Source organism: Mauremys mutica, chromosome 12 (genome assembly GCF_020497125.1).
Source record: "Mauremys mutica isolate MM-2020 ecotype Southern chromosome 12, ASM2049712v1, whole genome shotgun sequence".
Classification (NCBI taxonomy): domain Eukaryota; kingdom Metazoa; phylum Chordata; order Testudines; family Geoemydidae; genus Mauremys; species Mauremys mutica.
Window position 1 is genome coordinate 49507709 of NC_059083.1, and position 72089 is coordinate 49579797.

Genomic DNA, 72089 nt, shown 5'->3' on the forward strand with positions numbered 1-72089 from the left:
AATACTTGAATCAAACAGCTCACTCTGTCACTCTTTCTCAAGGCAGCACTGAAACAACTGAAATCCACTGGTGAATGTTAGCAGGAATTTCTATTTTTGGAGTGTGTGTGTCTGTGTGTGTGTGTTGGGGGGGGCATTGGCAGAGGTTAGAAGTAGGACATTCCCTGGAGAAGACATTTAGTTTTAATAAGAATGAAAAAATGGCCCTACTTGTTCAGACCAAAAGTCCATCTAGCCCAGTATCCAGTCTTCCAATAGTGGCTGGTGCCAGATGCTTCAGAGGAAGTCAACAGAACATTGCAATTTATTGAGTCATCCATCCCCTGTTGTCCAGTCCCAGCTTCCAGCAGTCAGTGATTTAGGGACACCCAGAGCATGGGGATTACGTTCCAGACCAAGTTTGCTAATAGAAAATTGATGGACCTATCCTCCATGAACTCATCTAATTCTTTTTTTTTTACCCAGTTATACTTTTGGCCTTCACAATATCCCTTGGCAATGAGTTCTACAGGTTGACTGTGTATTATGTGAAGAAGTACTTCCTTATATTTGTTTTAAACCTGCTGCCTATTAATTTCATCAGGTGACCACTGGTTCCTCTGCTATGTGAAGGGGTAAATAACACTTCCTATTCACTTTTTCCACACCATTCATGATTTTATACACCTCTATCACATCCCCCTTCAGCCACCTTTTTCCAAGCTAAACATCTTTTCTAAACTCTCCTCATATGGAAGCTGTTCCATACCCATCATCTTTTTTGTTGCCCTTCTCTACTTTTTCCAATTTTAAGATATCACTTTTTGAGACGGGACAGCCACAGCTGCATGGAATATTCAAGGTGTGGGGATGCCATGGATTTATATAGTGGCATTCTGATACTATCGGTCTTATTATCTATCCCTTTCTTAAAGGTTCCTAACATTCTGTTAGCTTTTTTTGATTTCCACTGCACTTTGAGCTGATGTTTTCAGAGAACTATCCATGATGACTCCAAGATCTCTTTCTGAAGGGGTAACAGATAATTTAGACCACATCATTTTTATGTATAGACAAGATCATATTTTTCCAATATGCATTACATTGCATCAATCAACATTGAATTTCACCCAGTTACCCAGTTTTGTTAGATCCCTTTGTAACTCTTCTCAGTCTGCTTTGGGCTTAACTATCTTGAATAATTTTGTCCTGCACTGACACCCTCACTAATCAAGTGGTGTTTCTTACTTCTGTTGTGATATTTGCATCAAGTGCCTTCCTCCTCACCCTGATCTCCTACATTAAGATCATCTCCACCATCCTGAGGATACGCTCTGCGGAGGGCAGGCGTAAAGCCTTCTCCACCTGCATCTCCCACCTTATTGTGGTTGGCTTATTCTACATGACAGGTTTTCTCAAGTACACAAAACCCAGGTCGGTCTCCTCTGTGGTGCTGGATGAAATATTCTTAATCAAGTACAGTATCTTGACCCCTGTGTTAAACCCCATCATCTACAGCCCGAAAAACAAGGAGGTGAAAACAGCTGTAGGGAAAATGTTAGGGAAATTCAAATTTCTCAAGTAGTGTCAATCTTATTTAAAACAACAACAACAAAAGTACACACAATTGTGGATAACTTGTGTTTGGGAGATTCTCTGTTCAGTTATCTGACACTTTGGGCCAAAGCCTCAGTTGGTCTAAATGAGTGTGGCTCCATTAAACTCAGCAGGCCCTATCCTCATTGGGTAGGGGAGACACTGGAGCAAAGGGGATGGGATCCTGGGTCTCCATCTAGGGTGAGTGCAGGAAGCACCAGGCACTAGATCCATTCATATGCTTGCTCACTCTCTCTCTCTCTTTGGGCCAATATCTCTTTTAATCTGACCCAGTGACTTCAATGGATCTATGGCCAATTTATACTACTTGAGTATATGGTTAATTCTATGAAAATAACATCTTTGTCTATTGCATTCTGTAGTTCTAGAGTATTTTGTTGAAAACCCTATTTAATATTTGTAGTATCTTATAGGATTCATCCCTATTAATGTATCTGTCTCCAATAATAATAATTAATGTGTGTTATCCCCACCTAGGCCAAGATGCACAAAGGAATTAAGGCTGTATTAGGAGAGATTGAGACACAGATCAGGTATCCCATATCCCATTGTTTAGGGCACTTACATGGGAGAAAGCAGATCCCTTTTTTAAATCTTTCTCTTTACCAGGCATTTGAAGAGCGTCTGAAACATCCCTAACTACTAAGCTAAAAGTTGAGGGGTTTCTTCCACCTAATTCCTTCTTCTCTCCCCTCTCTCACCATAGTTTCTTGCCACCTTAGGTGGGGTTAGAGACTTCCCAGATGAGAATCCCAAGGCGAAGGAGGTACATTCCTGAGGGGAGATGGGGACTGAACTCCTGTGATAACTGTGGGATTTAGAACACAACCCTCTGCTTGGCATTTCCCAAAGTGGTTTCTCCAGTGTCTCAATCTGGGTCACAGACTCTCCTTAATTTCATTTTAAGCACAGAGACCAGTATTTTGTTGGTGCTTAACAGATGATTGATGGTAATAAGCTTCTGTAATTTAGGAGAAAGAACCTTACAGATGGACTGCAGAATTTAATACATGTTGTTATAATTTGGCCTACAAACTTATCCTCATTTTGAGCTCAACTGTAAAAAATATGTGATAGTTCATCAGATGTCACTGTAGCCTCGAATAGCAAAAGTTGGTTACTGGAGTGAGTGTCACCATCATGGCTGACACACCCACCATTTCCTGGGACCCCAGAACTTCTTCATCCTATTCCTGAGAGACATCCTGACCAGACTGGTCCAGAGAGAGGGAGGAAGATAACACCTCCACTGCCTCCAGCTAAATCCCAAATACCTCCTGAGATGTGAGACTTTCTCTCACTCCGTCTTCCTCCCCTTTGCCCTGCCTCCTTTTCCTTCACCACTTTATTTCTTCTCTTTCCTATCCCTCCCCTTTTCCCTTCTGTCCAATGAGAGTCTGGCTTAGCAGGACAAGGCTGTATACTTAGCAGCACTGCTGTGAGCCTGTGACCAGAAAGAGGCCACTGAAAGTAATGCCCTAAACAACTGGAGCTGGTACAAGCTTGCCAGGTCTCTATGTGGCTAATAAGACTGTGGGCTGTGCCTGTGTTTCTCCAGCTGTGAGGCTGCAAATGAGAGATATCCCCAAAGACTGAAACTGCATTTTCTATATTTACTGTTCCTTTCTCTGCCCTTGTGTGTGTGTTTCTGTTGTTTTGCTACCACCCAGCTCTACTAACTTCTTCTCTTTTCAAAAGAACAGTTATTACCATCTTTAATGCCATCTAAAGGTCTGTCAAACTTGCTTCAGCTAAAGCAGAGGGATATAACAGATGTTGTTAAAATAAAAGCCTTATTTAGCACTTTCCTTTTCAAAGGTTTTAATTGTTTCTCCTTTGTTTGTGTCTTTAATAAAAGCTAAAAAGGATGTTAAATGGTGTTATTGCCATAGTAACAAGTAGGCTGAGCTCTCTGTATACCAGAATTCTGAAGCTTGTTTAACACAGTTTAATGAAGGACAGTGACTGCGTTATATTAACAACTTTGGAGCCATATATTCCATCTAAATTAATAGAACATACAGTGATCCACATGACGTTCTTTGAGATCTTTGGATAAAGGAAGCTGCAGAAGAAAATAGCTTGCCTCTTTTACTACCATTGTCTGTGTCATGGGAACATAAGAATTGACATATTGAGTGAGACCTGACATCTAATCTAGAATCCTCTTTCTGGCAGTGACCAAAACCATCTATTTAGTGGAAGACTCAAAAATCTGACAGTACATAGTTGTGAGATAATCTGCCCTCATAGCAGAGTCTCTAATTGTTAGAGTTTGGTTTAAACCCTGAAGCTTGATATTTAATATTCCTTCCAAAAATCTTATAAAAAATAATTATACCAGCTCTGGCTATTTTACTTCTGCATTCCCTTTCTGATTCTTTCTATGTTTCTGGTCTCTATGTCTCCCTGTGGCAAGGAGTTCCACAGTTTAATTATGTGTCTTATATGTGCATAGAACACACTGCCAACAGTGATTCACCAAACAGACATCCTTGCCTTCCAGAAATCCTATAGAAAGAAAGTATAACATAGTTGAATGGGTTTTTTCATTTAACTGTTATGTTTATGTGCATCTCTTCTTCTCCATAGACATGATATTGCATGCACTTGAGCGTTTAGACTTTAAAGAATTAAGGAAATTAGTTAGGGAAATGAATTGGCCTGAAAAACTTGTGGATCTAAAGGCAGAGGAGGCCTGGAATTACTTCAAGTCACAGTTGAAGAAACTATCAGAAGCCTGCATCCAAAGAAAGGGGAAAAAATCATAGGCAGGAGTTGTAGACCAAGCTGGATGAGTAAGCATCTCAGAGAGGTGATTAAGAAAAAGCAGAAAGCCTACAAGTAGTGGAAGATGGGAGGGATTAGAAAGGAAAGCTACCTTATTGAGGTCAGAACATGTAGGGATAAAGTGAGAAAGGCCAAACACTATTTAGAGTTGGACCTTGCAAAGGGAATTAAAACCAATAGTAAAAGGTTCTATAGCCATATAAATAAGAAGAAAACAAAGAAAGAAGAAGTGAGATCACTAAACACTGAGGATGGAGTGGAGGTTAAGAATAATCTAGGCATGGCCCAATATCTAAACAAATACTTTGCCTCAGTCTTTAATGAGGCTAATGAGGTGCTTAGGGATAATGGTAGGATGACAAATGGGAATGAGGATATGGAGGTAGATATTAACACATCCAAGGTAGAAGCCAAACTCAAACAGCTTAATGGGACTAAATCGGGGGGGCCAGATAATGTTCATCCAAGAATATTAAAGGAACTGGCACATGAAATTGGAAGCCCATTAGCAAGAAGTTTTAATCAACCTGTAAACTCAGGGGTTGTACCTTATGACTGGAAAATTGCTAACATAGTTCCTATTTTTAAAAAAGGGGGAGTGGGGTGGAAAGTGATCCTGGTAAGGATAGGCCTGTTAGTTTGACATCTGTCGTATGCAAGGTCTTGGAAAAATTTTTGAAGGAGAAAGAAGTTAAAGACATTGAGGTCAATGGTAATTGGGACAAAATACAACATGGTTTTACAAAAGGTAGATCGTGCCAAACCAACCTGATCTCCTTCTATGAGAAGGTAACAGATTTTTTTAGACAAAGGAAACGTGGTGGATCTAATTTACCTTGTTTTCAGTAAGGCATTTGATACGGTTCCACTTGGGGAATTATTAGCTAAATTGGAAAAGATGGGGTCAATATGAAAATTGAAAGGTGGATAAGGAACTGGTTAAAGGGGAGACTACAACGGGTCATACTGAAAGGTGAACTGTCAGTCTGGAAGGAGGTTACTAGTGGCGTTCCTCAGGGATCGGTTTTGGAACTAATCTTGTTTAATCTTTTTATTATTGACCTTGGCACAAAAAGTGGGAATGTGCTAATAATGTTTTCAGATGACACAAAGCTGGGAGGTATTGCTAATGCAGAGAAGAGCTGGGATACTATACAGGAAGATCTGGATGACCTTGTAAACTGGAGTATTAGTAATAGGATGAAATTTAATAGTGAAAAGTGAAAGGTCGTGCGTTTAGGGATTAATAACAATAATTTTAGTTATAAATTGGGGAGGCATCAGTTGGAAGTAACAGAGGAGGAGAAGGACCTCAGACTATTGGTTGATCACAGGATGACTATGAGCCACCAATGTGATATGGCTGTTAAAAAATGCTAATGTGATCTTGGGATGCATCAGGCGAGGTATTTCCACTAAAGATAAAGAAGTGTTAGTACCGTTATACAATACACTGGTGAGATCTTATCTGGAATATTGTTTGCAGTTCTGGTCTCTTGTGTTTAAGAAGGATGAATTCAAACTGGAACAGGTACAGAAAAGGGCTACTAGGATGATCCGAGGAATGGAAAACCTGTGTTATGAAAGGAGACTTAAAGAGCTTGGCTTGTTTAGCCTAACCAAAAGAAGGATGAGGGGTGATATGATTTCTCTTTATAAATATATCAGAGGAATAAATCCCAGGGAGGGAGAGGAATGTGTACCAATGTGGACACAAGAACAACAGGATATAAACTGGACACTAGGAAGTTTATACTTAAAATTAGATGAAGGTTTCTAAGCATCAGAGAAGTAAAGTTCTGGAACAGCCTTCCAAGGGGAGTAGTGAGGTCAAAACACATATCTGGCTTCAATACTAAGCTTGATAAGTTTATGTAGGGGATGGTATGATGGGATAGCCAAATTTTGGAAATTAATTGATCTTTGATTATTAGCAGTAAAAATGCCCAATGGCCTGTGATGGGATGTTAGAATGGGTGGGATCTGAATTACTACAGGGAATTCTTTCCTGGGTGTCTGGCTGTTCAGTCTTGCCCACATGCTCATGGTTTAGCTGATTGCCATATTTGGGGTCGGGAAGGAATTTTCCTCCAGGGCCGATTGGCAGAGGACCTTGAGGTTTTTCGCCTTCCTCTGCAGCGTGAGGCACGGGTCACTTGCTGGAGGATTCTCTGCACATCATAGTCTTTAAATCACGATTTGAGGACTTCAATAACTCAGACATAGGTTAGGAGTTTGTTACAGGAGTGGGTGGGTGACATTCTGTGGCCTGAGATGTGCAGGAGGTCAGACTAGATGATGATAATGATCCCTTCTGACCTTAAAGTCTATGAGTCTTTCTCATTCCTTAACCTGCATATCCATTTATTGGTGATGTTTACGAATGGCTGGCAAATTCCCATGCTTTCACCTCCACTGCCCTCTTGTGGTAATTATACATTATGGCTATCATCTTCAAAGGAGTCTTGGGAGAGGAAATTATTTGCTATTTGAATGTCTAACTCCTTAGCCTGCTTGGGAGAATTGAGCCTAAATACATGCCTTATTAATTGACTGTATCTGAGATTGGAAACCTAAATCTCTTGGGCTCTTTTCATAATCTAAGCCTCAGTACACTCATGCTTATGAAACATACACCATTGCTTAAGGGCTGACCCAACGCAGTGTTATTGGTACCTTGTCAAAGAGAGTGAACTTCAGGGATCTTGTTCCAGGGGGAACAAGACAGCATTTAAACAGCTCTGAAGAAATCAGCTCTTAGTCTTGGAGTCTGCTAAGGAAAGGATCTTTGTTCCATTCCCACTGATAAGCCGTGAAGACTCTCACTACTGGTTAAAAAAACAAACAAAAAAACCCTAACCAACCAACCAACCAAAAAGACGTCCTCAGATGCTGTTTCCCAGAGGCAGATAGAGAGATTAGACAGACAAATCAATAATTTAGTAGATAGACTAAGAAAACAAAAAAAGAGGAACTCACAGGTCAGAATGATCTCACCACATTTATGATCCACATTAAAAAGGCAGGTGAGTTGATTCATGTTTTTATTCATTACAATTGTTTATTTTCCTTTTAATTTCAAAGGACCAAGTTCTGCCTCCTTCCCCTTCCCATCTAGAGGTGGGTGTCTCTGCAGAGTCCCTTTGATTTCTGCCTGAATGCAGCAGTCGGCTCACAGTAGCACCATCGGGGTCATGGCTGGCAAACCAGCCATCTCTCTCTTTGTGTATTTCTCAAGGCAACACTGAGAAAACTGAGATCAGCTGGTACAGGATAACAGTAGTTTCTACTTTTGGAGTCTGTGTGTTGGGGGGTGAGTAGATTAGGGGCAGGGCATTCTCTAAAAAAGGCACTTAGCTTTTGGGATCACTGTGAACAGTGCCTTTGTTACCACTTAGGTAAGGTCCATCTCTTTGCTTGGGTATTTGTTTGATTAAATGATCTTATGTAAGAACAGTCTGATATTCAGATGTGCAGGATCCTGAGTCAAAAGTCCCACTGAGTTGAATTTTCAGAGAAATGTAAGTGATTTAGGAATAAAACTTCCATTAACTTACAATCGACCCCTCTTTTTAAAATCATGTCAGCGTGCCTAGAGAGTGTTTGCTGGCCTAGAGAGTTCTAGGTGGGCACATTCATTTATTATGATCATTATTACTGTTCCTCAGTATTGCATAAGGTGGATTTTTTTAAACAAATAGCTTTCACAATATACAAGAACTTTATGCATAAAAAGAGTAAAAGTTAATGTCTAAAATTTAAGTCACCAATGAACCATGCCCTGCACCAACACTGTAGGTTTTGGGTAGTCACTAGTTTTGTTAAACCCTCTACAGAATTCCTGCATTTTAGATGCTCAAATGCTCTCATTTTCCTTTGATTTCCCTCACATTCTCACAGTGCCTAAGAGTGCTGTCTGCTGGAAGTCACTGACCATGATGTCTTGCACTCGTCATGTGTTGTTCAGCTTCTCAATCATACCCTTAGGGATCACTCTAAGTATTCCAATAATCGCTGGGGTCATCTGTGTTCTATGTTTCCATAATCAATCTACTTTGTGGAACTGTTCTTCATACTTTGCAATCTTGTCTTCTTGTTTCTTTTTTTAAGACACTGGCTGCTGGTATGGTGCTATCTATTAACATTTGGCCTATTTTTCTGCACTGCTCAGTCTGTGACAATTGCCAGATCCCATAAAATCTTAGCCTCTTCATTCTCTAGAGTGCTTTTGATTTGATGGTTGTAATAAAACAAAATTCATTTAAATATGCACTTCCACAGAGACTCCAGTGCAGGAACTTGGTGGCCTCATGTGTCTTCTTTTCTCCTAGACATTTCTCGAGGCAGCACTGAGAAAACTGAGATCAGCTGGTACAGGATAACAGTATCCTGGAGCCGGCCCGGACATGACTAATCTCCCTTTTCAGGCCTTCAGTCTCCATTTGCGTAAATAATTCCATTTTCCTATGAAACTCTCAGTTGCCCAATGAGTCTACGCTCAGTTGTTTCTTTCTCGGTGTTATCATTTCTCTACTTCACGTCTTGGAGCAATCATGTCCTCCAACCTCTCTCTTCTGGTTTTGCCAAAATCCAACCTTAGATCACTTCTTGGTTTGCACTGAGTCCTTTTCACTCTTTGGCTGAAAATGATCTCTGGGTTTCTTGAATTGTTTGGAAAGTTGCATGATATCAACCTGGGGTTACCCACTTCCAAACATACACCTTGGCAGTGGAGGAGCCTGTCATACAGCTAAGCACTTCGGAGGCCCTCTTTATGGCACTTGTAATATTTATTAATATGCCTGTGTTCTCTGTATTTGATTGGGTTGTCAGCCTATGCCTAAACCAGTCTTGGTGGTTTATTATTTTTATAATTATTTATTATTATTTTATTATTATAGAAATCCTAGATATTTTAATAGGTATGAATCCAATAAGATACTATAGATATTACATACTCTACAATAGTGGTTTCCAACCTGTGGTCTGCAGACCCCTGGGAGTCCACTGATGATGGGTTCGCACCTCCATTCAAAAATGTTTATGGGTATGCAAAATAAAAAGAAGGCTGAAACCACTGGCCTACAAAAATTATAAAATGTAATAGATAAAGAGGTACTTAAAGAATTGGCCAGATCCCCAGTGGGTGTGACTCAGCCATAGTTACATTGGAGTAAAGGGGCCAGATCCCCAGCTGGAGTAAAAACAGCTCTATCTCTGCTGATGTTAGAGGGACAGAAGTTTTAAGGCTGGAGAGAAACAGCAATTTAGAGAATTGCTTTATGTACAAGTGGTTAGAGCCCTCACCTTAAATGCAGAAGATCCAGTATCCAGACCCCCTTTCTCCAATGCCCTTTAATTATTTAACCACAGTGGAACTGATTCAACAGGAAAGACAAAGTGAGGCACACATCAGACTGTCCCATAGTCCCAGCTGGGTGCAGATTTTGTCAATACCTGTGGGGCCTAATTCTGCAATTTAGGTGCTTAAAGTCCTGTTGTGCATCTGGCCCATTTTGTCTCTGTACAACACACAAATTCCAGCCAGCTTATCACTGTTGCTTTCTCTAAATCTTGTCTGTTTAAAAATATATATTTTACAGGATACAATAGAGCTCTCTTTCTATTCATCCAACTGAAGAGATGATCTCTATATGCCATTTCAATTAACTTTTATGATACGACTTAATTTTATTTTATTTAAATACACGATGTACTTCCTGGAAAAGGGCTCTCTTTACATTCATGCTACAGAGAGATTAACTTCACATGCTGTTTAAATTTACTTTTATTAAAAGTGTTCATTTCATTTGTTTTGTCTTCCAGATCACAGTTTTCCTGAATAAATGCCAATGAAAAATCAAACCACAGTGACAGAATTTATTCTACTGGGACTTTCCAGTGACCCTCAGCTGCAGATTTTCCTCTTCTCAGTGTTTTTAGTTATTTACTTAATCACTCTGAGTGGTAACATAGTGATCATGGTGGTGATAAGAGCTGATTCTCACCTTCACACCCCCATGTACTTCTTCCTTTTCCATTTATCCTTTGTTGATATCTGCTATTCCTCCGTCACAGTGCCTAACGCTCTGAGGAACTTCCTAGCAGTGCACAAAACTATTTCTGTCAATGGCTGCATTGCTCAGATATTCTTCTTTTTCCTCTCAGCTTGTGCTGAAATTTTCATTCTCTCAGCCATGGCTTATGACCGCTACGCTGCCATTTGTGACCCATTGCGTTACATGGAGATAATGAGCAAAAGGATCTGTGTTCAGCTGGTGAGTGGGGCATGGATCATAGCCTTCTTTTATGCCCTTCTTAACACTGTTTTTATTCTGAAGTTGCATTTCTGTGGCTCCAACCAAATCCATCATTTCATCTGTGAGATCCCTCCTCTGTTACAACTGTCCTGCACTGACACCCTCACTAATCAAGTGGTGCTTCTCACTTCTTTTGTGCTATTTGGGTCAAGCTCCTTCCTCCTCATGCTGATCTCCTACATTTACATCATCTCCACCATCCTGAGGATACGCTCTGCAAAGGGCAGGCGAAAAGCCTTCTCCACCTGCAGCTCCCACCTGATTGTGGTGGGTTTGTTGTACTTCACAGCTTTTTTCCAGTACACAAAATCCAGCTCAGTCTCTTCTGTGGTGCTGGATGAAATATTCTCCATCCAGTACAGTGTCTTGACCCCCATGTTAAACCCCATCATCTACAGCCTGAAAAACAAGGAGGTGAAAACAGCTCTAAGGGAAATGCTGGGAAAATTAAAGTTTCTCAAGTAATGTTGATGATCTTAAATAAATTAAAATACATATTTTTACATCAGAGAGCACAGAACTGTGGATAACTGGTGTTTGGGAAATTCTCATATCAGGGAACTGACGGACATGTTGGGACAAAGCCTCAGTTGGTCTAAATGAGTGTGGCTGCATTGAAGTCAGCGGGACATATTCCCAGTTGTACAAGAGTCACTAGAGCACGTGGGACTGGTTCTTGGGTCTCCTAAACCCAGGGTGAGTGCTCTGATCACCGGGCTGTAGCGTCAGTCACACATTTCCTCTATCTCGATAGCTCTTTAATCTGGCCCACGGACTTCAGGGGATCTATGGCCAATTTATGCCAGCTGAGATTCTGGCTAATTCTATAAAAACATAATCTCTCTTGATCTAGTAATCTCTGTTATTTTGATTTTTTTTTGACCAATTTATTGAAACTCCATTTATTATCCCTTATCGTAGTCTATCCTACTAAAATCTCAAGGATTTTCAAAAATAACTAATAAGGATAACATAATAAACATTGGAGCCAATAGGTTTACTCCCTAGGGAATTTAGGCATGAACAGGAGAGTTAGAGAGAGGCCCAAATGAGTGTATCCCGGTGGTTAGGGCATCCACATGGGTGGGGAGAGATCCCCTGTTTAAATCCTGTCTCTTTATCAGGCACTTCAAGTGGGGTTGTCATATTCCAGGTGACTACCCTGACCTTTGGGATAAAACTTATGAGTGGTCTCCTCCTTCTAATTCCTTCTTCCTCCTCCTCCAGCCCCAGCTTCATATAAAAAAGAAACAAAAACCCTTAGGTGGGCTTAGAGGGTTCCTAGCTGAGAATGACAATCAAAAGGATTTGTCTCCCTCACAGTCATATAGAGACTGAACTCTTTGGCAGCAGCAGGGCTTAGAACACACCCCACTCCTCAGCATCTCCCATTGACTAGGGAACCACCTATTATCATGTTAGAACATAAGAACAACTGAAAGACCATCCCCGGTCAGACCAACAGTCCATCTAGCCCAGTATTGTGTTTCTTCCAATGGCCAGGGCCATATTCTTCAAAGAATAAGAACAGAACAGACATTTATTGAGTGATACATCCCCTGTCACCCAGTTCCAGCTTCGGGTTTAGGGACACCCAGAACATGTGGTTGCCTCTCTGGCCTTCTGGACTAATCGCCATTGATGACCTATCGTCCATGAACTTATCTAATTGTTTTTAAAAACTGTCTCCAGCACAAGAAAAAGGGAACAAGAGATGAAAGCCTGATTTCATATTTTACAGTTCAAATGCATTTTTACTTCTTGTCTTTTATAAAAGGTTATAAAAAGAGATTTTTAACGGTGTGTTTGCCAAGGTACTAAGCAGACTGATATCTCTCCAAAGTGAAGTCTGAACCTTGTTTAAAATTGTTTAATGTGGGACAGTGACTGAGTTATGTGGCTTAATCCCTGAAACATGATGTTTATATCCCTTTAAAAATATGTTGTCATAATTAATTATAATACCCCTGAATATTTGTCTTATCCAAACCTTATCTCAATATTGCTACATTTTTTGGTCCTCAAAGTCTAAATGTGGCAAGAAGTTCCACTGTCTAATTATGTTTCTTCTTCATGCCATCAGCACATTCATGGAACACGCTCCCAATAGTGGTTCACCAAACAATCAACCTCACCTTGTGAAAACAGGAAGAAAGCGAAGAGGTCTCCACTGAGTGGGCTTCTTCGTTTCCCTATTATGTTTTTGTGATTCTCTTCTTCTCTACAGACATGATACTGCATGTACTTGAATGTTTAGTCTAAATGGACATACCCCTACAGCCGGTCTGCATTCAGACCTCCAACTGAGGCTTAGAAGACTTCCACTTATAGTCCACACGCAGGACTGAATCTAATCAACATTATGCACAATCCCCACCCTGCAGATACATTCACACTCGTGCTAGGAGTCGATACTCACATGTATTTTCAATAAAATTATTCATGTGTACAACATCTTCACAGGAGTAACGTTCTTGCTGGTTTTTGCCATTTTATGCCTATTTATATGAGCATTTGTATTTTCACTAAACCTGCCACACTGAAAAGTGAGATCTGCAAGATATTAATTAGGCCTGCACTTTCACTGGGCTCTGAATTCTGGACATTGAGGAAGAGACAGGAGCAGATCTTGAATACAATGAAAATGAAAATGTAAAGATGGATACTTGTAGTTACATGGATGGACCATGTTTGGAACTAATGAAGTAGGGGAAATGTTATAGTTATAGAAAAGCTGAGGAATCAAGGCATAGATGGTTTGGCCATGTGAAAAAAAATTGGAAGAATATATAGGAAACAGGGTGTTAAACTTAGAAGTGGAGGGAAAGAGAAGAGTTGGCAGACCCAGAACTAGATGGATGGGTGTCATACTAAAGGACATGATTAGCTGCAGAGTTTCCAAAGAATAGCGTTCAAGACAGACTGGAATGGGGAAGAAGGATGTGAAGAACCAACCCCATATAGATGGGAGTAAGGTTAGAAGAAGATTCGAGTTAAGTAAGTGCAGCAAGATGTTCAGAAACTATATTACACGAGTGCAATATAGAGTGCATGCGTGCAAAACACTATATTGCAGATATAACAAGATCCTTGAACAAACATTATTGAATTAAGTTTCACATCCTTGGACTTCATTGCATTAAAAATGCAAATGTTCATGTACTTCTGTAGGATTGCATGGTGCTTCTTTAGGAGGAAGACATGAATAATGCAATTGCAGGGAGATATTGGGGACTTCAAAGGACTTTCTGGGAGAATATGTCTGAAGTGGATTTTCAAGGAAATTCTTCGGGATGGACTCACCTAAAATCCATTCTTCTTAAGCTACACTTTGAGCAGATACCCATTGTTTGTCTGATTACCTAGTCAAGGTCTCTTAAAAGAGCCATACTGGAGAAGTCAATGACAGAGGGTCAGGAGATGATTTTGGTTTCAGCTGTGATATAATGACCTTGGAACCACAAGAAAATGCCTGGGTAGGGGTTGAAGGACAGCTCCTGCCAGAGCCCTGCACACATACTTAATCTCATCTAATCTCATATTACACTAAAAGCTAAATTAATTTGACTTTGCTCTTAAATTACAGGAACACAACCTGTCTGATTTGCATTCTCTTGGCCTGCCCAGATACTCATGTGTGTCTGTATAAGTCAGTGAGCTTCCCCCGGTGTGACCCAGCCTGTTCAAACTGTTTCCAGTGTCCCCCAGGCAGCATGATACAGCCTTTAACACAATGACTCACAATGTTCATTAAGGCTGCTTCTACACTATGAGCTAGTGGTGGGATTCCCAGTATATTGAGCTAGCATTCCAAAATTATCAGTGTAGCAGTAGTATCATGGACAGCAGTGAGTGAGGCACAGACTAGTTTCACTGACTAGAAACATGTATGAACCTCATGGGTATGTATTTGACATGCCTAGTCCATGCCAACAGGTGCCACTGCCTGTACTACAGCAGCTACATTACTATTTAGAGTGAGTTACTTCAATGAGAGCTACAATGAGTGAGTCTGCATAAGCTGGGAATCACACCCCTAGCTGACTTGTAGACACACTAAGTGTAAGGTGTTAGGCAACTGTTGGAAAGGGCTTCTTCCCTCTTCCCCTAGGGAGGTAGGTTCTAGTTCCTAGAGAAACCTGTTTTGTGAAATACACATTCCATTATGTGTTACAAAAAGCACCATAGTAGTGACAGATCGTGAAACATTTTTTACAATTACTAAAGAGAAAACCCAGGTGTCATACTTGATAGAATGTTACTGAAAAGTTCCTAGAGTGACCAAAGGATGTTACAATCATGTTTATAGACTTTGGCGCTGGTTTTGACTCACTGCATCAATCAGTGCTGTGGATACGGCTTCACCATTGGGGGGTGTATGAGGGCTTAGTGTGCCACATAGAGGAACAATACTATCAGGGCCGATGCAACCCATTAGGTTACCTAGGTGGTCGCCTAGGGTGCTGACATTTGGGGAGCGGCAACCGCAGCGGCCGGATGTTCGGTCACCGCAGCTGTCGGCGATATTTCTGGGGTGGGACCTTCTGCTGCCTCTGCCGGGGGCGCCATTTTGGGAGCGGGACCTTCCGCTGCCTAGGGCGCCAAAAAGGCTTCCGGCGCTCATGAGTACTATGGTACACTGACTTGTGTGAGGGTAAATGGTTGTATTACAGACTGGTTTTCTGTAGAATCAGGGGTGCATCAAGTATGTTTCTCCAAACCTTGGTATTTAATGTTATAATAGATTTTCCAGCAAAAAAAAAAAAAAGAACTTTCTATCATGGTGAAACCACATTTTGAAATCTGAAAAACAGAGAGTGATGACAAGATTGAGTGTGGCCCAAATGATGAAATATGGAATTTACTGGGTGATGGAAATTTCTTTTTCAGACCATCTCTAACATTTGTACAGAACCGAGCATGACAAGGCCTTAATCTCACCTAATTGTAATATAAAATAAATAATAATAAAAGAAGAAGTGGTATTTCCAGGTTCTTTATTTGTTATATTTAAGTCCTTTGGGTCATGGACTTTCTTTAATTTTATCTGAAGCACAAAGACTAGAAGTTGGTTGGTGTTTAACAGATGCTTGATAGTAATAACCTTCTTTAATTTGAGGAAAATAAATGGGCAGATGTATTGCAGAGGTTAATATATTAATGCACATAAAGTATTTTGAGATCTCTGGGGCAAGGATGCTACTGAAGAAGACTGCTCTCTTCTTGTAATGTCATTATCTGTGTCACAGAGCCATAAAAATAGCCATGCTGAGACAGACCTCCCATCTAAATCCGCTATCCCATTTCTGACAGTGACCAGGAACAGATGTATGCTCAGAGGAAGATTTAAGAACCTTACAATAGACATGATATTTAATATCCCTTTCAGCAATGTTATCATAATTAATCATAATAAATCTGGATGTTTTTTCATACCCTATCTCTTTTTGAATTTTGCTACATTTATGGTCTCAGTGTATCCCCGTGGCAAGGAGTTCCACAATCTAACCATGTGTCTTCTTCATACCATCTGCACATGCATGGAAAACTATCCCGGCACTGCTGCACCAAATGACCCCCATCATCTTATGCAAATTCTATAGAAAGAAAGAAAGAAAGAAAGAAAGAAAGAAAGAAAGAAAGAAAGAAAGAAAGAAAGAAAGAATGACGTGACTGAATGGGCTTTTTCCATTCAGCTATTCTGGATTTTGTGCATTTCTTCTTCTCTGTAGACATGATACTGCATGCACTAGAGTGTTTAGACTAAATGCACAGATCCCCATAGCCTTTCTGCATGTAGATATCCATCTGAGGAGAGCAGGACTTTCACTTTTAGACCACCTGCAGCCTTGAGCCCAAACAACAGTATGTATCATCCCAATCGTGCAGAGAGATTCACAGTGATGGCAGCGGTCCGTACTCACACTTAATTTGTTCTACCTGTTCACTGGAGTAAGCCTTTTGCAAGACTGGGCACTATGTGAATATTTATATGAACATCTGAGGTTTCACGAACCCTATGGAAGTGAAGAGTGAGATCTACAAGTCGATAATTAGGCCTGCACTTTGGTAGGGCTCTGAATGCTGAGTAATGAGCAAGAGCCAGGAGCAGATCTTGAATACATTGGGAAAAATAAAAACATTAAGATGGGTGCTTGTAGTTACAAGGATTGACCATGTTTGGAATGAACAAAGTAGGGGATGTGTGAAGGTGGAACCAGTTACAGAAAAGCTGAGGGAGTCCAGGCTTAGCAGGTTTGGCCATGTGGAAAGAATATCAGATAACAGGGGAGGGGAGGTAGACCCAGAACTAGGTGGATGGATGTCATTGTAAATTATTTGATTAGCTGCAGAGCTTCCAAGGAATAGTGTTAAAGACAGACTGGAATAGATTAGGACACAAAGAGTCAATCCCATATAGATGGGAGTAAGGCTGGAAGAAGGATTGAGTCCAGTAAGTGCAGTAAAAGGTTGAGACACTATATTTCAAGACTGTCACTGTGACAGATATGAAAGTGTCCTGTAACATCCTGTCCAAACTTTAATGAATTAAGTTAAACCTTATTGAATTAAGGTAAATATCTTTGAAGTTGGTTGTATTAAAAATGTGAATATTTATGTACTCTTACAGTATTTTATGGAGCTCATTTAGGAGGAAGTTCTGATTAGTGCTGTTGTGTATTTGGTTGTCATGGTTTTTGTTGCTATGGCAACTGAGTTAGATTATTATGGGTTAGCTCAGCCGGTTTCAACCAGCTGAGTGAGCTCTCTGTATATCTGTAAATAAAATGGAGGTTTTGGTTAGCTGCCTGCTCTCTGGCCTCAAGTGATTGCTTCCTACACCGGCTGCCCCAAGGATATAACACTGGCGACGAGGATGGGATTCGGTGCTGCTCCAGTAACAGAAGGAAGTAGAAGTTAAGGTAAAGAACAAACAAACAAAAAAAGCTGCTTGTTTGCACTGACTGTGAAAGTGAAACTAAAAATCATGGCTACTCTGACCAGGCCCCTGGAGCCTTTTGATGAGAATACAGAGCAGTGGCATGTGTATACTGAGCGTTTTGAGCTTTTTGGTATTGCAAATGACATTACAGAAGCGAAGAAGGTGCCAATATTCTTAACTGTTGTAGGGGCTAAAACCTACTCTCTGCTACACAGCTTACTACACCCTGTTAAGCCTGAGACTAAATCTTACAGTGACATTGTGGAAATCCTGGGGTCTCATTTCTCCCCAAAACCACTGGTAATTGCTGAAAGATATAGGTTCCACGAAAGAGACCAAAAGGAAGATGAAACAGTTGTACAATTTGTAGCCATTTTAAAAAAGCTAGCAGAACACTGTGAATTTAAAGAGATGTTAAATGATGCCCTGCGTGACAGGTTAGTGTGTGGCCTCTGCAGTGAAGCTATACGGAAGCGCCTACTGACAGAGGCTCAGCTTACATTACAGAAGGCTGTTGATATTGGTGTCTCCATGGAACTGGCTACAAGGGAGGCACAATACATCGGTGCATCCCCTAGGGTGCAAAAAGTGTCACAAGAACTGACCCACAAAACGGTGCAGAGTCAAGAATGTTACCGCTGTGGTAAGCTGGGTCACCAGGCATCAGAATGCTGGTGTAAGGACCTGGTGTGTCGACACTGTGGCAAAAAGGGACACATTGAGTATGCCTGTAAACAAAAGAAAAAGAGGCCTGTGGTCTGGCCGACAAAAAGAGGAACCTTGCATACCCTAGAGCAGACCCAGGATGATCAAGGTGACACCTCCTCACAAGAGGAAGTGCCACTGCATGTTTTGTCTTTGGCAGCGGGCTCACATGAATACTGGGTAACCCCTTTATTGGAGGGCAAACCTATACGCATGGAACTAGACACCGGTGCAGCTGTCTCGCTGGTTCCTGAGACTGTGTATAAGGAAAAGCTACAGCATCTTCTGCTTAAGGCAACAAAAACTGTTCTGAAGACGTATACAGGTGAAGCTGTGCCCATGTTGGGCACTATTGATGTTAAGGTGGAGCTCAATGGACAGGCGGCTAAATTGCCACTGTTTGTGGTGAGAGGTGACTACCCAGCCTTAATGGGTAGGTCTTGGCTTGGGAAGATTCAACTGAACTGGGCAGAAGTGCACCGGATGACTAAAGAAGAAACCAGTCTAACCCCTATTCTAAGGAAACATGCTGCTGTTTTTGGAGATGATTTGGGAAGTATGAAGGGAATCACTGTGACATTGAACATTAAACCTGACAGTCCACCAAAATATCTAAAAGCCCGAACTGTGCCATATGCCATCAGGCCAAAAGTTGAAGCAGACCTGGAGCGCCTGGTCACCAATGGAGTCCTAATACCAGTTACCCATAGCTCATGCACCACTCCTATCATTCCAATAGTGAAGAAAGATGGCTCTCTCCGGATTTGCGGTGATTTTAAAGTCACTGTCAACCCAGTGTTGTGTGCAGAGCAATACCCGCTTCCCCGCATCGATGACCTCTTCGCAGGCCTGGCTGGGGGACAAAAGTTCAGTAAGATTGATCTGAGTCAAGCATATTTACAGATGCACGTCAATGAAAAGTCCCAAGAGCTGTTGACTATTGTGACTCATAAGGGGCTTTATCGATACTGTCGCCTACTCTTCGGAATAACATCTGCTCCCGCCCTGTTCCAGAGGGCTATGGACCAGATCTTGTGTGGCTTGTCAGGAGTTCAGTGCTATCTGGATGATATCCTGGTCACTGGAAGAAATGAAGAGGATCACTTAAAGAATTTAGAGGCTACCCTAGAAAGACTGGAAGAGTATGGCCTACGAGTTCGCAAAGACAAGTGTGAATTCTTCAAGCCCTCTGTTGAATATTTGGGACACATCATTGATTCTGCAGGTCTTCATAAGGCCCCTGCAAAAGTTAAAGCTATTGTGGAGGCTCCCCCACCTCGAAATGTAAGCCAGCTGCGCTCGTTTCTAGGACTCCTGAACTATTATGGAAAGTTCATCTCACAGTTAGCCACACTGCTAAAACCACTTCATGAGCTCCTTGGGCAGAACAAGGCCTGGAAGTGGACTGAAGCCTGTGATGTTGCGTTTAACAAAGCTAAGGATGCATTGCTAAATTCTGAAGTTCTAACGCATTTTGATCCATCCTTACCCCTGCAATTGGCCTGCGATGCCTCCCCTTATGGAGTGGGAGCAGTCGTGTCACATATTATGCCTTCAGGAGAAGAGAGACCTATTGCTTTTGCTTCACGCACTCTAAGCAAAGCAGAAACTAACTACGCCCAAATCGAACGTGAGGCATTAGGAATTGTTTTTGGAATTCGGAAGTTTCATCAGTACCTGTTTGGGCGAAAGTTTACTCTTCTCACAGACCATCGACCTCTGACATCAATTTTTGGACCCTACACAGGCATTCCCCCATTAGCTGCTAGTCGTATGCAACGTTGGGCATTGTTACTTTCAGCACACACATATGAAATCAAATATCGGAAATCCACTCTGCACGGCAATGCAGATGGCCTCTCAAGGTTGCCTTTGCCGGTCAAACACCAAGATAGTGCCCAAAAGGATAAAGAAGGCAACTCGCGTTGACCCAGTATTGTCCCACGTTATGGACCTGGTGATGCATTGAAAATCTCGACAAACCTCTCTGGTCTCATCAGACCTTGTTCCCTACATGTCCAAGCGGACCGAGTTATCGGTCCAATCTGGTTGTTTGTTGTGGGGGAGACGTGTCATTATTCAACCACCACTGAGATCACAGATGTTAGAACAGCTACATTCCGGTCACTGTGGAATAGTGCGCATGAAGGAAATTGCACGAAGCTATTTTTGGTGGCCTGGACTGGACAGCGCTATTGAAGAGAAGGCAAAAGCTTGTGTGTCATGTCAGGGTGTGAGGAATGCACCCCAGTGGGCACCCCTACACCCATGGGACTGGCCTGAAAACCCGTGGCAACGTATTCACGTTGACTTTGCTGGCCCCCTTGAAGGAAGCATGTTCTTGGTGGCAATAGATGCCCATTCTAAATGGCCAGAAGTCTCTATAATGCAGTCCACTTCTGCAGAGAGTACTATCCAAAAACTACGAGGACTCTTTAGTCGTTTTGGTCTGCCAGAACAACTTGTGAGCGACAACGGACCGCAGTTCGTTTCTCAGGAGTTTCAAAATTTTATGAAGGCAAATGGGATACACCACATCACGTCAGCACCATATCATCCGTCCACCAACGGATTAGCTGAAAGATTTGTGCAGACAATGAAAAACGCTTTGAAATCAGCAAGGGGACAACACTCCATTCAAAAGCGTCTGGATACCTTTTTACTTTCCTACAGTAACACACCTCATGCTACGACCCACGCATCTCCAACCTTTCTAATGATGGGACGACAGCTGCGCACTTGCTTTGATCTGCTGAAACCTTCTGAACCCCGACAAATTGTGCAACATCAGCAGCAATATCAAATCATCAGACGGGCACCCAGAGCAAAAGACCGAACCTTTAGCCCGGGACAGCCAGTTTTGGCTCGGAATTATACTTCCAGAGCTAAATGGGTTCCGGCCACAGTCATCACTCAAACAGGACCTGTTTCCTACACAGTCCGGACTGCAGAGAATCTTACCTGGTGGCGACATGTAGATCAGCTGTTGCCAGGTCATGCCTGTCCTCAGGACCCATCTGCAGTTGAGGGGTCTGACTTCACCTCTTCTGGTGAGGGACCGAATCACGAGTCACCTGTTTCTGACTGTTCTCCTCCATTACTGCCGGTGGCTGAGATACCCCTTTGCCCAGCACGAGCTGATACCACCTCCTCACCTGTTCGTGCTGCGGACCCTGAGCCCCTAGTGCTTTAGGGTGCAACAACACCAGAAGTTCGCCGTAATCCACCTAGAGACAGAAGGCCTCCTCATCGGCTGGATCTTTAGCTAGGGCGAACCCACGGTTATGGGGCAAAATAATCCCCAGGGTTTAGCCGGGAATGGAGGCAGTCTACCCTCCTTCTCTAGTCTAGTGTGTGTTTTATTTAGGGGATGTTCTTATTAGGGGGGGAGGAATATGTTGTGTATTTGGTTGTCATGGTTTTTTTTGCTATGGCAACTGAGTTAGATTATTATGGGTTAGCTCAGCCGGTTTCAACCAGCTGAGTGAGCTCTCTGTATATCTGTAAATAAAATGGAGGTTTTGGTTAGCTGCCTGCTCTCTGGCCTCAAGTGATTGCTTCCTACACCGGCTGCCCCAAGGATATAACAAGTGCAATCTCTGGGAGACATTAGGAACTTTAAAGGACATTTGGGGACAAGGCATGTGAAGAGGATTTTCAAGGAAATTCTAGGGGAGGGAGGAAGGGTATGTGACTGACTGCTCTGGAATTCTGCATTTTGAAGCTGCATTTTGAGCAGAGACCTATTGTCTGGCTGATAACATTTTCAAGGTCTCGTCAAAGAGCTAAAGTGGATAAATGAGTCACTCACAGAGTCAGGAGTTGTCCTTGTTCTGAGCTGAGGGTGTGATGTACTTGAAACAGCAGGAAAAATCCTTGGTGGAGATTGAAGGAGAGCTTCTCCCAGAGCCCAGGCTGCAGTTGGGGGTAATCACTGGTAAGCTTATTAGAATATGTATAGATTCTTTTATTATTTTTAATGTTTTCTCTGGAGTGGTTTTACCTTATGAATAAAACATGCTTGCTTAGAAAGAGCCATGTGGTAACTTACAAACATATCAATTTGGATGGGCAATTTCTTTTGCCATGGGGTTACTCATGACCTGCTGATGGTGCATATAGATGGCAACCACATTGAATGGGTAAAAAGATTTTTCTATCTGGGTAGTTGTTTGATGGAATGAGTTTCTGTATCTGAAGAAGTCACACATCTGATGGGTCTTGTGCCAATGACATTTCAGCATCTTCAAGGGCCTCTGTTTGGGAGGCAGAATGTATGTGAAAACTAAGAGACAAGTATTCAATATGATATTGATGACAACTCTGTTATATGGAGCAGAAACATATTCATTAAAAACAGCTCAGGAGAGGAAATTAAACAGTTTTCAGTGTCAAAAGTTATGACATATCCTTGACATCCATTGATTTGATTTTGTCACAAGCAGGAAGATACTTAAATAATCCCAGCAAGATACAGTCTTGCATTAGCTGAGAAGAAGACGACTGCAATGGTGGGGGTATGTGCAATGTTCAGGAGACAGTATGCTTTCACAGAAGGTTAATAGAGATAAGGAAGAAGGAAGTAGAGCACCAGTGCAACCATGAATGTGACTGAAAGATACAATTTTGTGGGATTTAAGAAACCTAAATCATCCCATCCTGATTCTTTTGAAAGGAAGAAGACTTGCAAAGGACCATTCAAGATGGAAACCCATTCCAAGTGCCACCATGGCTGTGTTAGAGCCATGTGTTTCTCCTGCTATGATGTGCTGCTGACTTTACAAAGCAAACCAGCTTCAGAGACGCTTAGAAAGCCCTGCCCCAAAATACCTTATAGACCAAGTTGTTAGTGCTGAGGAGAGTTGTTAAGGCTGCTAAGTTGTTAATGCTGCTCGGTGCTGCTGTTCTTGGAGCTCCTGTGCCAGCTGCACGAGCAGGGAATGCAGCTTACCAATTCAGCAGACCTCGATTTTATTCCTAAAGAAAGACCACAGGCTCGGTTCGGTGGGAAAGGCTCTCGGCCAGGTTTATTGTCAGCAAAGCATGGCACTAGTGTCCTGTCCAAGGGGGTTCAGGGACACTAACACGTGTATTTCTGTGACAAGATGGGACACCAGGGTCCTGTCCCCTCGGCCGATACAAATATGCCCCTCATAGGACTTCTTCTTTTATCCAATGATACAAACAAGGGATGTTTTACACTGTAGATGCTGTTAGTTACCACCCTTATCCTGGTACCTGCTAGATAGAACAAAATATCCTCACCCATTATCCTGTCATCCCATCCTTATTTTATGAGGGGACAGTGTGCTCTTGTACCATCTCTTAAGAATGTGTTTACATAGTTACTTGAAAAAAGAACAGGAGTAATTGTGGCACCTTAAAGACTAACAAATTTATTTTAGCATGAGCTTTCGTGAGCTGCAGCTCACTTCTTCGGATGCATAGAATGGAACACACAGACAGGGGATATTTATACATACAGAGAACATGAAAAGGTGGAAGTATGCATACCAACAGGCAGAGTCTAATCAATTGAGATGAGCTATCATCAGCAGGAGGAAAAAAAACTTTTTGAAGTGATAATTAAGATGGCCCATAGAAGGTGTGAGGAGAACTTAACATAGGGAAATAGATTCAATTGGTGTAATGACCCAACCATTCCCAGTCTTTGTTTAAGCCACAGTTAATAGTATCTAGTTTGCATATTAATTCAAGTTCAGCAGTTTCTCTTTGGAGTCTGTTTTTGAAGTTTTTTTGTTGCAAAATTGCCAGTTTCAAGTCTGTCACAGAGTGGTTAGAGAGGTTGAAGTGGGAGAATGCTCTTGTGGTAATTATACATGAAGACTAGGACCTTCAAAGGAGTTTAAGGGAGAGGAAATGTGCTGCTATTTGTGCATCTAACTCCTTCAGCTGCTTTATGAATCTGAGCCTAAATTGACTGTCACTTGGATGCATATGATAACCCAAGCCTCAATGCTCTCATTCTAAGGTACAATATATCATTGCTCAAGGGCTGACACAGCACAATGTTACTGGGAGCTTGTTACAGAGAGTGAACTCCAGGGATTGTCCCAGGGGGAACAAGACGGTATTTAAACAACTCTCAAGAATCAGCTCCTAGCTTTGTAGTCAGCTAAGGAAAAGCTCTTTGCTTCACTCCTACTGATAACCCTACACACCTTGAGGGGTTTCACTGCTCCAGGTAAAGAATATTGGATCTCCTTGGATGCTGTATTCCAGAGACAGACAGCCTAGATAGACAAATCAATAAGGAGGTAGATAGACTAAGAAAAGAGAAAATCACAGGCCAGAATGATCTCACCATATTTATGATCTGTGCTTAAAAGGCAGGTGAGTTGATTCATATTTTTATTCCTTTTAAATTTTTGTAACCTTTTCATTTCAAAGGACCAGATTCTGCCCCTCTTATCAAGGGGGGAGTCTCTTGAGTCCCATTTACTTCTGCCTTGCTGAAGCAGTCTGCTCACACAGACTCGGTTTCAGCACAGGGACCATGGTTGGTAAAAATTATTTACTTGAATCGCCCAGCTCTCTCTTTCTCTCTCTTTCTCAAGGCAGCACTGAGATAGCTGAGAGCAGCTGTGTGTGTGTGTGGGGAGGAAGGTCAGGGGAAGGGCATTCTCTGGAAAATTCTCTTGGAATTGAATTTTTCTGTGCACAGAATCTGCCTGTGTTGACATTCAGGTTCTAGTACAAGGTCCATCTATTTGCTTAGGCATTTGTCTCATGAGCTGATAATGGAGGAAAGGTTCAGTTTCTCTCTAGGGTTGTATGGGGAGGATAATTTCTCTACTGTATGTACAGCCTGATATTCAGACATGCAGAAAATTGAGTCAAAAATCCCATTGAGTTGGAGTTTCAGTGAGTTAGGAGCAAAAGTCCCATTGATTTTCTATCAGGTCCCTCTTTTCAAAATTATGTCACTATATCGAGATAATGTTTGATGGTCATATTCATTTCTTCCTGATAGTGTCTCATAACCTTCTAATAAACAAACTAGAGAAATACAACCTAGATTGAGCTAGCATAAAGTGTGTACATAGCTGGCTGGGAAACAGTTCCCAGAGAGTAGTTTTCAGTGCTTCACAGTCATGTTGGAAGTGTATAACTAGTGGGGTCCCGCAGGGATCGGTTCTTGGTCCGGTTTGGATAATGCATAGAGAGTACACCTATAAAGCTTGAGGATAATTGAGGATAATTCCAAGATGGGAGGGATTGCAAGTGCATTGGAGGATAGGATTATAATTCAAAATGATCTGGACAAACTGGAGAAATGGTCTGAAGTAAACAGGATGAAATTAAATAAGGGCAAATGCAAAGTACTCAACTTAGGAAGGAATAATCAGTTGCACGCATACAAAATGAGAAATGACTCCCAAGGAAGGAGTACTGTGGAATAGGATCTGGGGCTCATAGTGGATCACAAGTGAAATATGAGTGAACAGTGTAACACTGTTGCAAAAAAAGCATCAATCTGGAATGTATTATCAGGAGTGATGGAAGTGAGACACGAGAAGTAATTTTTCCACTCTACTCCATGATGATTAGCCTTCAACTGGAGTATTGTGTCCAATTCTGGGTGCCACATTTCAGGAAAGATGTGGACAAATTGGAGAAAGTCCAGAGAGGAACAAAAAATGATTAAAGGTCTAGAAAATATGACCTACGAGGGAAGATTGAAAAAAATGTTTTTGTTTAGTCTGGAGAGGAGATGAGTGAGAGGGGACATGATAACAGTTTTGAAGTACATAAAAGGTTGTTATGAGGAGGAGGGAGAAAAATTGTTCTTAAACTCTGAGGATAGGACAAGAGGCAATGGGCTTAAATTGCAGCAAGGGTGGTTTAGGTTGCACATTAGGAAAAACTTCCTGTCAGAGTGGTTCAGTACTGGAATCAATTGCCTAGGAAGATTGTGGAATCTGCATCTTTGGAGATTTTTAAGAGAACCTGTCAGGACAAACACCAGTCAGGGATGGTCTAGATAATACTTAGTCCTGCCCTGAGTGTGGGGAACTGGACTAGATGACCTCTTGTGGTTCCATCCAGTTCTGTGATTCTTCTTCTTCTTGAAAAATCCTAATGATTGTAATAGGTAAGAATCCAATTATATAATACAGGTATTAATTTGTGTTTTCAACAAAATAGTCTAGAACAACTGACAGAGTGTAATTATTTTTCTAGATTTGGCCAGATGTCCAGCTATTGTAAATTGGCCATAGTTTCATTGTAACCAGTCTGCCCAATCCCATTCTTGTGTGACACAGCTGTAGCTCTATTGAAGTCATAAGGCCAGATTGCAGAGAGAGAATACATTCCTCTATAGCCTGGTGGCTTGAACAGCCACCCCACCCTACACTGCCTCTTTTATGATGTATCCACAGAGGTACAGCTTCAAGACGAGAGATTGAGGGAGCCTCACATCAGACTATCCCTTAGTCACAGCTGAACGGGATATTTGTGAATACCAGTAAGACCTGATTCTCAGATTTAGGCACCTAAAGTGGTGGTTAGGTGCACACGTCCTTTTGTGAATCCAGCCTAATTTGTCTATTTAAAACACACAGATACCATCTCTCTTTCTCTCTCTCTCTAAATTTAGTATAGTTAAAACACACATTTTACAGAATGGAATATGATTCTGTTCACATTCATCCTATGTAACTGATGATCTCCACATACTATTTCAATTTATTTTAATGAAAAGTGTTAATTTCATTTTTTTTCTGGTCTTCCAGGTCACAGATTTCCTGAATAACTGACAATGAAAAATCAAACCACAGTGACCGAATTTATCCTCCTGGGACTTTCCAGTGACCCACAGATGCAGATTTTCCTCTTTCTGCTTTTTTTAGTTATTTACCTAATCACTCTGGGTGGTAATATAGTGATCATGGTGGTGATAAGAGCTGATTCTCACCTTCACACCCCAATGTACTTCTTCCTGTCTCATTTATCCTTTGTTGATATCTGCTATTCCTCGGCGATTGTTCCTAATATGTTGGTGCATTTCCTAGCAGAGCACAAAACCATATCTGTCAATAGCTGCATTGCACAGGTGTTCTTCATTTTCCTGATGGCTGCTACTGAAATTTCTATTCTCTCAGCAATGGCTTATGACCGCTATGCTGCCATCTGTGATCCATTGCATTACATGAATACAATGAACAAAGGGATCTGTGTTCATCTGGTGAGTGGTGCATGGGCAATAGGCTTCATTGATGCCCTGCTTAACACTGTTTTTGTTCTCAAGTTGCATTTCTGTGGGCCCAATCAAATCAGCCATTTTAGCTGTGAGCTCCCTTCTCTGTTACAGCTGTCCTGCACTGAGACCTTCACCAATCAAGTGGTCCTTCTTACTTCTGCTGTGGTATTTGGGTTGAGCTCCTTCCTCTTCACCCTGATCTCCTACATTCACATCATCTCCACTATCCTGAGCATACGCTCTACGGAGGGCAGGCATAAAGCCTTCTCCACCTGCAGCTCCCACCTGATTGTGGTTGGTTTGTTGTACTTGACAGCTTTTTTCCAGTACACAAAACCCAGCTCAGTCTCCTCTGTGGTGCTCGATGAAATGTTCTCCATCCAGTACAGCATCTTAACCCCCATGTTAAACCCCATCATCTACTGCCTGAAAAACAAGGAGGTGAAAACAGCTGTAGAGAAAACATTGGAGAAATTCAAATTTCTCAAGTAGTGTCAATGTTATTTAAAAAAAATAAAAAATTGCATAGAACTGTGGATAACGTGTTTTTGGAGATTCTCAGCTCAGTATCTGACATTCTGGGCCAAAGCCTCAGCTGGTCTAAATCACTGTGGCTCCATTGAACTCAGCAGGCCACATCCCCATTGGGTAAAAGAGACACTGGAGCAAAGAGGATGGGATCCTGGTAAGATGTTGCACCCCATAAGGCTTTATGGAAATATGCTTATGAATGTGTATATGACATAACTGGAATATGTTTCATGCTGCATATGCCATGTAACATATCTATGTAAAGATTATGATCTACTGAATATATTCATCCTATTTGTATGCATGTGTTATTGTTGTATTCAATGTTATGAATATTGGCTGTATACTTGTTTGGTTTTTAAATAGCTTTAGTAAGGCATTTGGTCAGCTTCTTTAGAAAGGAATTTGCAAGTTAAGTGCTCTTGGAAGTCTCCAATCCACATAAATCTACATGAGGACGTTCAAGGTAGCATGTGAACCATGGCTGCTACCTGTAAGTTCTGAGTCATGCATGGACATGTGACTTTCCCATGTGACTCCAAAACTCCATCTTGTAGCTGGAATTCTACACAGGGGGAGAGAGGGGTATCCGCCCACAAGAGAGAGTCTATTTAAGCCCCTAGGAGACCCCTCCATTTTGTCTTCAGCTGGCTCACGAGAGAGCCTCTCCACAACCAATGATACCTGAAAGAAACTGGAAAAAAGGACAGTAACTACAGGTGGTGTGAGTGTTTGCTGGACCCAGACTAGAAGGAGACTAGTCTGTAAAAGCAAGGTTACTGGAACCCTTCTGAGGGTGAGGTTTTATCTGTATTCAGTTATCTTACTGTATTAGGCATAGACTTGCAGGGTTTATTTTATGTTACTTTGAACCACTTAAATCCTACTTTCTGTATGTAATAAAATCACTATTTACTTATTAATTAACCCAGAGTAGGTATTAATACCAGGGGGTGGGGGGGGAACAGCTGTGCATATATCTCTATCAGTGCTATACAGGGCAAACAATTTATGAAAGCTTTATACAGGGTACATTGGATTTATTTGGGGGTTTGAATCCACTGGGATTTGGGCATCTGAGTGTTGAGGACAGGAACACTTCTTAAGCTGCTTTCAGTTTAGGCTGCAGCTGTTGGGGGATGTGGCTCAGACCTGGGTCTGAGAGTTTGCAGCAGGCTAGTGCGTCTGGATCAAGCCAGGCAGCGAACTGAAGTCCCAAGTTGCCAGGGCAGGAGAGCTGGGGCAAAAGTAGTCTGGGCACATCAGTTGACAGCCCCAAGGGGGTTTCTGTGATCCAACCTGTCAAATGTAGGTCTCCAGCTAGGGTGAGTGCTAGAAGCACCAGGATCTAGAGCCATTCATGCAGATGCTCTCTCTCGCTCTAGGCCAATATTTCTTTCAATCTGACCCGCTGACTGCAATGGACCTATGGCTAATTCATACCACTTGAGGATCTGGTCAGTTCTATGAAAAGAACATCTTTGTCTATTACATTCTGTAGTTCTTATAGAGTGTTTTGTTGAAAACCCTATTTAATATCTGGAGTATCTTATCGGACTCATCACTGTTAATGTCTCTGTTCACTCACAACCATTAATAATGACTGTGATCCCCAGCTGGGTCAAGATGCAGAAAGGAATTAAGGGTCCATTAGGAGAGATTGAGATACACAAATATCAAGTATCCCATATCGCAGTGGTTAGGGCACCCACATGAGAGGAAGCAGATCCCTTTTTTAAATCTTTCTCATTATCAGGCACTTGAAGTTTTTACATCCCTAATTGCTAGGATAAAAGTTGAGGGGTTTCCTCCACCTAATTCCTCCTTCTTCTCTCCCCTCTCTCACCATGGTTTTTTGCTACCTGTTACCAGATTTGCCCATTACTTTGGGGTATGCTTATTTATTTATGGTTACTCTTCTGGGGGGAGGGGGACAGACGGGATGTTTCTGTAATTCTATCAATGTACTGCTTGTGTCACTTGTGTCTTCATGTGGAGCCCTACATCTCCCTTCTGCAAGTCCCCTCCCAATGGAGCTATCCTGCAGGACCAGGGTTCCCCAGGGCTGGGTTCCTCCAGCCCCAGAAACAGCTGGCATGCAGGCTTGCACACACACACACGGAAACAGAGCAAATCTGAGTGGACCAGGTCAATCAGCACTTCCAAACTGCCAGCCTTATATGCCCCTGGACTCAGTAGCCTGAGTAAAGCAGCACTTCCACTCTCATCTGTCACAGGTTCAGCACGTCCCTATCCCTACTTCCACGTTACAATTGTTCTGGTAGTAACCCACTTGATGAACAAACCCCATCGGATTTTTGGGCACTACAAGGATCTTTAGCTTAGGTAAGAGTAGCATTGCTGCAGAATAATGGGAAGCCAGAAACACAGAAGAGTAAAGTTCAGAGAGATAGGGAGGGAAGCAACCAGCTTAATCATAAAAGTTATTTATTGAATAATAGTGATAACCACACAAGGAGAGCCTAAACAAACATAACTGTTACTTTATAAAAGATTACAGAGGTCATATATAGAAAGCTATACCCAATCAAACACGTCAGGGTTAAAAAGTTATACCTGAGGTCGAAAAGAAAGCAGAGAGAGGGAGGGATCTTAGCACTCCATAAAGCTTGAACTGGTCAGGGTTCCCAGGTGATGGTGATAGTTCAGGGTCCTGAGTGCTGGAGAAAGGGAGAGCACCCAGCACAATCAGTCAGGAGAAGATGAAGTCTTAGTGAAACTGATGCAGGGTTTGGATCCATTCATCAGAGCACTTACTTGAGCGTTGTTAAGGTGTTTTTTTTGTTGATGGTGGTGTTGTTGTTGAAGGAAAACAACAATGGTTCAAGGGAGAACACTAGATTTGTTTTTGGGTAAACTGATGACTTTGTCCCTGCCAGCAGTTATATGGGATCTTGGGGAGCAATTACCACACGGGTGGGGTGCCAATTAATTTCTTTATTAAAAGAAAAAGGAAGTGGTGAGAATTTAACAATGAAATACGATGGGATGGGGTGTATAGGGGGTTTACAATAGACAATGATGGTGAGGGGGGGTTCTTATTGAACAGTGTAGGGAGTTCTAACAGTGGGGTACACTAAGTGGGGTTTAGCACAATGGGATACAGTACAGTTAATAAGCAACTCAACTTTATATAGGAACAGCTCTAGATACAGTGTGGAATGTAAAACATACCAAAAAGAGATGCAGAATAAAATGGTAGCTTCTATATAGAATGGTCAACAATCTTAGATAGAATGTATTAAGTGGTTGGTGGCCTTATACACAATGTAACACAATAGTATTAATGCAAATACAAAGTATATCAGAAAGGTGGAAGTAGAATGTGAATCACAGTGCAATAATACAATATGGGTGATAAGTGAAATTATGCAGTGTAGACTTCATTTGTGAGGCTGTGATAGCAAGAGTGTGCCCAAAGGCTGGGTCAAGACACAGTGTGGGGGGGGAATGATAGTGGCAACTGATGAGAGATGCAGCTGCAAGCAGCGAGAGACTCTGAAGCCCTGCGAGGTAAGGACAACAGAGCAGTGTGTGTGTGTGTGTGTGTGGGGGGGGAATTTGGGAAGTTCAGATGGTGATACAGACACAGGGGGAAAAAGCAGCAGGGGGTTTGGGAAGTTCAGAGGGGGAGATTGGAGCAGCAAGAACCTTATCTATCCTCTAACTTAATTAAACTTACATAAAATGACAAGCAGCTTCTACATAGTAACAAAACAGGTACAGAATACAATCAGGCAATGACTGTTTAAATCTATCTTAACCAATGACTAGGCAAAACAACAAATATCACAATTCTAAGCAAACTACAACAAGCAGCTATATGGAGCAACAAAACAACGAACTATAGCAAGGCAGGAGAGACTTACAAGCTTTATAATCTTAACAAACTATGACTTATTAAACTAAAGAAACAAAACCTATGGTGCACCTTATGCTATGGGAAAGTTACACAGGGCAGAGTGGTATGTGCCCAGAATACAGCTCCCAAGGCAGCCCCCAAGGAAGCCAAGGGAGGTGGCTGCAGCAGTGGATACAGCTGAAAACAGTGAGTCCAAGGCAAAGCCCACAGGAGCAGAGCTTAGCAGCAGCACAAACTTACTTTTAGTGGCAGAGTGCCACGGAGTTTAAGAGAGATGTTTTAAAACACAGACCAAGGTTTAGCTTGAGTCTGTGTGCTGGGGAGACAGAGCCAGCAGCTAAAAATAATAAAATAAAAGTACAGAAAGTTTCACAGAGGGATTCTTACCAGCCCCCAAGGCAGCAGCAGAGGCAGAAGCAGCAAGAACATCAGAAGGCTTGGTACAGTCTAGATAATCAGGAGATCTCTCAGGGAGCAATTCGTTCTTTGTGGGGGGGGTTCAAAAAACAGGGGTACGCTCAAAAATAAAACGAGAGCAGAGAAAGGAACCCCCAGAACCCCTGGCTGATCAGACCAGGCAGCAATGCAGGAATCTTTCTAAAGTCTGTTCAGAAAATGTCTGTTTATAAAGGCAAACCTGGGCAGCTTCCCGCCAGTAACTCTGATTGGCTCCCCCTCTTACAGGGAGGAGAGAAGGCTGCAGGCAGCCACAGGCAAGTCTGGGCAAGTCCTGTGCAATAGGTGACACAAAAGCACATGAGGTCTATGACTCATGCCCAGGATCTTAAAAACACAATAGGTCTTGCAGCTCTGGACATTGCCTACCCTGCACCAAGCCCAGCTTTTAACAAGGTGATAACAGGACTAACCCTTTGAACAGGGCAGTGGTCCCACTTAGCACAAGTGGCCATCCCTTTGAGAAGGGCAATGGCTCTTGTTAAACAACTTAAAGGGCCCTCCCTTTGAGAAGGGCAGAGGCCCTGGTAAACAACTTAACAGCCAGGGAGGGGTGGCCACAGAGGAGAACAAGAACAAAATGGAGTAAGGGGACAGCTTTAAGAAACAAAACTGAGCTGTAACAGACAGACTCAAGGGTTTTCTTTAGGCTAGACAATAGGAGCTGATCACTCTTGGCTATGGGCGGTGTTCCTTCCAGGGAGCTCACAATGCAATTAGGCAGCTTCAGTATTTTGGATATCAGTCAAGGATTCATTACTATAATTGATAGCTGCTGAGCTGGGTGTGTGCAGGCCTAGGTTCATTAACAGCTGGAGCAGAGATCCCCCAGGATGCAATGCTTCCCTGCTTTTCTGGTCCCAGAGTTCAGTGTGGTTCTTGCTTTGGAATCTCTGTTCTCCATTCTCTATGATAATGAAGATGCCTCCCAGTCCCATCTGTGATGCAGATAAGGCTAGGGGAGTTGCCTTAATCCTATTACCCTTGTCAGGAGGGGTCTAGATGTGTCTCCCACCACTCTTCACTGCTCTCTGTAAGTCTTTTCTCTGATTAGCTTTGGTTCAAGCAGATACTGGGGATGTGTCCTTCATGTGTCAGACAGGCTGGATACTGCAACCTGGTTCCCCGAAAGCACAGCACTGACTGGTATCACAATTTAGGTGGGGTTAGCAACTTTCCAGCTGAGAGTCCCAAGGTGAAGGAGGTGCCTTCCTCCAGAGGAGATAGGGACTGAACTCCTGTGATAACTGCGGAATTTAGAACACAACCCTCTGCTTGGCCTTTCCCATTGGCTAAGGAACCATCTGTCATGTTGGCTTTTTTTAATCCCATTCTTAGGTGCCTATGTCTCTCCTTTCACTGTCTAGGGAGCCTGGCTGCCCAACTCAGGCTCTGAAAACCTAGTGACTGGAAAAAAAAATCACCTAAAAGTCATCCACTGTAATGCTCGGCATTAGAACAGCTACGTCCCTTTGTGAATCTTTCTCTGCATCTAAATTGACATAATGCCATTAAATCAATGGAACAAGGTGGATTTACAAGAAAAGAGTGTTGTGTATTTGGTTGTCATGGTTTTTGTTGCTATGGCAACTGAGTTAGATTATTATGGGTTAGCTCAGCCGGTTTCAACCGGCTGAGTGAGCTCTCTGTATATCTGTAAATAAAATGGAGGTTTTGGTTAGCTGCCTGCTCTCTGGCCTCAAGTGATTGCTTCCTACACCGGCTGCCCCAAGGATATAACAAGAGAAATTGGCCAATAGTGTCCATATTCTAAATTGATTTTACAATCCTCAAATTTCAATCACAATTGAGTTGGAAAGACCCGCGTATCATCGAATTTCTACTTAAATCCTAAACATAATAGGAAGTGATGCTGGCACTATGCACCCCAGGGATATTCACCCTTAGATGCTACATCACAGCTGGTGGAAAGCAACCTAACTCCACTGAAAGAAACAGGGCTAAACCGAGATATGTCAGCTGAGGATCTTGCCTCAGCGAATAAAGTTATGATTCAGAATCCACCTTTTGTCAAAGTTGGACTTACAGAGATATGGTCTCAGGTAAATGAAGAGTCAACAAGCAGGCTGGGATTTTCAAAAGAGTTTAGGCCAGTTAGGTGCCCTACTCCTACTGGATGGGAAAAATGTAGTCCCAGTGACATGCCCAGGGTCAGTAAGATAGTCAGTGGAGAGCAAGATATTGAAGCTTGATCATTGGGCCACTGGTAATCCCATATCTCTTCCCATGTCAGCCTAGTACTAACAAAATGCCCTCCCTGTCCCTGCTAAGAAAGATACCACCCTCTCCTCCTGGTTTCAAGGGAGAATTTCTTCTTTCACATTCTTCACAAAAAAATGAATAGAGCTGGTTGAAAATGGGAATATTTTCATGAAAAAAAAATCATGTCCCTCTTTCTCATTAAAATTCACAACTTTTGCAACCAGCTCATTGAATAGAAAACAGTATGATTTAACTATTGTCCCCTCTTGCTTTTGCAGGGTGTCCTGCCTACTAAGCGTCACTCTGTTGGACTGTAATTTCTTTAGAACAGGAATGATGACCACTTCTATGTTTGTTAGTTCTGGTCAATTTTTTCCCCATGTTTGGAAAACAAAATCAGAAAGTACTGTTACATCAAGATAGAAATTTTCTGTGGGAAAATCTGAATTTTGAATAAATATATATATTTTTTTGGTGTTGAGGGGGGAAGATTCCATTTCAATTTGACATTTCAAAATGAAATGAGAGGTTTTGTTTCAAAATGTCCAACTGAAATGAAAACTTTCATTTTGAATTGATATTGTCACTTAAATTGACAATAAAATTACTCCTCTCAATCTCATCATAAATAAAAATATTCATTCAATAAGAAAGATTTTGTTTGAAATGAACGCTTAAAGAGGAAATGTTTTGTTACAATCAAATTTAAAAATGAAATGTTTAGACATTTCTGCATCCAAACCTTTTAAAATTTTTAATCTCATGAGAATGTTGACAGTATCTTTTGGGCCCCCGTTGGGATTAAATGAAATGTCAAAGTACGGAGCTTCCTGTGTGATGGAAATTTCTGTATCATCTCTAATAATTGTACACAGCCAAGCATAACAAGGAACTGATTTCATAGATTCAAAGGCCAGAAGGGACCAGTGTGATCCCCTAGCCGGACCTCCTGTAGAACATAAAACAGATTATATATAATAAAGAAGTGGTTTCTCCAGTGTCTCAGTCTATTACAATTAAGCTCTCTGGGTGATAGACTCTCTTTAATTTCATTTTAAGTGCACAGACTAGTATTTTGTTGGTGCTTAATGGATGATTGATGGTGGTAACCTTCTGTAATTTGGGGAAAAGAACCTCACAGATGGACTGCAGAGTTGAATACACTTTGTAATAATTCGGCCTACAAACTTACCTTCATGGTGAGCTCAACTGTAAAAAAGTATGTTTCCGTTTATCAGATGTTACAATAGCCTATATTAGCAAATGGTGATGGAAAAAAGACACTCAAGGGAGGGAGAAAGAGAGACTGAATTTGTCCAAAGGAAAAGGTCTCGTGATAGAACTCACAAACTGTGCTATGACCATGCCTCAAAAATAAGACAGTGTGAGACCGAAAAATTAGTGACCCAAAATCAGTGTATCAAGCCAGGCCTAATTGGTGAGCAAAATAATGAGGGGATGGGCGACTGCACCCATCAGTCCCTTTTGGGGTTCTTAAAGAAAGAGACTTTGGGTAGAAAAGTTGGTTACTGGAGTGAGCGTCACCATCATGGCTGACACACCCACCATTTCCTGGGACCCCAGAACTTCTTCATCCTAATCCTGAGAGATGTCCTGACCAGACTGGTCCAGAGAGGGAGAAAGATGACACCTCCACTGCCGCCAGTTAAATCCCAAATACTGCCTGACATGTGAGACTTTCTCTCGCTCCTCCCCTTCGCCTCGTCTCCTTTTCCTTCACCACTTTATTTCTTCTCTTTCCTAGCCCTCCCCTTTTCCCTTCTGTCCAATGAGAGTCTGGCTTAGCAGGACAAGGCTGTATAGTTTGCAGCACTGCTGTGAGCCTGTGACCAGAAAGAGGTCACTGAAAGTAATGCCCTAAACAGCTGGATATTGGTACAAGCTTGCCACATCTCTAAGTGGCTAATAAGACTTTGAGCAGTGCCTGCGTTTCTCCAGCTGTGAGGTTGCAAATGACAGACAACCCCAGAGACTGAAGCTGCATTTTCTATCTTTGCTGTTCCTTTCTCTCTTGTTGTGTGTGCTTTGCTCTCGTTTTGTTTTCTTGGAAACAGGATCGGACTTCAACAAGAACAGCAACAATAGCTTCCACGCATTTCTTCTAACTTCTTCTCTTTTCCCCAAAAGAACAGTCATTACCATCTTTAATGCCATCTAAAAGTCTGTCAAAAACATGCTTCAGCTAAAGCGGAGGGCTATAACAGATGTTGTTAAAATAAAAGCATTATTTAACACGTTCCTTTTCAAAGGTTTTAATTGTTTTTTCCTTCTTTTCTGTTTCTTTAATAAAAGCTAAAAAGGATGTTTAATGGTGTATTTGCCATGGTAACAAGTAGGCTGAGCTTTGTGTATACCAAATTCCGAAGCTTGTTTAACGCTGTTTAATGCTGGACAGTGACTGGGTTATGTTAGCAGCTTTGGGGCCATATAGTCCATCTAAATTAATAGCACATACAGTGATCCACATGAAGGCCTTCAAGATCTTTGGATAAATGAAGCTGCTGAAGATAATAGCTCACCTCTTGTACTGCCATTGTCGGTGGTCATGGGAACATAAGAATTGACGTATGGAGTGAGACCTGCCATGTAGTCTAGAAACCTCTTTCTGACAGTGAGCAGAACCAGCTGTTCAGAGGAAGACTCAATAACCTGACAGTACACAGTTGTGGGATAATCTGCCCCATAGCAGAGTCTCTAATTGTTAGAGTTTGGTTTAAGACCTAAAGCTTGATATTTATTATCCTTTCCAAAAATCTTATAACAAATTACGATAGCTCTTGCTATTTTTCTTCTGCAATCCCTTACTGATTAGTCCTACACTTCTGGTCTCTATGCCTCCCTGTGGCAAGGAATTCCACAGTTTAATTATGTGTTTTATTTGAGCATAGAACACACTCACAACAGTGGTTCACGAAACAGACACCCTCACCTTATGCAAATCCGATAGAAAGAAGGAAAGTATAACACAACTGAATGGATTTTTCATTCATCTATTATGTTTATGTACATCTCTTCTTCCCTATAGAGATGACATTGCATGCACATGAGTATTCAGACAAAATGTTCTTATCCTCAAATTCTGTCTGCATTCAGAACTCCAACGGAGGCTAATAGGACTTCCTTTTTTTACTTCCTGATGGATTGATCCCAATCAAGATTGTGTATGATCCGAATCCTGCAGGCATATTCAGAATCATGGTAGTGATACATAGTCACACTTAATTTGCTGGGATCATCTAAGTATCTCCTCATTTGTGACAAATTAAACAAATGGAAGTGAAGAATACGCTGTAACTTTTGACACTGAAAACTGTTTAGTTTCCACTCCTCAGCTGTGTTTAATGGATATGTTTCTTCTGCATATAAGAGAAATGTCATCACAACAACATCTAACACTTGTTTCTTAGTTGTCACAGAGACATCCTGCTTCCGAAACAGGGGCCTTTGAATTAAGCTGAAATGCTACTGACACAAGACCCATCAGAATTGTGACTTCTTTGGATATAGAACTACCTGCTGTCAACTGAATACCCAGGTACATAAAACTATTCAGCCATTTAATGTTGTTCCCATTTACATGCTCTGTCTGCAGGTCATGAATAAACCGGGGGAAAAGAAATTGCCTAATTTTGGCAATTAATTTATCTTTGATTATTAGCGCTAAATATGCCCAATGGCCTGTGATGGGATATTAGATGGGGTGGGATTTGAGTTACTACAGAGAATTCTTTCCTGGGTGTCTGGCTGGTGAGTTTAGCCCACATGCTCAGGGTTTGGGGTCAGGAAGGAATTTTGGCCAATTGGCAGAGGCCCGGAAGGTTTTTCTCCTTCCTCTGCAGCATTTGGCATGGGTCTCTTGCTGGAGGATTCTCTGCACCTTGAGGTCTTTAAATCACGATGTTTAAGGATGGCTGGCCAATTCTCATGCTTTCGCCATCACTGCCCCCTTGTGGTTATTAGATATTATGACTATCATCTTCAAAGGAGTCTAGGGAGAGGAAATTATTTGCTATTTGAATGTCTAAGTCCTTAGTCTACATGGGAGAATCTGAGCCTAAATAAATGTCTTATTAATTGACTGTCCCTGAGATTGGAAACCTAAATCTCTTGGGCTCTTTTCATAATCTAAGCTTCAGTACCCTCATGCTTATGAAACATACACCCAACTCAGTGTTATTGGTATCTAGTCACAGAGAGTGAACTTCAGGGATCTTGTTCCAGTGGGAACAAGACAGCATTTAAACAGCTCTCAAGAAATCAGCTTTTAGTCTTGGAGTCTGCTAAGGAAAGGATCTTTGTTCCACTCCCACTGATAAGCCTTGACGTCTCTCACTACTCCTCATAAAAAAAAGACTTCCTTAAATGCTGTTTCCCAGAGGCAGATAGAGAGATTAGACAGACAAATCAATAATTTAGTAGATAGACTAAAAAAACAAAAAAAGAGGAACTCACAGATCAGACTGATCTCACCACATTTACGATCCACATTAAAAAGGCAGGTGAGTTGATTCATGTTTTTATTCATTACAATTGTTTATTTTCCTTTTAATTTCAAAGGACCAAGTTCTCCCCCATCACCCCATCTAGAGGTGGGTCTCTCTGCAGAGTCCCTTTGACTTCTGCCTGAATGCAACTGTCAGCTCACACAGAGTCAGTAGCCCCATAGGAGTCATGGCTGGCAACCCAGCCATCTCTCTCTTTGTGCATTTCTCCAGGCAGCACTGAGAAAACTGAGATTAGCTAATGCAGGATAGCAGTAGTTTCTACTTTTGGAGTCTGTGTGTTGGGGGGTGAGTAGATTAGGGGCAGGGCATTCTCTAGAAAAGGCACTTAGCTTTTGGTATCACTGTGAACAGTGCCTTTGTTACCACTCAGACAAGGGCCATCTCTTTGCTTGGGTATTTGTCTAAGCTAATAATTGGAAAAAGATTGATTTTCTCTCTGGGATACATATGGGATAAACATAGATTTGATATTGTACATAACTTTGGCTTCTTTTCCATTTCCACTACAAATCAGTGTCAATTCCATGAGGGCAGGAGTGATTCTGTTAAGTAGGAACAGCCTGATATTCAGATGTGCAAGATCCTGAGTCAAAAATCCCATTGGATTGAATTTTCAGGGGAATTTAAGTGATTTAGGAATAAAACTTCCATTAACTTACAATCCGACCCCTCTTTTTAAAATCATGTCAGCATGCTTAGAGAGTGTTTGCTGGCCACATTCATTTAGTATGATCATTATTACTGTCCCTCAGTATTACATAAGGTGGATTTTTTTTAACAAATAGCGTTCAAAATATACAAGGTCTTTAAGCATAAAAACGGTAAAGTTGTTGTCTAAAATTTAAGTCACCAATGAACCATGCTCTGCACCAACACTGTAGGTTTGGGTAGTCAGGAGTTTCGTTTAACCCTCTACAGAATTCCTGCATTTTAGATGCTCTCATTTTCCTTTCATTTTCCCTCACATTCTCATATGCCTAAGAGTGCTGTCTGCTGGAAGTCACTGACCATGATGTCTTGCACTCGTCATGTGTTGTTCAGCTTCTCAATCATACCCTTAGGGATCACTCTAAGTATTCCAATAATCACTGGGGTCATCTGTGTTCTACGTTTCCATAATCAATCTACTTTGTAGAAGTGTTCTTCATACATTGTAATCTTGTCTTCTTGTTTCTTTTTTTAAGACACTGTCTGCTGGTATGGTGCTATATATTAACATCTGGCTGGTTTTTCTGCACTGCTCAGTCTGTGACAATTGGTTGATCTTTCTTCTTTGTAAATAACCCTTAAGGACTTGTGTACTCTTGTTGAGGTTCTCTGTCTCTATTCCGATATCCTTGTAGAAGCCATGAGTTTATTCAACTTCTATGCCTAATAGGTTTGATCTCTCTCCACCACTGTCCATGCACTCATTTCTGTGTAAAACTTTGGAATCTTTTGTGGGGGATTTCCTTTCTATTGTCTGACATGATGTCTTGGCGTGGGATGCACTCCTGGTCATTGGTTTTTCTCACCACAAAATGACCTTTTTCTCTGTCTCACTTTTAATATGTTTTGATGTTGTATTCTTAATGATCAACTTCTTCCTCCACAGATGGCAGAATTTTTCCTCTATCACACTGTTGAATGTCCAGTGCATGTCTTGATTGCTATTCAGTACTCATTGCATCACTAGCAGCTTTCTTGTTTGGATGTCAAATTTTTACTTATCCCCTTTATTTCACTTGCTCACCTCTGGCAGTGTGCCATGCCACTGTTGTTCCTGTGTCATTGCTTCTACCAAAATGTTTGCATGTGGGTCAACATGACTAATCTCCCTTTTCAGGCTTTCAGGCTTCATTTGCGTCAAAAATTCCACTTTCCTATGAAACTCTCAGTTGCCCAGTGAGTCTATGCTCAGTCATTTCTTTCTCAGTGTTGTCATTTCACTCCTTCACGTCTTGGAGCATCCATTTCCTCCTGCCTCTCCCCGTTTTGTCAAAATCCAACCTTAGATCACTTCTTGGTTTGCACTAAGAGTCCTTTCCACTGTTTGGCTGAAAATGATCTCTGGTTTTCTTGAATTGTTTGGACAGTTGCATGATGTCAACCTGGGGTTACCCACTTCCACACACACACCTTGGCAGTGGAGGAGCCTGTCATACAGCTAAGCACTTCTGAGGCCCTCTTTATGCCATTTGTAATATTTATCAATTTGCCTGGGTTCTCTGTATTTGATTGGGTTGTCAGCCTATGCCCAAACCAGTATTTCTAGGTCTTGGGGGTTTATTATATTTATTATTATTATTTAATATTTATTATTAGTTTATTATTATAGAAATCCTAGATATTTTAATAAGGATGAATCCAAAAAGATACTATAGATATTACATACTCTACAATGATGGTTTTCAACCTGTGGTCTGGGAGTCCACAGTTGAGGGGTTCGCACTTCCATTCGAAATTTTTTATGGGTACACAAATGAAAAAAAGGGTGAAAACCACTGGCCTACAAAAATTACAAAATGGAATTGACAAAGAGGTACTTATAAAATTGGCCAGATCCCCAGTGGGTGTGACTCAGCCATAGCTCCATTGGAGTAAAGGGGCCAGATCCCCAGCTGAAGAAAAAACAGCTGTATCTCTGCTGATGTTAGAGTGACAGATGAAAGAGTTTTAAGGCTGGAGAGAAACAGCAAGTGAGAGAATTGCTTTATGTACAGGTGGTTAGAGCCCTCACCTTAAATGCCGGAGATCCAGTATCCAGACCTCCTTTCTCCAATGCCTCTTTAATTATTTAACCATAGTGGAACCGATTGAACAGGAAAGACAAAGTGAGGCACACATCAAACTGTCCCATAGTCCCAGCTGGGTGTGGATTTTGTCAATACCTGTGGGGCCTAATTCTGTAATTTAGGTGCGTAAAGTGGCAGTTAGGGGCCTAAGTCCTATTGTGCATCTGGCCCGTTTAGTCTCAGTACAACACACAAATTCCAGCCAGCTTATTACTGTTGCTTTCTCTAAATCTTGTCAATTTAAAAATTTATATTTTATAGGATACAATAGGGCTCTCTTTCTATTCATCCAACTGAAGAGATGATCTCTATATGCCATTTCAATTCCCTTTTTTGATACAAGTTAATTTTATTTTATTTAAAATATACATTGTACAGCCTGGAACAATGAAATGAGCTCTTTTTACATTTATGCTACAGATAGATTAACTACACATGCTGTTTAAATTTACTTTTATTAAAAGTGTTCATTTCATTTGTGTTCTCTTGTCTTCCAGATTGCAGTTTTCCTGAATAAATGCCAATGAAAAATCAAACCACAGTGACCGAATTTATTTTCCTGGGACTTCCCAGTGACCCGCTGGTGCAGATTTTCCTCTTCTCGGTGTTTTTAGTTATTTACTTAACTACTGTGAATGGTAACATAGTGATCATGCTGGTGATAAGAGCTGATTCTCATCTTCACACCCCTATGTACTTCTTCCTTTTCAATTTATCCTTTCTTGATATCTGCTATTCCTGGGTCACGGTGACTAACGCGCTGAGGAACTTCCTAGCAGTGCACAAAATTATTTCTGTTAATGGCTGCATTGCTCAGATGTTCTTCATCCTCCTCTCAGCTTGTGCTGAAAGTTTCATTCTCTCAGCCATGGCCTATTACCGCTATGCTGCCATCTGTGACCCATTGCGTTACATGGAGAAAATGAGCAAAGGGGTCTCTCTTCTGTTGGTGAGTGGGGCATGGACCACAGGCTTCTTTTATGCCCTTCTTAATACTGTTTTTACTCTGAAGTTGCATTTCTCTGGCTCCAATCAAATCCATCATTTCAGCTGTGAACTCCCTCCTCTGTTACAACTGGCCTGCACTGAGACCCTCACCAATCAAGTGGTGCTTCTTACTTCTGCTGTGGTAACTGCATCAAGCTCCTTCCTCCTCACCCTGATCTCCTACATTCACATCATCTCCACCATCCAGAGGATACGCTCTGCAGAGGGCAGGCGTAAAGCCTTCTCCACCTGCAGCTCCCACCTTATTGTGGTTGGCTTGTTTTACCTGACAGGTTTTCTCCAGTACACAAAACCTAGCTCAGTTTCTTCTGTGATGCTCGATGAAATATTCTCCATCCAGTACAGCATCTTGACCCACATGTTAAAACCCATCATCTACAGCCTGAAAAACAAGGAAGTGAAAACAGCTCTAAGGAAAATGTTGGGAAAATCAAAGTTTATCAGGTAACGTTGATGATCTCAAACAAATTGAATTACATATTTTTTCATCAGCTTGCATAGAACTGTGGATAACTGGTGTTTGGGAAATTCTCATATCAGGTAACTGACAGACACGTTGGGACAAAACCTCAGTTGGTCTAAATGAGTGTGGCTCCATTGAAGTCAGCGGGCCAGATTCCCAGTTGTACAAGAGTCTCCAGAGCATGAGGGACTGGATCTTGTGTCTCCTAAATCCAGAGTGCTCAGAGCACCGGGCTGTAGAGTCATTCACAAATTTCTTCCTTTCCTGTGGCTCCATAGCTTTTTAATCTGACCCACTGACTTCAGGAAAGAGATGGCCAATTTATGCCAGCTAAAATACTGGCCAATCCAATAAAAATAATCTCTGTTGATCTATTAATCTCTGTTCTTTTGTGGTTTTTTTCGACTAATTTATTGAAATACATTTAATATCACTTATCTTATTCTATCCTGCTAAAATCTCAAGGATTTTCAGTAATAATTAATAAAGATAATATAATAATAGTTGGAGCCACTGGGTTTACTCCCCAGGGAACCTAGGTTTGAACAGTAGATTCAGAGAGAGGCCCAAATGAGTGTATCCTGGTGATCAGTGCGTCCACATGGGTTGAGACAGATCTCCTGTTTAAATCCTGTTTCTTTATCAGGCACTTGAATTGGGGCTCTCTCTCACCTTCCAGGTGACTACCCTGACCATTGGGATAAAAGTTATGAGCCATCTCTTCCTTCTAATTCCTTCTTCTTCCTCCTCCATCCCCAGATTCATGTAAAAAAACCAAAACCCTTAGGTGGGGTTAGAGGGTTCCTAGCTGAAAATGACAAGCAGAAGGATTTGTCTCCCTCACAGGAATATGGAGACTGAACTCTTTCACAGTGGCAGGGCTTAGAACACATCCCACTCCTCAGCATCTCCCATTGACTAGGGAACCACCTTTTATCAAGTTAGAACATAAGAAAAATGAAAAATTATCCCAGGTCAGACCAACGGAAAATCTAGCCCAGTATCATGTTTCTACTAATGGCCAGTGCCAGATGCTTCAGAGAGAATGAACAGAACAGATAATTATTGAGTGATACATCTCCTGTCATCCAGTCCCAGCAAAGACAGCTTCCTACCCAACTCTACTCAATGTTTATCATTTGCCCAAAAGAACAGTTATCCCCATCTTTAATACTATCTAAAAGTCTGTCAAACACTTTTTTTTCTCCTTAAAGCTCTCTCTAGCTAAAGGGAAAGGGGGAAAGTGATGTTGTTAGAATAAAAGCCTTACTTAATAGTTTCAATTTCAAATGCTTTAACTGTAATTTCCTTCTTTTCTGTATATTTAATAAAAGGTTAAAAAAGAAGTTTTCCTGGTCTATTTGCCAGAGCACTGAGCAGCCTGAGGTCCCTGTCTACCAAATTCTGAATCTCGATTAACAATGTTTAATGTTGCACAGTAAGTTGGTTATGTTATATCATTGGGGCCATAAATTCCATCTAAATTAATAGAACATATGTTGATGAATGTGAAGTCCTTTGAGATCTTTGGATAAAGGAAGCTGCTGAAGAACTCTGCTCACCTCTTGTACTGCCATTGTCTGTGTCATGGGGACATAAGAATGTTTATACTGAGTCAGACTGGCCATCAAGTTTAATATCCTGTTTCTGACAGTGACCAGATCCAGATGTTCAGAGGAAACCTCAAGAATCGGACAGCACACAAATGTGGGACAATCTGCCCCCATAGAAGAGACTTGAATTTTGTAGAGATTGGCTTTAACTCAGAATAATTAGGTTTAACATCCCTTTTTAAAAATTTTATAAATAATTATAATAACTCTGGTTAATCTTCTTACCCTTTCTGAGTCTTGATACTGGGTCTCATTGTCTCCCTGTGGCAAAGAGTTCCACACTCTAATTATGTGTCTTCTTCATGCCATCAGCACATGTTTAGAATACCCTCTCAACAGTGGTTCACCAAACAATCACCCTCACCTAATGAAAATCTTTAGGAAGAAAGAGAGGCGGTCGCAGCTGTATGAGCTGTTTCATTCATGCATCATGTTAATGTGCATTTCTTATTCTCTATAGACACAATACTGCATTTACTTTCGTGCTTAGACTAAATGGACATATTCCAACAGCCTGTTTGCATTCAGAACTCCATGTGAGGCTAAAAGGACTTCCGCTTATAGACCACCTGATGGGTTGAGTCCAATCATCATTGTGTACAATCTCCATCCTGCCGAAAGATTCACACTGATAGTAGTAGCCTGTACTCACACTTAATTTCAGTAAGATTATTCACATGTTCACCCTATTCATAGGATCAAGCCTTTTGCAGGATGGGGCACTATATGAGCATTTGAGTTTTCATTAAGCCTATTAAATTGACAAGTAAGAGGTACAAAATGATAATTAACCCTGCACTTTTGTAAGGCTACAAATGCTGGGGTCTGAGGAAGAGTTTCACAACTTTGGAGAACATTTTATTAAAAATACAAATGTTTAGGTACTATTGTGGGATTGTATGGAGCTTCTTTAGGAGGAAGACATGAATAATGCAATTGCTGGGAGATATTGGGGACTTCACAGGACTTTTGGGGCTGATATGTGTGAAGTGGATTTTCAAGAAAATTTTGGGGGTGAAGATTATGCAAATGACCAACTGCACTTTGAACAGAGACCCTTTGTCTGGATGATTACCTAGTCAAAGTCTCTTCAAAGAGCCCGACTGTATAAATCGATGACTCAGAGAGTCAGGAGTAGTTCTTGTTCTGAGTTGAGGGTGTGAAGAATTTGAAACCAGAGGAAAACCCTTGAGTAGTGGTTGAAGCATTGCCCCTGCCAGGGACCTGCACACATACTTAGTGTCATCTAATCTCAAACGTCACTCAAAGCTAAATTAGATTGGCTTCCCCCCTTAAATTACAGTAACAGAACCTGTCTGATTTACATTCTCTTGGCCTGCCCAGATTCTACTGTGTGTCTATGTGATACACCCAGTGCGACCCAGCCTGTTCAAACTGGTTCTAGTGCTTCCAAAGGGCAGCAAGCTTCAGCCTTTAAGGCACAGTTTCTTAATGACCATCAAGGCTACATCTACACTATGAGCTCAAGGTTCCCAGTTCATTGAGCTAGCATTCCAAAATTAGCAGTAGTAGCATGGGCAGCTGTGAACAGTGGCATGGGTTCGTTTCACAGAGTAATAATCTCACCTGAACCCCGTGGGTATGTATTTGGCAAAGATAGCCATAACACCACACACTATTGCCCATGCTGCAGAAGCTACACTATTATTTTTAGTGTGTAAGCTCAATGATAGCTAGCACGTGTACGTCTATGTGAACTGGGAATTACGCCCCTAGTTCATAGTGTAGACACACCCTTAAGTGTAAGTTGTTAGGCAAGTATTGGAAAGGGCCTTCTCCCCTTGGGAGTTAGGCTCTACAACCCTGACAGACCCCTGGGGTTAAATATCCATTCCATTATATGGTCCAAAAGCAAAAGAATAGTGACGGTTCCAGAAACAATATTGACAATTACTAAAGAGAAATCCCAGGTGTCACACAGTAGATAGAACGTTACTGAAAAATGGCAGCTGTTTTTGACTCAGTGTATCAATCAGCTGTGTGGATACTGCAACTTCTGTGTGGGATGACTGAGGGCTTAGGCTGTCTCATGGAAGAACTGTACCACAGTACATGTGTTTGTATGATGGTAAATCGCTTTATTACAGACTGGTTTTCCGTAGACTTGGGGGTACGCCAGGGATGTGATATCTCAGTTATGTAATGCAATGTTCTGATAGACTATCCAATGAAAAGGCTTATTGAAGCTGAAGTAGGAGGTGTAATATTTAAATATTCATCTTTACAGGATCTTGAGTATGTGGATGATATTTCTTTACTCATAGAGACTATTGATGAGCCACAGCTACTGCTGTAAGAGCTAAAGAAAACGGCGGAATCTCAGATGATGAATCCAGAGCCATGCATGCCTCCTATTAAATGGAAATGAATGACCTGGTGATGCTGCATGTAGATGGCAATGACACTGAATGGGTGAATATCTATCTGGGTAGTCAGTTGACAGCAGGAGGTCATATATGCAAAGAAGTCACACGTCGGATTGGTCTTGCATCAATAGCATATTGGCATCTTCAAAGGCCTCTGTTTGGGTGGCAGGCAGTTTATGTGACAACTAAGAGAAGTGTTCGGCATGGTAGTGATGACAACTGTGTTATACGGAGCAGAAACATATCCATTAAAAGTAGCTGAGGAGAGGAAACTAGACAGTTCTCAGAGTCAAAAGTTACGGGTGTTCTTATCATCCGTTGGTTTGATTTTGTCACAAATGAGGAGCTACTTAGATAAACGCAGCAAGTTGCAGTCTTGCACCAGTTGAGAGGAAGATGTCCTGTCTAATGTGCATAAGAAGGTATACTTTTAATGAAGGTTTATAAATCTGATGTCAAAGAGTGTAGAGTGTGAGACCAACAATGAATGAGATTGGAAGATGCAATTATGAGGAATTTAAGAAACCTAAATCTTCCCGTACGGATTCTTATGGAAGCAAGAAGAGTTGCAAGGGACAATCCAAGATGGAAATCTATTCTATGTCCCACCATGGCTGCATTATAGTGATGTGCATCTGCTGCTGATGGTGTGCTGCTGATATATATGCAATGTGAACAGCTTCAAGAGGAGAGCCTGAAGAAGCCCCGTCCTAACTACCTTACACCCCAGAGATTAAAGCACTTCCTCAGAGATGGGAGACCTAGCTTTAAACCTCCATTCCAAATCAGAGAGGGGACTGAACAAGGATATCCCATGGCTGAGTGCCTGAACCAGGAAGTTAGATGTATGGGGGGATGCTAGGGTTCCACATGCTGAGTTTGTCAGTTTAGCCTTCCCCCTCAACCCCTCCCCTCCAGTTGAAAATACTTGGCAAATAGTTTTCATATTTGCAAATCGTGTGAGGGTCAACCAAAGCTGCTTTTTTGGGAAAATAAACTATTTACCTCAACATTTTGCTCAGCTCTATACAATACATCTCCTCCTTTGTCTCGTCTCTTATTCTTTCCTGCCATTTTATACAGTCTATTTGCTCATTTCTCATTCCTTAACCTGTGTGCTCGTCTATTGGTGACGTTCAAGGATGGCTGGCCATTTCCCACATTTTTTCATCTTCTGCCTTCCTGTGGTAATTACACATTATAGCGAGGATCTTCAAAGGCTTATATGGGTGATAATATTTGCTATTTGAGTGTCTAACTCCTTTGACTGCTTTAAGATTCTGAACTTAAATATGTGTCTTTTTAATTGACTGTCACTGAGTTTGGACATCTAATCTGTTAGGCTTTTTTGATAATCCAAGTATCATTGCTCCCATTCTTACACATGGTAGAGCGGTGCTTAAGGGCTGAACCAACACAGTGTTACTGGAAGCTTGTTACAGAGAGTGGAATTCAGGGATCTTGTCCCAGGGGGAACAAGCCAACTCTTTTAAACAGCTCTCAAGAATCAGATCTTAGTCTTGGAGTCAGCTAAGGAACAGCTCTTTGCTCAATTCCCACTACACATCTTGAGGGGTTTCACTGCTCTGGATAAAGAATATTGGATCACCTTAGATGCTGTATTCCAAAGGTAGGTAGAGAGATTAGGTAGACAAATTAATAGGGGTGAGGGAGAGCTCAATGGTTTGAGCATAGGCCTGCTAAACCTCAGGTTGATAGTTCAGTCTTTGAGGGGCCATTTAGGGATCTGGGAAAGAAATATGTCATGGATGGCACTTGGTCCTGCTAGTGAAGTCAGTGGGCTGGATTTGATGACCTTTCAAGGCCCCTTCCAGCTCTATGAGATTGGTATATATCTCCATATTTAAGTATGTAGTTAAAAAGACAAAGGAAAGAGAAAACCACAGGTCAAAATGATCTCACCATATTTAAAAGACAGGTGAGTTGATCCAAATTTTTATTCCTTATTAATATTTTTTATCCTTTCCATTTCAAGGGATTAGATTCTGACTACCCTTATCTTGGGGGTGGGTGTCTCTATCACATCTCATTGACTTCTGCCATGATGCAGCAGTCTGCTCACACAGATTAGCAACCCACCTAATACTGGAATCAAACAGCTCGCTCTCTCACTCTTTCTCAAGACAGCACTGAGACAACTGAAATCCGTTGGAGAATGTTATCAGGAATTTCTATTTTTGGAGTGTGTGTGTCTGTGTGTGTGTGTTGGGGGGGCGGGGCATTGGCAGAGGTTAGAAGTAGGACATTCCCTGGAGAAGACATTTAGTTTTAATAAGAATGAAAAAATGGCCCTACTTGTTCAGACCAAAAGTCCATCTAGCCCAGTATCCAGTCTTCCAATAGTGGCTGGTGCCAGATGCTTCAGAGGAAGTCAACAGAACATTGCAATTTATTGAGTCATCCATCCCCTGTTGTCCAGTCCCAGCTTCCAGCAGTCAGTGGTTTAGCGATACCCAGAGCATGGGTATTACGTCCCAGACCAAGTTGGCTAATAGAAAATTGATGGACCTATCCCCCATGAACTCATCTAATTCTTTTTTTTTTAACCCAGTTATACTTTTGGCCTTCACAATATCCCTTGGCAATGAGTTCCACAGGTTGACTGTGTATTATGTGAAGAAGTACTTCCTTATATTTATTTTAAACTTGCTGCCTATTAATTTCATCAGGTGACCACTGGTTCCTCTGGTATGTGAAGGGGTAAATAACACTTCCTATTCACTTATTCCACACCATTCATGATTTTATACACCTCTACCACATCCCCCTTCAGTCACCCTTTTCCAAGCTAAACAGCTTTTCTAAACTCTCCTCATATGGAAGCTGTTCCATACCCATCATCTTTTTTGTTGCCCTTCTCTACTTTTTCCAATTTTAAGATATCACTTTTTGAGATGGGACAGCCACAACTGCATAGAATATTCAAGGTGTGGGGATGCCATGGATTTATATAGTGGCATTCTGATACTATCAGTCTTATTATCTATCCCTTTCTTAAAGGTTCCTAACATTCTGTTAGCTTTTTTGATTTCCACTGCACTTTGAGCTGATGTTTTCAGAGAACTGTCCTCTTTCTGGAGAGGTAACAGATAATTTAGACCACATCATTTGTATGTATAGACAAGATCATATTTTTCCAATATGCATTACATTGCATCAATCAACATTGAATTCCACCCAGTTACCCAGTTTTGTGAGATCCCTTTGTAACTCTTCTCAGTCTGCTTTGGGGTTAACTATCTTGAATAATTTTGTACCATATGCAAAATTTTGTATCGTTTACACCTTTTTCCAGATCATTTATGACTATGTTGAAGAGCGGTGTTCCTAGTACAGCTCCTTGGGAGATGCAGCTATTTACTTTTCTTGCTCTGAAATTTCCCTTTGCACACAATCTGCCTGTGTTGACATTTAGATTCTAGTACCAGGTCCGCCTCTTGCTTAGGTATTTGTCTCAGGAGTTGATAATGAAAGAAAGAATTTTTTTTTCACTGTTGTTGTTTCTTTCCTTCAAGTTTTTGAGCATTCATATCCTCCAGGCTCTCTCTTCTGGTTTTTCCAAAATCCAATCTTTGGTCACTTCTTGGTTTGCACTATGAATCCTTTTCACTCTGGCTTTCTTGAATAGTTTTGGACGGTTGCATGATATCAACCTGGGGTTACCCACTTCCACACACACACCTTGGCAGTGGAGGAGCCTGTCATACAGCTAAGCTTTTCTGAGGCCCTCTTTATTGCAGTTGTAATATTTATTAATTTGCCTGTATTCTCTGTATTTGATTGGGTTGTCTGCCTATGCCCAAACCAATATTTCTAGGTCTCAGGAGTCTGTTATTTTATTGTTATAGAAATCCTAGATATTTTAATAGGGATGAATCCAATAAGATACTATAGATATTAAATACTATACAACGGTGGTTTTCATCTTGTGGTCCGCAGACCCCTGGGGGTCCGTAGACCGTGTCTAAGATTTTGAAAGGGGTCTGCACATCCATTTGAAATTTTTTTAGGGGTCCACAAATGAAAAAAAGATTGAAAACCACTGGCTTACAAAAATTATAAAATGTAATAGAAAAATGTACTTCTTATAGCATTGGCCAAATTACTCTTTGAACACAATCTGCCTGTGTTCACATTCAGAATCTAGTACAAGGTCCACCTCTATGCTTAGGTATTTGTCTCATGAATTGATAATGAAAGAGAGGGGTTTTTTTCTCTGAGATCATATGAAGATGAATATAGATTGGACATTGGAGAGAACGTTGGCTTCATTTCCAGTCCCCATGAAAACTGATGTCAGAATAACCACCGACTTCCAAGGGGGCAGGATAAATTCTCTACTATATGTAAAGCCTCATATTCTGATGTGCAGAACACTGAATCAAAAGCCTCATTTATTTAGAGTTTAAATGACTTAGGAACAAAAGTCCCATTAATTTTCTATATGGCCCCTCTTTTCAAAATTATGTCACTATGCCGAGGGAATGTTTGCTTGTCACTTTCATTTCTTCTTCTTGAAAAATCCTAATGATTTTAATAGGTAAGAATCCAATTATATACTACAGAGATTAAATCATGTTTCCAACAAAATAGTCAAGAACAAGTGACAGAAAGTAATAGAGAGGGAGATTTTTTTTTACACATTTGGCAACATGCCCAGCTATTGTAAATTGGCCATAGTTGTTTCATTGGAGGCAATCTACTAGTTCCCAGGCTGGTGTACCTCAGTTGTAGATCTGCTGAAGTCATAAGGCGGGATTAAAGAAACATTAAGACAGAGAGAGAGAGACTAACTATATAGCCTGCTGGTTAGAGACCTATCCCGAATGCACAAGGCCAAGTATCCAGTAACCCTGCTGTGCTTCCTCTCTAATATTTGAGCAAATTGCATCAGATTAAAGAGGAGAGAATTAGGGAGCCCCACATCAGTCTGTCTGCAAGTCCCAGCTGAACAGGGCTTTTGTGTACACCAAATTCTGTGATTTAGGCAGCTAACGTGGCAGTTACGTACCCAAGTCCTTTTGTGTATCCAGCATGTTTTATCTATTTACACCACACAAAATCTATCCAGCTCCTCTGTTTCTCTCTCACTGAATTTACTATATTTAAAATACACATTGTACCGCTTGGAATAGGGCTCTCTTTACATTCATGCTACTGATCAGATTAACTTCACATGCTGTTTCAATTTACTTTTATTATAAGTGTTAATTTGTTTTCTCTTGTCTTCCAGGTCACAGTTTTCCTGAATAAATGCCAATGAAAAATCAAACCACAGTGACTGAATTTATTCTCCTGGGACTTTCCAGAGACCCACAGATGCAGATTTTCCTCTTCTTGCTGTTTTTAGTTATTTACCTAATCACTCTGAGTGGTAACATAGTGATCATGCTGGTGATAAGAGCTAATTCTCACCTTCACACCCCTATGTATTTCTTCCTCTTCCATTTATCCTTTGTTGATATCTGCTATTCCTCAGTCACAGTGCCTAACACGCTGAGGAACTTCCTAGTAGCGCACAAAACTATTTCTGTCAATGGCTGCATTGCTCAGATATTCTTCATCCTCCTCTCTGGTGGGGCTGAAATTCTCATTCTCTCAGCCATGGCTTATGACCGCTACGCTGCCATCTGTGACCCATTGCCATCTGTTACATGGAGACAATGAGCAAAGGGATCTGTGTTCAGCTGGTGAGTGGGGCATGGGCAATAAGTTTCTTCCATGCCCTGCTTAACACTGTTTTTACCTTCAATTTGCATTTCTGTGGGCCCAATCAAATCAGCCATTTCATCTGTGAGCTCCCTCCTCTATTACAACTGTCCTGCACTGACACCCTCACTAATCAAGTTGTGCTTCTTACATCTGTTGTGATATTTGCATCAAGTGCCTTCCTCCTCACCCTGATCTCCTACATTAAGATCATCTCCACCATCCTGAGGATACGCTCTGCGGAGGGCAGGCGTAAAGCCTTCTCCACCTGCAGCTCCCACCTTATTGTGGTTGGCTTATTCTACATGACAGGTTTTCTCCAGTACACAAAACCCAGGTCGGTCTCCTCTGTGGTGCTGGATGAAATATTCTCAATCAAGTACAGTATCTTGACCCCTGTGTTAAACCCCATTGTCTACAGCCTGAAAAACAAGGAGGTGAAAACAGCTGTAGGGAAAATGTTAGGGAAATTCAAATTTCTCAAGTAGTGTCAATCTTATTTAAAACAACAACAACAAAAGTACACAGAATTGTGGATAACTTGTGTTTGGGAGATTCTCTGTTCAGTTATCTGACACTGTGGGCCAAAGCTTCAGTTGGTTTAAATGAGTGTGGCTCCATTAAACTCAGCAGGCCGTATCTTCATTGGATAGGAGAGACACTGGAGCAAAGGGGACAGGATCCTGGGTCTCCATCTAGGGTGAGTGCAGGAAGCACCAGGCTCTAGATCCATTCATATGCTTGCTCACTCTTTCTCTTTTTGGGCCAATATCTCTTTTAATCTGACCCACTGACTTCAATGGATCTATGGCCAATTTATACCACTTGAGGATCTGGTCAGTTCTATGAAAAGAACATCTTTGTGTATTGCATTCTGTAGTTCTAGAGTATTTTGTTGAAAACCCTATTTAATATTTGTAGTATCTTATAGGATTCATCTCTACTAATGTATCTGTCTCCAATAATAATAATTAATGAGTGTTATCCCCACCTAGGCCAAGATGCACAAAGGAATTAAGGCTGTATTAGGAGAGATTGAGACACAGATCAGGTATCCCATATCCCATTGTTTAGGGCACTTACATGGGAGAAAGCAGAGCCCTTTTTTAAATCTTTCTCCTTGCCAGGCATTTGAAGAGGGTCTGAAACATCCCTAACTACTAAGATAAAAGCTGAGGTGTTTCTTCCACCTAATTCCTTCTTCTTCTCTCTCCTCTCTCACCATGGTTTCTTGCCACCTTAGGTGGGGTTAGAGACTTCCCAGCTGAGAATCTCAAGGCAAAGGAGGTACATTCCTGAGGGGAGATGGGGACTGAACTCCTGTGATAACTGTGGGATTTAGAACACAACCCTCTACTTGGCCTTTCCCAAAGTGATTTCTCCAGTGTGTCAGTCTGGGTCATAGACTCTCCTTAAATTCACTTTAAGCACAGAGACCAGTATTTTGTTGGTGCTTAACAGATGATTGATGGTAATAAGCTTCTGTAATTTAGGGGAAAGAACCTTACAGATGGACTGCAGAATTTAATACATGTTGTTATAATTTGGCCTACAAACTTATCCTCATTTTGAGCTCAACTGTAAAAAGTATGTGACAGTTCATCAGATGTCACCATAGCTTCGAATAGCAAAAGTTGGTTACTGGAGTGAGCGTCACCATCATGGCTGACACACCCACCATTTCCTGGGACCCCAGAACTTCTTCATCCTAATCCTGAGAGACATCCTGACCAGACTGGTACAGAGAGAGGGAGGAAGATGACAAAACCACTGCCTCCAGCTAAATCCCAAATACCGCCTGAGATGTGAGACTTTCTCTCACTCCGTCTTCCTCCCCTTTGCCCTGCCTCCTTTTCCTTCACCACTTTATTTCTTCTCTTTCCTATCCCTCCCCTTTTCCCTTCTGTCCAATGAGAGTCTGGCTTAGCAACACAAGGCTGAATAATTAGCAGAACTGCTGTGAGCCTGTGACCAGAAAGAGGCCACTGAAAGTAATGCCCTAAGCAACTGGAGCTGGTACAAGCTTGCCAGGTCTCTATGTGGCTAATAAGACTGTGGGCTGTGCTTGTGTTTCTCCAGCTGTGAGGCTGCAAATGAGAGACAACCCTAAAAACTGAAACTGCATTTTCTATCTTTGCTGTTCCTTTCTCTGCCCTTGTGTGTGTGTTTCTGTTGTTTTGCTACCACCCAGCTCTACTAACTTCTTCTCTTCTCAAAAGAACAGTTATTACCATCTTTAATTCCATCTAAAAGTCTGTCAAACAAGGTTTCTCATGCCCCATTCATAAAACTTGCTTCAGCTAAAGCAGAGGGAAATAACAGATGTTGTTAAAATAAAAGCCTTATTTAACACTTTCCTTTTCAAAGGTTTTAATTGTTTCTCCTTTTTTGTGTCTTTAATAAAAGCTAAAAAGGATCTTAAATGGTGTTATTGCCATGGTAACAAGTAGGCTGAGCTCTCTGTATACCAGAATTCTGAAGCTTGTTTAACACAGTTTAATGCTGGACAGTGACTGCGTTATATTAACAACTTTGGAGCCATATATTCCATCTAAATTAATAGAACATACAGTGATCCACATGACGTTCTTTGAGATCTTTGGATAAAGGAAGCTGCAGAAGAAAATAGCTTGCCTCTTTTACTACCATTGTCTGTGTCATGGGAACATAAGAATTGACATATTGAGTGAGACCTGACATCTAATCTAGAATCCTCTTTCTGGCAGTAACCAAAACCATCTATTTAGTGGAAGACTCAATAATCTGACAGTACATAGTTGTGGGATAATTTGCCGTCATAGCAGAGTCTCTAATTGTTAGAGTTTGGTTTAAGCCCTGAAGCTTGATATTTAATATTCCTTCCAAAAATCTTATAAAAAATAATTATACCAGCTCTGGCTATTTTACTTCTGCATTCCCTTTCTGATACTTTCTATGTTTCTGGTCTCTATGTCTCCCTGTGGCAAGGAGTTCCACAGTTTAATTATGTGTCTTATTTGTGCATAGAACACACTGCCAACAGTGATTCACCAAACAGACATCCTTACCTTCCGGAAATCCTATAGAAAGAAAGTATAACATAGTTGAATGGGCTTTTTCATTTAACTGTTATGTTTATGTGCATCTCTTCTTCTCCATAGACATGATATTGCATGCACTTGAGCGTTTAGACTTTAAAGAATTAAGGAAATTAGTTAGGGAAATGAATTGGCCTGAAAAACTTGTGGATCTAAAGGCAGAGGAGGCCTGGAATTACTTCAAGTCACAGTTGAAGAAACTATCAGAAGCAGAAGTCTGCATCCAAAGAAAGGGGAAAAATTCATAGGCAGGAGTTGAAGACCAAGCTGGATGAGTAAGTATTTCAGAGAGGTGATTAAGAAAAAGCAGAAAGCCTACAGGGAGTGGAAGATGAGCAGGATTAGCAAGGAAAGCTACCTTATTGAGGTCAGAACATGTAGGGATAAAGTGAGAAAGGCCAAACACTATGTAGAGTTGGACCTTGCAAAGGGAATTAAAACCAATAATAAAAGGTTCTATAGCCATATAAATAAGAAGAAAACAAAGAAAGAAGAAGTGAGATCGCTAAACACTGAGGATGGAGTGGAGGTTAAGAATAATCTAGGCATGGCCCAATATCTAAACAAATACTTTGCCTCAATCTTTAATGAGGCTAATGAGGAGCTTAGGGATAATGGTAGGATGACAAATAGGAATGAGGATATGGAGGTAGATATTAGCACATCCAAGGTAGAAGCAAAACTCAAACAGCTTAATGGGACTAAATAAGGGGGCCCAGTTAATGTTCATCCAAGAATATTAAAAGGAATGGCACATGAAATTGGAAGCCCATTAGCGAGAAGTTTTAATCGATCTGTAAACTCAGGGGTTGTACCGTATGACTGGAGAATTGCTATTTTTAAAAAGGAGGGGTGGGGTGGAAAGTGATCCTGGTAACGATAGGCCTGTTAGTTTGACATCTGTAGTATGCAAGGTCTTGGAAAAATTTTTGAAGGAGAGGGTAGTTAAGGATATTGAGGTCAATGGTAATTGGGACAAAATACAACATGGTTTCACAAAAGGTAGATCATGCCAAACCAACCTGATCTCCTTCTTTGAGAAAGTAACAGATTTTTTAGACAAAGGAAATGCAGTGGATCTAATTTACCTCAATTTCAGTAAGGCATTTGACACGTTTCCACATGGGGAATTATTAGTTAAATTGGAAAGATGGGGATCAATATGAAAATTGAAAGGTGGATAAGGAACTGGTTAAAGGGGAGACTACAACGGGTCATACTGAAAGGTGAACTGTCAGGCTGGAAGGAGGTTACTAGTGGAGTTCCTCAGGGATCCGTTTTGGGACCAATTTTATTTAACCTTTTTATTACTGACCTTGGCACAAAAAGCGGGAATGTGCTAATAAAGTTTGTGGATGACACAAAGCTGGGAGGTATTGCTAACACAGAGAAGGACCGGGATATCATACAGGAAGATCTGGATGACCTTGTAAACTGGAGTAATAGTAATAGAATGAAATTTAATAGTGAAAAGTGCAAGGTCATGCATTTAGGGATTAATAACAAGAATTTTAGTTATAAATTGGGGACGCATCAGTTGGAAGTATCAGAGGAGGAGAAGGACCTCGGAGTATTGGTTGATCACAGGATGACTATGAGCCGCCAATGTGATATGGCCGTTAAAAAAGCTAATGCGGTTTTAGGATGCATCAGGCGAGGTATTTCCAGCAAAGATAAGGAGGTGTTAGTACCGTTATATAAGGCACTGGTGAGACCTCATCTGCAATACTGTGTGCAGTTCTGGTCTCCCATGCTTAAGAAGGATGAATTCAAACTGGAACAGGTTCAGAGACGGGCTACTAGGAGGAATGGAAAACCTGTGTTATGAAAGGAGACTGAAAGAGCTTGGCTTGTTTAGCCTAACCAAAAGAAGGTTGAGGGGGGATATGATTGCTCTTTATAAATATATCGGAGGGATTAATATTAGGGAGGGAGAAGAATTATTTAAGCTTAGTACCAATGTGGACACAAGAACAAATGGATATAAACTGGACACTAGGAAGTTTAGACTTGAAATTAGACTAAGGTTTCTAACCATTAGAGGAGTGAAGTTCTGGAACAGCCTTTCAAGGGGAGTAGTGGAGGCAAAAGACATATCTGGCTTTAAGACTAAGCTTGATAAATTTATGGAGGGGATGGTAATATGGGATAGCCTAATTTTGGCAATGAATTTGGCAATTGATCTTTGATTATCAGCAGGTAAGTATGCCCAGTGGTCTGTGATGGGATGTTAGATGGGTTGGGATCTGAGTTACTACAGAGAATTCTTTCCTGGGTGCTGGCTGGTGAGTCTTGCCCACATGCTCAGCAGGGCCGGCTCTACAGTTTTTGCCGCCCCAAGCAGACTGCTGAATTACCGCCCTGGGCTGGGGTGGGGGCAGTCCGTGTGTCCGTAGGGGGGCAGGCGCGTTTAAAGGGCTCTGGGCACCCCGCTGCGGCGGGGAACCCAGAGCCCTTTAAATCCCATCCGCCGCTGGGAATCAGAAGGCTCTGAGCTGCCCATCGCGGGGGGCAGCGCAGAGCCTTTTAAATCCCAGCCGCGGCCGGGAATCAGAAGGCTCCGGGCTGCCCCCCGTGGCGGGCAGCGCAGAGCCTTTTAAATCTCAGGCGTCCGGGAATCAGAGGGCTCTGATTCCCAGCAGCGGCTGGGATTTAAAAGGCTCTGCGCTGCCCGCCGCAGCGGGCAGACCGGAGCCCTCTGATTCCCGGCCGCAGCTGGCGGCAGGGCAGCTCTAGGATTTGCTGGGGGGGGGCAGCGCTTTGGCAGTTGCGGGTCAGCGGCTCCGGTGGACCTCCCGCAGGCATTCCTGCAGGAGGTCCACTGGGGCCATCTGCCGCCCTCCCCAGGAGGCCCTGATGCTCAGGGTTTAATTGATCGCCATATTTGGGGTCGGGAAGGAATTTTCCTCCAGGGCAGATTGGCAGAGGCCCTGGAGGTTTTTCGCCTTCCTCTGCAGCATGGGGCACGGGTCACTTTCTGGAGGATTCTCTGTAGCTTGAGGTCTTCAAACCGCCATTTGGGGACTTCAATAACTCAGACATAGGCTAGGGGTCTGTTATAGAAGAGGATGGGTGAGATTCTGTGGCCTGCATTGTGCAGGAGGTCAGACTAGATGATCATAATGGTCCCTTCTGACCTTAAAGTCTATGAGTCTATGACACCACCCTCTGCTCCCATTTTCAAAGGGAGAATTTCTTCTTTCAGATTCTTCACCCAAAATAAATAGAGCTAGTTGAACAATGGGAGTATTTAAATGAAGAAAACCATATCCATCTTTGTTATCCAAATTCAAAACTTTTGCAATCTGCTTACTGAGCATCACTCTGTTCTACTCTCAATTCTTCATGTCAGCATTCATGGGTACTTTTAAGTTTGTTAGTTCTGGTCAACATTTTTACCATGATTTTTTTTTCAAATTTCAAAGTGTGGTTTCACCATGATAGAATGGTTTTTTTTTCCTGGAAAATCTGAATTTTGAAGTAAAATATTTCATTTTTTCATACGGAAAATCTAAACAAAATTTTCATTTCAATTTGACCTCTCAAAATAGATTTTCTTTGAAAATGTCAAGCTGAAATAAAAAAAAATTGAGTTGACATTTCAATTTAAAATGACAAAATTACTCATCTGAATGTAATTTAGATCAAAATATTGATTGAGAATGAAATTGACACTTCAAAAGGCTGGCTTGTTTTAATAAAAAGGACAAAATGAAATGTTTAGATATTTCTGCATTCCAATATTTTATGATTTTCCTTTCATAAAAATGTTGACATTTCAGCTTTCGGGCCTATTTTGGGTTTAAAACAAATGCTGAAATATGGAATGTATTGGGTAATGAAAATTTCTTTTTCTGACCATCTATAAAATCCGTTAAGAACCAAGCATGACAAGGCCTTAATCTCACCTAATTGTAATATAAAATAAATAATAATAAAAGAAGAAGTGGTATTTCCAGATTATTTATTTGTTATATTTAAGTCCTTTGGGTCATGGACTTTCTTTAATTTTATCTGAAGCACAAAGACTAGAAGTTGGTTAGTGTTTAACAGATGCTTGATAGTAATAATCTTCTGTAATTTGAGGAAAATAAATGGGTAGATGTATTGCAGAGGTTAATATATTAATGAACATAAAATATGTTGAGATCTCTGGGACAAGGATGCTACTGAAGAACACTGCTCTCTTGTAATGCCGTTTTCTGTGTCACAGAGTCATAAAATAGCCATGCTAAGACAGACCCGCCATCTAAATCCTCTATCCCATTTCTGACAGTGACCAGGAACAGATGTTCAGATGAAGATTCAAGAACCTTACAATAGACATGATATTTAATATCCCTTTCAGTAATGTTATCATAATTAATCATAATAGCTCTGGATATTTTTTTCATACCCTATCTCTTTTTGAATTTTGCTACATTTATGATCTCAGCGTATCCCTGTTGCAAGGAGTTCCACAATCTAATTGTGTGCCTTCTTCATGCCATCTGCACATGCATGGAAAACCATCTCAACACTACTGCACCAAATCACCTTCATCATCTTATGCAGATTTTATAGAAAGAAAGAAAGAAAGAAAGAAAGAAAGAAAGAAAGAAAGAAAGAAAGAAAGAAAGAAAGACCTGACTGAATGGGTGTTTTCCATTCAGCTCTTCTGTTTTTTGTGCATTTCTTCTTCTCTATAGACATGATACTGCATGCACTGGAGTGTTTAGACTAAATGCACAGATCCTCATAGCCTTTCTGCATGTAGATATCCATCTGAGGAGAGCAGGACTATCACTTTTAGACCACCTGCAGGCTTGAGCCCAAACAACACTGTGTATGATCCTAATCCTGCAGACAGATTCACAGTGATGGCAATGGTCCATACTCACACTTAATTTGTTCTACCTGTTCACTGGAGTAAGCCTTTTGCAAGACTGGGCACTATGTGAATATTTATATGAACATCTGAGGTTTCAGAAAGCCTATGGAAGTGAAAAGTGGGATCTACGAGTCGATAATTAAGCCTGCACTTTGGTAGGCCTCTGAATGCTGGGTACTGAGCAAGAGACAGGAGCAGATCTTGAATACAGTGGGGAAAAAACCATTAAGATGGGTGCTTGAAGTTACAAAGATTGACCATGTTTGGAATGAACAAAATAGGGGAAGTGTGAAGGTGGTACCAGTTATAGAAAAGCTTAGGGAGGCCAGGCTTAGAGCGTGAAAAGAAGATTGGATAACAAGGGGTTAAATTTAGAAGAGGAGTGTAGGTAGACCCAGAACTAGGTGGATGGATGTCATAGTAAAGGATTTGATGAGCTACAGAGTTTCCGAGGAATAGCATTCAAGACAGACTGGAATGGATTAGAAGGACACAAAGAGCCAATCCCATATAGATGGGAGTAAGGCTGGAAGAAGGATTGAGTCCAGTAAGTGCAGTAAAAGGTTGAGATACTATATTTCAAGATTTTCACTGTGACAGATATGAAAGTGTCCTGTAATATCCTGCACAAACCCTAATGAATTACCTTAAACCTTATTGAATTAAGGTAATATCTTTGAAGTTGATTGTATTAAAAATGCAAATATTTGTGTACTCTTACAGTACTTTATGGAGCTCATTTAGGAGGAAGTTCTGATTAGTGCAATCTCTGGGAGACATTAGGAACTTCAAAGGACATTTGGGGACAAGACATGTGAAGTGGATTTTCAAGGAAATTCTTGGGAAGAGAGGAAGGGAATGTGACTGACTCCTCTGGAATCCCTCATTTTGAAGCTGCATTTTGAGCAGAGACCTATTGTCTAGCTGATTACATTTTCAAGGTCTCCTCAAAGAGCTAAAGTGGATAAATGAGTCACTCACAGAGTCAGGAATTGTAATTGTTCTGAGCTGAGGATGTGATATACTTGAAACAGCAGGAAAAATCCTGGGTGGAGATTGAAGGAGAGCTTCTGCCAGAGCCCAGGCTGCATTTGGGGGTGATCACTGGTAAGCTTATTAGCATATGTATAGATTATTTTATTATTTTTAATACGTTTTCTCTGTAGTGCTTTTACCTTATGAATAAAACATGGTTACTTGGAAAGAGCTGTGTTGTAACTTACAAACATAGCAATTACACTCTTTAGCATCTGTGAGGAGACAAGTGAAGCTGGTCTGTTAGGCAGGCTATCTTTTGCTGGAAATAATAATTTGAAGTCTGGGAACAGGTCATCCTCAAAATACCCTTCCCAGCTGGGAGAGAGATGTAGATCTCCTCTTAAGAAAGGCAATGGCTGGAGAGTGGGAAGCCTGAGAATCGGTGCTGTTGCTGGACCATAGAGGGGGAATAGAGGTGCAGTTGGTCTGAACTGTGACAGTCATTTTACAATGTGCCCCATATAAGGAGCAAACCACCTTCACCAGATCCTGAGAGTTGACATCCTGTTGCTGGTTCCCAGCCCCATGATTCCTTTCCTAGGGAAAACAATGTCCTCCCAATGCAAGTTTAGCTCCCTTGAGGTGCTGGCTGAATTCATGTCCACAAGATATGGAGTATCTGCCTTATAGAGGATGTCCTACCCTTTGCACAGTGACCTGAAGAAAAATTCTGTGTAGCTTGAAAGGTTGCCTCTTTCACCAATAGAAGTGGCCCAATAAAAGATATTTGCTCACCAATCTTGTCACTCAGCTAGATAGATAGATAGATAGTTGTTGATGGAAGGTTAAATGCCACACAGAGAGAACAAAGAGAAATAATGTGGATAGTGTACTGTGACATGACATATATTATAAAATCCAAAATTATGTATAGCAATCACATGAGGAAATGCTCAGAAATATATGGGGTAGTTTCTGATCTCTTGAAAAAGGGATAGACACATGTCATTCATTAGTCAGTAAAATGTTAGCAATAAATGTTGGCTTTGAGTCATTTGTGAACTTATCCTGATTTCTCTGAATGCTTTGACAAATAATTTGGATGGACAATTTCTTTTGCCCAGGGGTTGCTCATGACCTGCTGATGCTGCATGTACATGACAACCACATTGAATGGATGAATAGGTTTTTCTATCTGGGTAGTTGTTTGACAGCACAAGTTTCTATATCTGAAGAAGTCACACATCTGATGGCTCTTGTGCCAATGACACTTCAGCAACTTCAAAGCCCTCTGTTTGGGAGGCAGAATGTCTATGTGACAACTAAGAGATACATATTCAATATGGTAGTGATGACAACTCTGTTATACGGAGCAGAAACATATTAATTAGAAACAGCTGAGAAGAGGAAATTAAACAGTTTTCAGTGTCAAAAGTTATGACATATCCTTGACATCCATTGATTTGATTTTGTCACAAACAGGGAGATACTTAAATGATCCCAGCAAGTTGCAGTCTTGCATTACCTGAGAAGAAGACAACTGCAATGGTGGGGGTATGCACAATGTTCAGAAGACCATATGCTTTTACGGAAGGTTTAAAGAGTTGAGGTAGAAGGAAGTAGAGCACGAGTTCAAGCATGAATGAGATTGAAAGATGCAATTTTGTGGGATTTAAGAAACCTAAATCATCCCATCCTGACTCTTGTGAAAGGAAGAAGACTTGGAATGGACCATTCATGATGGAAACCCATTCTACATGACCCATGGCTGGGTTAGAGCCATGTGTTTCTGCTGATGATGATGTGCTGATGACTTTACAAAGCAAAAGAGCTGCAGAGACACTGAGAAAGCCCTGCCCCAAAATATCTTATTGTTAGTGCTGCGGACAGTTGTTAAGGCTCCTAAGTTCTTATGGCTGCTGAGTGCTGCTGTTCTTGGAGCTCCGGTGTCAGCTGCACGAGCAGGGAATGCAGCTTACCGATTCAGCAGACCTCGATGTTATTCGTAAAGAAAAAACACAGGCTTGGTTTTGTGGTGAAGGCCCTCCACCAGGTTTATTGTCAGCAAAGCACAGTACCAGCACCCTGTCCAAGGGGTCACAGGGACACTAACACGTGTATTTCTGTGACAAGTTAGGACACCAGGGTCCTGTCCTTTGGGCCGATACAAAGATACCCCTCATAGGACATCTCCTTTTATACATTGATACAAACAAGTGCTGTACTACACTCTGGATGATGTTAATTACCACTCTTATCCTCGTACCTGCTAGTTAGAACAAAACATCCTTACCCATTATCCTGTCATCCCATTCTTATCTTTACGAGGGGTTGGTGTGTTCTTGTACCATCTTTCAGGGATACGTTTACATAGTTACTCAAGCGACCATCCTCTCTGGTCAGGAATAGGCCTACCTGGTGCATTGCTATTCTGTCAAAGCCCAGCCTACCCTGATTCCCAGCCTTTGGTTTCCAGCAAGGCCTACGGCACAAAGATTAAAGCACTTTCCTGAGAGATAGGAGACCTCACTTAAAATCTCTGCTCTACATCACACCGAGAAGGAATTGCATGAGGATGTCCCATGACCCAGGTGAGTTCCCTAACCAGTAGGTTAAAAGCAACAGAGAGTCCTGTGGCACCTTATAGACTAACAGACATATTGGAGCATAAGCTTTCGTGGCTGAATACCCACTTCGTCAGATGCATGTGGGGAGGCACTAAGGTGCCCAGTGCTACTTTGTGACTTTTACTTGTGTTGTTGTTTGTTTCTTTTGCCCTGGATGAAACAATTTGGCTTTTTTTTCTAATTCACAAATAGTACTGGGTCAACCAAACTGCATTTTTCAGTGACTAAACTACTTGTCTGAAAAATTTTACCCGGTTGTATTCAGAAAACCTCCTCCTTCGTCTCATCTCCTGTTCTTTCCTGCAATCTTATACAGTCTATTGGCTCCTTTCTCATCCCTTAACCTGTGTATCCAGCTGTTGGTGATTTTTTAAGGATGGCTGGCCAGTCCCCATTCATTTTCCTCCACTGCGCTCTTATGGTAATTATACATTAAGACTAGGACCTTCAAAGGAGTCTAAGGGAGAGGAAATGTGCTGCTGTTTGCGCATCTAACTCCTTCAGCTGCTTTGAGAATCTCAGCCTAAACATATGCCTTTTTAATTGACTCTCACTGAGACTCGCTACCTAAATCACTTGGATGCATATGATAACCCAAGCCTCAATGCTCTCATTCTTAGGTACCATAGATCTTTGCTCAAGGGATGACACAGCACAATGTTACTGGGAGCTTGTTACAGAGAGTGAACTTCAGGGAATGTCCCAGGGGGAAAAAGACAGCATTTAAACAACTCTCAAGAATCAGCACCTAGTCTTGGAGTCAGCTAAGGAAAAGCTCTTTGCTTCACTCCCACTGATAACCCAACACACCTTGAGGGTTTCACTGCTCTGGTAAAGAATATTGGATCTCCTTGGATGCTGTATTTCAGAGACAGATGGACAGACTAGATAGATAAATCAATAAGGACGTAGATAGACTAAGCAAAGAGAAAATCACAGGTCAGAATGATCTCGCCATATTTATGATCTGCGCTTAAAAGACAGGTGAGTTGATTCACATTTTTAACCCTTTTAAATTTTTGTATCCTTTTCATTCAAAGGACTAGATTCTGCCCCTCTTATCTAGGGGTGAGTCTCTTCAGAGTCCCATTGACTTCTGCCTGGCTGCAGCAGTCTGCTCACACAGACTTGGTTACAGCACAGTGGCCATAGCTGGCTAAACTGATTTACTTGAATCGCCCAGCTCTCTCTTTCTCTCTCTTTCTCAAGGCAGCACTGAGATAGCTGAGAGCAGGTGTGTGGGGGGGAGGTCAGGGGAAGGGCACTCTCTGGAAAATGCCTTTGGAATTGAATTTCCCTGTGCACAGAATCTGCCTGTGTTGACATTCAGGTTCTAGTACAAGGTCCATCTCTTTGCTTAGGCATTTGTCTCATGAGCTGATAATAGAGGAAAGGTTCAGTTTCTCTCTAGGGTTATATGGGGACAAACATAATTTTGACATTGGACAGAACATTGACTTCATTGCCTTTTCCATTAATAACTGATGTCAAAATAGTGATTCACTTCTGAGAGGGCAGGATAACTTCCCTACTGTCTTTACAGCCTGATATTCAGACGTGCAGAAAGCTGAGTCAAAAATCCTACTGAGTCAGGGTTTAAGTGACTTAGGAGCAAATATCCCCTTCATTTTCTATCAGGACCCTCTTTTCAAAATTACGTCACTATGTCAAGATAATGTTTGCTGGTCACATTCATTTCTTCTTGATACTGACTCGCATGACCTTCTCATAAACAAACTAGAGAAATGCAACCTAGATGCAGCTACTATAAGGTGGGTGCATAGGTGATTGGAAGACAGTTCCCAGAGTTTAGTTATCAGTGTTTCACAGTCATGTTGGAAGGGCATAACAAGTGGGGTCCTGAAGGGATCGGTTCTGGGTCGGGTTCTTTTCAATATCTTCTTCAGTGATCTAGATAATGGCATAGAGAGTACACTTATAAAGTTTGCAGATGATACCAAGCTGGGAGGGGTTGCAAGTGCTTTGGAGGATAGGATTATAATTCAAAATGATCTGGACAAACTGGAGAAATGGTCTGAAGTAAATAGAATGAAATTCAGTAAGGGCAAATGCAAAGTATTTCACTTAGGAAGGAACAATCAGTTGCACACATACAAAAAGGGAAATGGCTGCCTAGGAAGGAGAACTGTGGAAAGGGATCTGGGGGCCATAGGGGACCATAAGCTAAATATGAGTTAATACTGTAACACTGTAGCAAAAAAAAGCATCATTCTGGGATGTGTTAGGATGACTGTTCTTCTGCTCTATTCCACATTGATTAGGTCTCAACTGGAGTATTGTGTCCAGTTCTGGGCACCGCATTTCAGGAAAGATGTGGACAAATTGGAGAAAGTCCAGAGAGGAACAACAAAAATGATTAAAGGTCTAGAAAATATGACCTATGAGGGAAGATTGAAAAAAATGGGTTTGTTTAGTCTGGAGAAGAGATGAGTGAGAGGGGACATGATAATAGTTTTGAAATACATAAAAGGTTGTTATGAGGGGAAGGGAGAAAAATTGTTCTTCTTAACCTCTGAGGATAGGACAAGAGGCAGTGGGCTTAAATTGCAACAAGGGTGGTTTAGGTTGGACATTAGGAAAAACTTCCTAACAGTCAGAGTGGTTCAGCACTGGAATCAATTGCCTAGGGATGTTGTGGAATCTCCATTTTTGGAGATTTTTAAGAGCAGGTTGGACAAACACCTGCCAGGGATGGTCTAGATAATACTTAGTCCTGCCATGAGTTCAGGGGACTGGACTTGATGACCTCTTGAGGTCCCTTTCAGTTCTATGATTCTATGATTCTTCTTCTTTTTGAAAAATACTAATGATTTTAATAGATAAGAATCCAATTATATACTACAGATATTAAATAGTGTTTTCAACAAAATAGTCTAGAACAACTGACAGACTGTAATGGAGAGGGAGATTATTTATATAGATTTGACCAGATGTCCAGCTATTGTCAATTGGTCATAGTTTCATTGCAGCCAATCTGCCAGATTCCATGCTGCTGTAATGCAGCTGTAATTCTATTGAAGTCATAAGGCCAGCTTGCAGAGAGAGAATAAATTCCTCTATAGCCTGGTGGCTAGAACACTCACCCCACATGCAGAAGACCAAGTATTCAGTAACCCTGCATTGCCTCTTTTATGATTTATCCATAGAGGAACAGCTTCAAGAGGAATGACTGAGGGAGTCCCACATCAGACTAACCCTTAGTGAGAGCTGAGAAGGGTATTTGTGAATACCAGTAGGACCTGATTCTGAGACTTAGTCATCTAAAGTGGCAGTTAGGTGTCCAAGTCCTTTTGTGTATCCAGCTTAATTTGTTTATTTAAAACACACAAATACCATCTGGTGTCTCCCTCTCTCAATTTAGTCTACGCATTTTACAGAATGGAATAGGACTCTCTTTACATTCATCCTCTGGAACAGATAATCTCCACATACTATTTCAATTTATTTTCATAATTAGTGTGAATCTCATTTTTTTCTGGTCTTCCAGGTCACAGCTTTCCTGATTCAATGACAATGAAAAATCAAACCACAGTGACTGAATTTATTCTCCTGGGACTTTCCAGTGACCCACAGATGCAGATTTTGCTCTTCTTCGTGTTTTTAGTTATTTATCTAATCACTCTGGGTAGTAATATAGTGATCATGGCGGTGATAAGAGCTGATTCTCACCTTCACACCCCTATGTACTTCTTCCTCTTCCATTTATCCTTTGTTGATATCTGCTATTCCTCAGTCATGGTGCCTAAAATGCTGATGAACTTCCTAGCAGAGCACAAAACTATTTCTGTCAATGGCTGCATTGCCCAGATATTCCTTTTTATCCTCTCGGGTGGTAATGAAGCTTTCATTCTCTCAGCCATGGCTTATGACCGCTATGCTGCAATCTGTGACCCATTGCATTATATGCAGACAATGAGCAAAGGAATCTGTGTTCAGCTGGTGAGTGGTGCATGGACTACGAGCTTCTTCTATGCCCTTCTTAACACAGTTTTTGCCCTCAAGTTGCATTTCTGTGGGCCCAATCAAATCAGCCATTTCAGCTGTGAGCTCCCTCCTCTGTTACAGCTGTCCTGCACTGACACCCTCACCAATCAAGTGGTCCTTCTTACTTCTGCTTTGGTATTTGGTTTGAGCTCCTTCCTCCTCATCCTAATCTCCTACATTCACATCATCTCCACCATCCTGAAGATACGCTCTGCAGAGGGCAGGCGTAAAGCCTTCTCCACCTGCAGCTCCCACCTGATTGTGGTTGGCTTGTTGTACGTGACAGGTTTTCTCCAGTACACAAAACCCAGCTCAGTCTCCTCTGTGGTTCTGGATGAAATTTTCTCCATCCAGTACAGCATCTTGACCCCTATGTTAAACCCCATCGTCTACACCCTGAAAAACAAGGAGGTGAAAACAGCTCTAAGGAATATATTGGGGAAATTCTGGTTTCTCAATTAGTGTTGATTCTCTCTCTCTTTTTTTTTAAGTCAGAGAGCAGAGATTTGTGGGTAACTAGTGTTTGGGACATTCTCAGCTCAGATAACTGAATGACGCTTTGGGCCAAATCTTCCACTGGTCTAAATCAGTGCAGATCCATTGAAGTCAGTTGGCCAGATCTCCAGCATGTGTAAATCAGCATAGCTCCATTGGAACCAATGGGTGCTGGAGTTAGACTCACAAAGGGTCTTGAACAGGAGAAATTGAGAGATATCCCATAACACAGTGGCCAGAGCATGTACATGGGAGGGGATAGATCTCTGTTTCAATCAATTCTCCTCATCAGACACTTGAAGAGGGGGTCTCCTACATCTGAGATGAGTACCACTGGGATAAAAGTTATGGCAGAGCTCTTATTCCTAATTCTGTCTCCTTGTTTGCACAAAATCAAATGGATATAACTGGCTGTGAACAAATTCAGGTGGAAATTGGAGAAAGGTTTCTCACCCTCAGGAGGGTGACGTTCTGGAACAACCTTCTAATAGGAGCTGTAGGGACGCACAGCTTAATTAGTTGTAAGAAAGTGTTCGTTAAATTTATGACAGTGTGGGGCAGGGCTCAGCAACCCCGGGCCTCACTTCTGGTTTATGTCTTATGTTCCTAAAGGACATGCTTCAGGGTTTCAGCGGGACAACACAGTTCATGAAGGAATCCTGCACCCTCCCACTAATAGATTCTGGGAGGGTTTTTTTGTCTCCTTCCTCTGAAGAATCAGGGATGGCCACAGTTGGAGATAGGATCTTGGATTGGATGGGCCAGAGCTCTGAGGTGGTACTAAGTTTTCTCTCTCTCAGATGTTTGCCTACGCTGTTCTTGCTCACATAGTCAGGGACTAACTGATTGAAAATTAGCTAAGGACACAAAAACTAACTGCACTTTTTTAAGTACATTGGAAGCAGGAAGACAGACAAACAATCAGTGAGGCCACTGGATGATCAAGATGCTAAAGAAGCACTCAGGAAAGACATTGCTGTTGTGGAGAAGCTAAATGCATTCTTTGTATTAATCTTCACTGCAGAGGATGGGAGGGAGATCCCTTCAGCTTAGGTGATAAATTAAAGGAACTGTCCCATACTGAGCTGTCAGTAGAGGAGGTTTTGGAGCAAATTGATAAATTAAACAGTAATTAGTCACGAGGACCAGGTGGCATTCATCCAAGAGTCCTGAAGAAACTCATATATGAAATTGCAGAACTCCTTCTTTTCCTTACAGTCTTGAAATCTATCATTTCACAAGCACTTTCTCCCAAAATTGCCTTCCACCTTCAGATTTGCAACCACTTCCTTCCTGTTGGTTAGAATCAAGTGTAAAATGGCCATGCAGCCACACCTTTCACTCCCACTCTGACCCCCTGCCCCACAACTAAGCCCCTTACTCCCATTCTAGCCCAACCTGCCTAGCTAGGTTTTGCAGTCCTGCAATCCCAAATGGGGCCATTGCAGAGTAATAGGTCACATCCATAGACTCTTATTGTATATGTGTGTGAGGGTTTTGTCTAATTTTGTGTTTTCAGAAAACCTAAGAAGTCATTTGCACTGAAAACACTCAGTTCAGCCTACATGAGCAATGAAGGTTTACCCTGGTTGTTAGATCAAGTTTGGGATTTTAAAGGATTGTAAGGGAGGTGCCCAAATCCTATTAATTCTCCCAGTGACTTTAAAACCATAAACCAGACCAAGACTCTTATTTCTATTTATTTGAAGGTAGGACCCCATGGGTTCAGAACCCAGGTCTGCAGAGGTATTAGGCACTTAACCACTCCAAAATGCTACACAGCAGCAGCTGTAACCAGCCTGTACTCCATATCCCATGACCTGCTATGGAGACAGACCATGGGACATTCCACATCAAGGGTTTGATAGGCAGCAGCCCCATAGCTCCTTGCCCTATATAAACCCAAGGGGCGCTCTGGGAAGTGTCCAGGCAACAGCATGGATCTTCTGTAGTTGCTCTGACTGTTCTGGCTCTATGTTCTTGAACTCCTGGCTTGACTGTGGCTTCTTTTGGACTTTGCCTCCTGACTCAGACCCTGAAAAGTCACTCAGACTCTGATACTCGGTATCGACCCTGGCTTAGAACTGACTATGAACTCCTTGACTCAGGTTTGCCCCTTGGCCCTCATTGCCCTTTTTGAGTTCCTGATATTGATAGTCTTCCAAATATCCCATGGAACTGGGGACTAGTGTAGCTCATACGGCTAGCTTGCCTTTAGTATATTCAGTGCCTTAGCTTCATTATATTTAGCTATTTTCATTATATTCAGCTGTAATGCAAGAAACCTACAGACCTGTATCCTGTAAGATATTAGCAGAAGCATTAGTTAGCAGAAGTGTGGTTAAGTAGACAGTAACCCTTAGCACAGATCAACTGTTACCTTTAGATTTTGGGAACTAAGAAGAGCTTGCTCAATGGCAGGAGTTAGAATGGTCCATTAAGCGTTGCCATAGGGAAGATGGAAGTAATACCTGTAAATCTGCTTAAGCAAGGGGTGATGGGTTTGGTCATGAGCTAAAATGGTCATTACATGTATTAATATACTAACCTATAGAAGAAAGACACCTCAATATTAGTAGGATGAGGAAATACAAATAAGGGGGGGTGAGGAACCCTACTGAATATGCATTAGATATAGTGGTGTCAGTATAACACAGTGGTTCTCAAACTTTTGTATTGGTGATCCCTTTCACATAGCAAGCCTCTCAGTCTGACACACACCCTCCCCTTATAAATTAAAACACACATTTAAAAAAAATATTTAACACTATTACAAATCCTGGAGGTGGAGTGGCTGTCAGCTTGTGACATATGTAATAACCACATGAGAGCCTGGGGGATGGGTCATGACCCTCAGTTTCAC

General features: G+C 41.5%; 4 protein-coding genes and 1 pseudogene across 4 annotated transcripts; all 5 read left to right on the plus strand.

The window, feature by feature from the left end:
- Window positions 1–10232: 10232 nt before the first annotated feature.
- On the plus strand, window positions 10233–11171 carry LOC123346342 (olfactory receptor 1009-like). Its single transcript, XM_044983674.1, has one exon. It carries the CDS (start codon window positions 10233–10235, stop codon window positions 11169–11171), a length of 939 nt encoding a protein of 312 aa, XP_044839609.1.
- A 15968-nt stretch (window positions 11172–27139) lies between these two features.
- LOC123346343 (olfactory receptor 8S1-like) lies at window positions 27140–28072 on the plus strand. Its single transcript, XM_044983676.1, has one exon. The coding sequence runs from the start codon at window positions 27140–27142 to the stop codon at window positions 28070–28072; it is 933 nt and encodes a 310-aa protein (XP_044839611.1).
- A 14424-nt stretch (window positions 28073–42496) lies between these two features.
- LOC123345349 (olfactory receptor 1030-like) lies at window positions 42497–43429 on the plus strand. Its single transcript, XM_044982138.1, has one exon. It carries the CDS (start codon window positions 42497–42499, stop codon window positions 43427–43429), a length of 933 nt encoding a protein of 310 aa, XP_044838073.1.
- Window positions 43430–52718: 9289 nt separating this feature from the next.
- LOC123346210 lies at window positions 52719–53662 on the plus strand (annotated as a pseudogene).
- Window positions 53663–68254: 14592 nt separating this feature from the next.
- Window positions 68255–69193, plus strand: LOC123346211 (olfactory receptor 8S1-like). The gene has a single exon (XM_044983482.1). It carries the CDS (start codon window positions 68255–68257, stop codon window positions 69191–69193), a length of 939 nt encoding a protein of 312 aa, XP_044839417.1.
- The last annotated feature ends 2896 nt before the right edge of the window (window positions 69194–72089 follow it).

Bases quoted from the DNA above. Each gene is read 5' to 3' on its own strand.
- LOC123345349 (XM_044982138.1), top strand. From the start codon at position 42,497: ATGAAAAATCAAACCACAGTGACCGAATTTATTTTCCTGGGACTTCCC.
- LOC123346211 (XM_044983482.1), top strand. From the start codon at position 68,255: ATGACAATGAAAAATCAAACCACAGTGACTGAATTTATTCTCCTGGGA.
- LOC123346342 (XM_044983674.1), top strand. From the start codon at position 10,233: ATGCCAATGAAAAATCAAACCACAGTGACAGAATTTATTCTACTGGGA.
- LOC123346343 (XM_044983676.1), top strand. From the start codon at position 27,140: ATGAAAAATCAAACCACAGTGACCGAATTTATCCTCCTGGGACTTTCC.